Source organism: Trichosurus vulpecula, chromosome 3, assembly GCF_011100635.1.
Source record: "Trichosurus vulpecula isolate mTriVul1 chromosome 3, mTriVul1.pri, whole genome shotgun sequence".
NCBI classification, from domain to species: Eukaryota; Metazoa; Chordata; class Mammalia; order Diprotodontia; family Phalangeridae; genus Trichosurus; species Trichosurus vulpecula.
Window position 1 is genome coordinate 367,881,644 of NC_050575.1, and position 72,089 is coordinate 367,953,732.

Consider the following 72,089-nt stretch of genomic DNA (forward strand, 5'->3'; position numbering starts at 1 on the left):
TTCATATTTTACAGGGAGAAGATAAAGGAATCCAAGTGAAAGAACTCTCTCACTTAATTTATTGGGTAAGCCATATTAAGCTATTTTAAATGTTTTTTGAGGACTTCAGGGAAATTAATGCATTTGATTTGTCAAGAGATCAAGGAAAGCATTTGCTACTGACTAAAAAGTATTCGTCAAGCTGCTTTTAAAAATCAAATTATAACAGAATCTAGATAATGATAAAAGGGCTTTCCCTCATAAAACCAGTATTGATGCTCCCATTTCTAAACCAAATGATAAAAGGGAACAGGGTCTTAGCCCCCAATCCATTATAGATTAATCATTTGGTGTAAACATTTATCATCATCATCATCATCATCATCATCATCGTCATCATCACCATCATCTTATAAAGCATTATCCAGTATATGTTTCTTGCTTTAAAAATTTCTAGTATATGAAAAGTTTCTTAAGAGACAAACTTAATTCAATGAGTATTAATGAAACACCTGTAATGTGAATGACATTATGCTGGGCACAAGCAATAAGAAGGCAAAGATGAAATAGCCCCTTTCCTTAAAGTGCTTTCATTTTTCTGGTGATTGGGTAGAGTGTAGTGCTAACACCTGGCTGTGTCACAAAAGGCCTTTTGAAGGAGGTGTGACTTGAGCTGATCGTTAAGTGAGATAGGGATTTCAAAAGATAAGAGGCAGAGACTGACAGCTATTGGGTGCAACCATAGAAGGAGGCAGGATAATCCTTGGACCATTATCTGCATTGTATTCTACTACAATTCTTTGACAGTATCTCCTTGTATTGTGTAGGTGACCATGAAGTGCCAAAGCTATGATTAACCAAACAAGAGCTTTAAGAAGCAAGAAAGTTTTCAAGTTACAGAGAGTATTTTTGTTGTCAAAATACCAGGAAAGGTAAGATTAAAAATGCTCTGCACTAGATTGTTGGCCAGATGATGACTGAGGATAAGCAGCAACCTAGGAATACTTCCTACTAAAACACAAAGATGTTGAAATCAGAGTCCATTTAGTTTATATGTATGTTGGCAAACCCCTCAAATCTGTTACCTTGAGACACTTCTGAATGTCCCGAGAGCTAGAATACCAGGAGGCCTTTCTTGTGCTTGCTTTTAAGAAAGACCTTCAACACACACACACACACACACACACACACACACACACACACACACACACAAACACACACACACACTCACCAAATGCTTCTCTCTTGATGGAGCTAGTCCATTTATCCTCCATCCACTCACCCAGTATACAGTAGTCTGCCATGAGACTGGACATTTGAAAGCTGTGTTAAAACTTTGGGAGATAATTTTGAACCTATTAATCCCTTGACTTCATAAAAGGTCTTAAGAGATACTCATTCTCCAATACTTCCCTCTTACTTTCTTCATCCAAATAAAACTGAATCCCTGACTGCCAAAGAACAACGCTGCTTTCCCAAACACAGCCTTTTCTCTCAGTCCTTCTCATCTACCTCCAATGTCCCACACTATATCTGTCTACCTTTTGTAACCTCTGGAACTCTTGCTTAATAGTTAACAAACTTCCTTTTATTTTATACCACTTCCTTTCTTGCTCCTTCTGTCTTCTCGTAATCTCTGAGTGTTAGCCTCCTCCAGAAGACACTGCCTCCCTGTCTATCACTAGCTATTTTTTTTCTCATTCCCAGGGACTTCATGGTCCCAGTTGGAGAGTCCAGTCTTATTTCCAATTGCCATATCGAGACTCTCCTTCTATGTCATTCAATGATCAATTCTTCTTTGAGACAAAAATAATTTAGGAAGGAGATCATGTGATAAGAGGGAAATCGAGACATTTTCTTCAGTCTCCAACAACTTTCAAAGACCTCCCCAAAGGAATCATGCATCAGCTCTTTCCACAGCTCATAATCCAAGAAGCCTCAGAAGATAATAACCTTGGGAATTAACATTAGGAAATAATCCATAAACCAATCTGGAAAAGTGGCTTGAATGAGAAATTCATGACCAATGCCCCTTTTCCCAAATGAATTTGGGTGCCTACTTCTTGGGGGAGGGGAGGAAACAATGGGATTTAGAGTGGTCAATGAAAAGTCCATTATCTCAAGTACTACTTAAAACCACTTTAGGAGACAATGAGATTCCACTAGACTGGTCAACGAAATACTGGGGGCCCCAGCCCCTCTTTGCTGGAATAATAATAACGGAACAATGGAATAATAATAATAATGCCCAAAACTCTGCCCCTGGTAACCTCATCTCCCTGCTAGTGGACATCTTACTTAATTGGAGGGTTTCCCCTCTAAGGAGAGTCTCCCTTTAGGGGTCATCTCCCTTAAGAACCCATCTCCCTTAAGCTGGGGTCTCCCTTAATGGTCATCTCCCCTTACAGGGAGGTGGCCCCTACAAGTGGCCCCTTCTGCCTTAGGGGGCTGCCAATTCCCTCATTAAGCTGGGGTCTCCCTTAAGGACAGAGGAATCTGCTTGGTGTGTATATTGCCAGAAATAAATGCCTTTATTTGAAGGGGTAGAGCCAAGATGGTGGAGTGAAAGCAGGTATACTCCTGAGCGCTCCACAATTTCTTTCAGATACCTCTAAAAAAAGTGAGTCTGAACAAATGTGAGAGTGGCAGAATCCACTAAGAGACAAGAGTGTGGCAGATTTCCAGCCCAGGAGAGTCAGGAAGGTTAACAGGAAGGATCTGTTGCACCAGACTGGGAGAGCCTAGAGCACATGGGTCTACACCCAACCATAGTGGAGGAGGAGCAGGCCCTTGAGGACTGAATCACCAGTGGCAGCAGTGTCCATTCCCAAACCTCTCAGTGTAGGATGGGAGTCTGTAGTCCCTGGGTGAAAGAGAAGTGCAGAGCCTACAGAAGAAGCAGCAGCTACTCCTGCCCACACAATAAATGTTTGAAAGTCACCTACTTGAACTTCCAGGGACCAAGATAGTGGAGTAAACTGTAAGGGCTCTTATCCTCCCCTTGCAGAAGTGGGCAGTAAACTCCCCCGTTACCCCTCCCTATCACAATGGCATTCCTGAGGAGGGAGCAGAACAGGCTATGTGTCCTTAGTCTGGTTAAAGTTTAACACCGTGAGGAGAAATACCCACAAGTTAAAGTCAAGTTGTGGGGGGAGATTGATTTATGTTGAAGACACGAGAAAACAAGGTATGTGAGAAAAGAAAGCCTGAGAAGTGTTAAGACCAAGTTCTCAGGGCTCTGGCATAACTTCCGCTCAAAAGACAGAGTTATCTGAGCAGAATGAGTTAAAGGTAACCACTCAGAAGAAAAAAAACTTAAAGGTGCGTGGGAAAAGTTCCTTTGAACTTCTCTGCACTAAAAAAGTTTCAAGATAAGGAAGTGATAACTTCTCCCTAAAGATCAAAAGGAAAACAGCTAGAAAAGTATTTTAACCCTTTTTCTGCCTACATAAAGGAGGAAAAATTTTTTGTGTAACGGTACCCAACCAAAAAGAACTAAATGTGAAAAGTGAAGATGTGTCATTCCTAATTTAATGCTTAAGATAAATTAGAGTTCATTTTACTGTTGTCACTAAAGTTTATGGGAAAAGGAAAAGAGAGACTGTGATAAAAGTGGAAGACTAGTAAATTCAAAATCTTGAGCAAGCAGCTTAGAGTAAAAGGCTTGATAGCCTGTGTTAAAAACCCAATAGATGAAGTTATAGAGAGATGGAAGGCATTATGTCCACCCACCCTTTGGACTAGATCTGTGAGTAGGTTCTATTAAATTTAACATGAATATTGGTCCAGTATGTCACTTTAAACTGACCTGATTATAACAGGTGATTCCAAATTGTAATAGTATTCTTAATTGTAAAAGTATTTAGTATATTGATTGGCAAAAACAAACGTTCAAGTTAAATAGAATTGCTTCATATATGAATTTTCTCAGATGTAAAGCTTATGTCAATGGTGATAAGATGAAGGTGAAAATACATCCAGCCAGATTGGTAATTAATTAATTATGATTCTAAAGGTTTACATCTGTTTATGGTATTGTTGTATTTCTAAAATTATGTTCATATTGCTTGGTAACTACTGTTAGGTTCTTCTGTGTTGTTAGAGAAACAATTTCTCTAAGTGTTGTTAGATTGACAATTGTACTGTTAAAATAATGAATGGATTAGGAAACTGTTAAGTCATTTCATATAACCATGTCTTTTAAAGAAGTTTAATTTAAGAAGTTATAAACTTCCAGGTTTTTTAGCAGCAGTACTGGGATCCCTATTTGTACAATAAGTTGGGAAAAACCTGGGAGTGGAAGGTTATACTGAAAGAAAGAGAACAGTGGAGTCAGAAACCATCTGACCTCTGAACCTGGCTTTTAAAGTCAGTAGGACTAATTTTTAATAATTAGCTTTTAGGATATTTTTTTTAAATTAAAATTTGATTGTGAGGTCCAGGTAAAAGCTTTAAAAAGAAAAGGTATTTGTCATAAAATGCTATTATTGTCAAGTTGTGATACCCGAAGACCATGGTGAGTCAGCCTCCCTGGACCTAGCCCCAACCTCCCCTCCTGATTCCCTCCCCTCCCCACCTGCTGAGTTCCTCCTTCATGAGTCCAGCAAGTCAGCTTCTGCCAGCCCCCACCTGGACCGCCTTTTTCCCTGGTCCCTGGGGTTTGGGCTGAATCTAACTCTCCTGGCTTCTATCCACGGCCTCTCTGGTTTCTATTTGTCAGTAACCCATGCCTTCAGAAGCCCACAGGGACATAGCTCTCATCTTTTCTCTCCTCCAGTGACCCTCCCCCAGGACCCAAAACTGCTTTTCTAGCCTCCAGATGGATTGGTTCTCTTTCCTCAGTAGCTCTCCATATTTCCTGCCTCAAGGAGGCTGGCATCCTTGTCCCGTGCCAGTCCCCCTGGAACACCCCTCTTCTTCATGTTAAAAAGCCTGGCACTTCTGACTCTTGGCCAGTGCAAGATCTTCAGGAGGTCAATAAGCCATCCTTACACCCTCTTGCCACCCACCCACACTATGTACACTGTCTTGGACCTTGAGGACGTTTTCCTCTCCATTCCTTTGGCTCCTGCAAGTCAGTCCCTTTCGCTTTTACCTGGGTCGACCCTTCTTTGGACTTCTTTGGCCAGCTGACCTGAACAAGGTTGCCTCAGGGTTTCAAAAATTCCCCCACCCTCTTTGATGAAGCCCTCCACATGGATCTCTTGCCTTTCCAGGAATCTAACCCTTCTTGCTCCCTCATTCGGTATGTTAATGATTTCTTGTTAGCTACATCCACTGAGGATGGTTGCTTTCAAGCTACCCACTCTCTTCTGTCTCTTTTAAATTCCCTGGGCTGCCGAGCAGATCTGTTGCACCTCTGTTTTCTACCTTGGGTACTGCCTTGAGGCCAGATCTCTCTCTCTCTGTGTCTCTCTCTCTCTCTCTCTCTCTCTCTCTCTCTCTCTCTCTCTCTCTCTCTCAAGCTCGTATCCAGGCAATCCTACACATTCCTATTCCTACTACCAAGAAGCATGTCCATGAACTGCCACCTCTGGATCCTTGGGTTTGCTGACCTTGCTAAACCCCTTTACTCTTCTACTGCTGGGTCTGGCCCTCTAGTCTGGACCCTGTCAGAACAAACACTCCCTTGACTCCCTGAAAAGGGCCTTCACCTCTGCCCCTGCATTTACTCTCCCTGACATCACTAAGCCCATTGATCTTTTTGTGACAGATCAGCCCCCGCCCTACCCTTTCTAAGTCTTCTGCCCTTAACCCTGCCACACTCCTTCCTGACTCCCACGATTTTTCTGTCTATTTACAAAGAACGGGGACCCCTCACATCTACTTATCCACTGCCCAGGCCATCAACTCATTGACTCCCTGCTACCTGGGCAGCAGCATCCCTCTCAGAAGCTGCCCCACCTTCTTCTTGTTTAATACCCCCTCCCCTCTGCCACCCCTCCTCCCTCCTATTCATCCTTGGATGATTCCTTCACGGCAAAAAAGGAGTGGTGGGTTTTGGGAGATGGCCAAACTTTTGTTCCTGAGGTCTTGGGGAAGGATTGGGTGGGAAGACTCCATCGGATCACACCCCTGTGGAAGGAACTACTTAGGGACAAATGTTATATCCCCCACTTAGACAACATCCTTACCAGCACAGTCAACAGATGCGGTCCTGCATCTAAGTGAACACCAAACAGGCAGAGACAGCTCCACTGGGGGTAAGGCTACAGGGAGCACAACCTCAACTTGGGGAGCATTGGGAAGTAGATTTTACTGGCAAACCACCAGCAGCAGGTTTTAAATGTCTTTTGGCCTTTGTGGAAGAAAGAGACAGCTCCAATGGTTGTAAAGAAACTCTTGAATGAATTGATGCCCCATTTCAGCCTTCCCCTTAGCATTGGCTCAGATAATGGTCCTAGCTTTTTTGTGGCCAAATTTCTTAGGGTGTAGCCAGACCCAGAACTCTGGTCAGGTTGAATGAGCAAACCGCACCCTTAAAGAGTTTCAGGAGAACTGGGTCACTCTGCTCCCTCTGGCCCTGCTCCGCAGCCAATGCACCCCTAATAAACTAGGTCTGACCCCTCTGAAATTCTTTTTGGGCACCACCCCCCTCCTATCAACGCTTCCCTCATTAAGTTCCTACAGGGCCTGCAACATACCCAGTCACAGCTTCATAAATCTGTCTGGGAAGCCCCACCTACTCCAACTTCTGACCACCTCCACTGCTTCCAGCCTGGGGATTCTGCCCTAGTCCGAAAACATACAGCCTCTGGTCTCAAGTCTAAGTGGAAGGGCCCTGACACTGTCATCCTGATCACCCCATCTGCATTCAAGGTTAACTCCATTCCTGTCTGGCTCCACCACAGCCATGTGAAAGCAGCTACATCCGTACAATGGAAGGCAGAGCCCCTCAAGAACCCCCTAAAGCTAAGACTGTTCTGACCCCCTTCTTAATCTTCCTAGTAACCCCTTGCATGGTCGCAATGCCCGTGCCCCTAAGCTAAGCTCTGCTTGAGTAATCACTACAGGGAACAAACAGTCCTGGACTTCCCAAAGTCACGATACATCTCCCCCTCAATACGCTTTTTGAGGGCCCACCAGCAGACGCAGGCTACCTGCTCTGTTCTACTTCAGGTTGCCCAACCACATGTGCCTGCCCTTGTATCATGGCCTACAACCTCCCCTCAACTGACCTTAGTGACTCCCTGTGTGTCCCACCAGGCAGCATTAAGGGCTCAGATCAACCCTTTGACCCATTACTCTGTATCCATATAATCAGGTCCGACTCCTGGCACCCCAAACTTGATCTTACTGTCCTAAATCCTTTCGACCCTGCCTGGAGAGGCCTGGTCTCTTGAGTACTGGGACTCATTATTATCCTTTGGGTGACAATGGGGTTGCCACACGTGGGAGAGATGGTGACCCTCACTGTGACCAAGAAGCCTTTACCAGGTTCCCATCCCATTGGCCCAATAGGGGACCTAGCTATCCCTGCCCAATTAGGGAACCTAGCCATCCCTGCCCCAACACCTATTACTCAGGAACCCCACACCTATCAGGTTTCCTTGCTTGCCTTTTTATCAGCTGTTCATAAGACACTTAACAGCTCTAACCATATACTGGGCAAAAATTATTGGATCTCTGTTAAACCCCAGCCTCCTTACTATGTAGTGGTGGCACTAAATGCCTCCATCACCCCTACCTCCAACACGGAGAACTGCAAGTGGAACCAACCGCGGCTCACCCTTGGGCATGTGCAGGGAACAGGCCTTTGCCTTACATCATCTAACACCACTTTATCCAGTTCTCAGTATGGCTCCATTTGCCAACAAACTCAGGAGTTTCAGGCCTCCACCTCAGACTACTTCCCAGTCCCTCCAGGAGCCTGGTGGGCATGTCACGACAGCCTTACCCAGTGTGTCTCTGCTACTGTGTTCCTCAGACACAAACAACACCCAGAGGGCCTCCTGTGCGTCTTGGTGGCCATAATTCCCCGGGTTTCCCTCCTCCTGGGTGAGGAATGCTGGTGGTATTTTTCCCCCGAAGAGCAACCAAGTTACCATCAAAGAGAGCAATATCACTCCTCATCCCCATCTTAGTGAGCCTGGGGCTTGTGGGCTCCGCTGCCACTGGACGGCAGCCCTAGTCAAAGGGGATCTCAACTATAAAGGCCTCAAGTGCACAGGTAAACACTGACCTCTCCCACATAGAGCAGTCCATCTCAGTCCTAGAAAAACAAGTGGACTCGTTGGCGGAGGTGGCCCTCCAGAACCGCAGAGGCCTTGACATTCTTTTTCTCAAGCAGAGTGGCCTATGCATGGCCCTGGGAGAGGCTTGTTGTTTCTATGCTAACAATTCTGGCGTGGTGCGGGCAAGCCTGAGGTTGGTACGCCAAACTATTGCCAATAGACAAAAGGATCTGGAAAACTCTGAGAACTGGTATCAGTCCCTGTTCTGTACATCCCCTTGGCTCACTACCCTGGTGTCAACTCCTTGCTGGTCCCCTCCTCCTCTTCATTATAGCTCTGGTTGTGGGCCCCTGCCTCATTAATCATTTTCTGCAATTTGTCAAGTCCCACATAAACTCTGTTAAACTGCTGTTGATTAGGTATCTCCATTACCGATTTTCAAATCCCAGTCCCCCTGATTCTTGTGACAGATCCCCTGAGAATGTGTGAAAGAATTGACACACTTTGAAAAAAAAGTGGGGAATGTTATGCCCTGCCCTCCCCTCCAGTTTCTTCATCTTGCCCCAGCTCACCCCACTGTTTTTACTCTCATCTCCATGGACCCCACTGTTTGTGTTCCCTTCTCCACGGAAATAATCCTGCCTCAGCTTGTCCCACTGTTTGTGTCCCCATCTCCATGAAAATCTAATTGTGTTCTTTCCCTTTAAGTACCCTTTCTCTTCCCTTGCTCAGGGCTGTTCGATTTGCGTAATTACTCCCAACAGTGGCACACTTGAATAAATCCACATCCAAATTTATATCCGGGTCTCGCTTGCTTTTTTGGCACAATAAAAGGAGCTGAACAGATATTTTTCAGAGGAAGAAATTAAAGCTATCTATAGTTATATGAAAAAAAAACTCTAAATCACTATTGATTAGAAAGATGCAAATCAAAACAACTCTGAGGTACCACATCACACCTACCAGATTGGCAAACATGAGAAAACAGGAAAGTAATAAATGCTGGGGAAGATGAAGGCAATTTGGAACACTAATTCATTGTTGGTGAAACTGTGAGCTGATTCAAACATTCCGGAGGGCAATTTGGAGCTATGCCCATAGGACTATAAAAATGTGCATACTCTTTGACCCAGCAATAGAATTTCTAGGGCTGTATCCCAAAGAGATCATAAAAATGGGAAATAGCCCCACATGTACAAAAATATTTAGAGCAGCTCTTTCTGTGGTGTCCAAGAACTGGAAATTGTGGGCATGCCTATCAACTGGGGAATGGTATATGAATATAATAGAATCATATTGTGCTATAAGAAATGAGCAGGCCAACTTTGGGAAAACCTGGAAAGACTTATATGAACTGATGCTGAGTGAAGTGAGCAGAACCAGAAGAACATTGTACACAGTAACAGCCACACTGTGCAAGGACTGATTTTGATAGACATAGCCCTTCTAAGCAATTCAAAGACCTAAAACTCTCCCAAAGGACTCATGATGGAAAATGCCATCAACATCCAGAGAAAGAACTATGGAGTCAGAATGCAGAATGAAACAGACTCTTTTCTCTTTTGTTTTGTTTTGTTTTCTTTCTCATGGTTTCTCCCATTTGTTATAATTCTTCTGTGCAACATGACTAATGGGAAAATCTGTTTAATAGGAATGTATGCATAGAGCACATATTGAATTTCAAGCTGTCTTAGGGAGGGAGGGGAAACGGAGGGGGATAAAATTTAAAACTTATGAAAATGAATGTTGAAAACTGAAAATAAATTAAATATTAAACAAATAAATGTCTTTATTTGATTTGGAGACATCCTGAGCAAATTCTTTAGAGACAACCTTGCACTCCAACATTTTGAGGTACCCCTGAACTTCATCAGCTTTACCTTTCTCAGCTTCAGTTTCCTCATCTACAAAGTGGGGAAATAACTGCATTCACTTCATAGTATAGTTAATAAGGAATATCCTCATGGATGAGATCTCAGACCCATTGGGAGTTTGGAGGCTTAACGTTTAACAGAAGGAAGCATTGTGTTTCTTTTTTATTTTGTTTTTCGATCTTGATAATTAAAGGCACAGGATCCCCTACTGATTAAGAGGTTTAAAAAATGAAGAAGTTGTTGTTTCAAAGAAATCAGTTTAAAGGGCCAATGATTTTCCTGATCTTAGAGTGACTGGTGGCTGTCTAAAAATTCTTGTTAGCCAAAGTTAATCGATCTTTAAAAGAGCTTCCTCATGAATTAATAATAGTTAATAATTAATAAACAGTCTAAGAATATATAAATGGGAGTAGGGAGGACTATTAAGAGAAAGCAAGAGAAATGAAATATTTTTTTTAAATTCCCTGCTAGTGAAATGGAGAAACTTTTCACACACCATTATCAGCACAATTTGAGATAGTCAAAGGAGTCTCTTTCATATGGAAGCAAGCAGCAGGTTCTCTATCACTGCCTTGGATTGCAATCTAGTTTGTCTTTGAAGACTTCAAACCCACTGCAATGTTCTATAGCCTAGGCTTCAGTGGAGGCCAATGGAAAAGAAATTGCATCTTGGGGAGTAGGTGAGATGCTTTCTAGAGGCATGAATTTAATAATGATCAAGTTGCTTCCCATGTATTTAATATCTCATCAGGTATTTGCCAAATAAAGTATCTGCTTCAAGTATACCCTAACAGTCAAATTTCTGAATTGTGAGCCACAAACTAGTCAATGCTCTCTTCCTAAAAATAATGGCTCATTTCTAAAATGATGCCATAATCAGTGTAGATTTTGGATAACAGAGAACAAGATGCAGCATGTGGTCCCTTTGGGTAGCTGAAACCCAAGCAAAAACGTATCGGTTGTTGCCAAGAACTCCTAAACTACAACTTAAATAGAAAGAACAACAGCAAACCATTTATAAGTGAATTTTGCAGAAGTACAAAGAAGCATGAGAAGAAACCACCCACTATGCCTTTGTAGAAGTAACAAGTCAACAATATAACACACTGCATGTATTTTCAGACTCTTTGATGTATCAATAGGTTTTGCTGAATTTTTCTGTCTTTTTCTTTTCTTTAGAAAAAAAAATCATAAGATATAGCACTCTGGGAAGCAAAAGGCAAAAAGAGTACCAGGAGAAATTTAAGTAATATAAAAATGTAAAAATATATTAAAATTATTTTTAAAAACTCTGGACTTTGATGATTTCTTAATCAAAATATATGCCAAGAATCCATATGTTGCTAAGATTATTAGCGATGGGATCGCTGGTAAATTGTTCCAGCTCTCTGAGGCTCATTTTCCACCTTTAAAAAGGGCATAATTGTATTTTCCCAACTCACCTCATAGGGTTGCTATAAGAAAATGGCATGTTATAAACCATAAAATATGATGGAATGTGAAGTGATCATTAATATGCAAAATAGAGATATTTGTTTATCTGTTGAATGTTAAAAAATATCCACTTGTGCTTGGCAAACATTCTAATGTTCTAATCTAATCTAAAGCTAATGATATCTATTGTAAGTTATATTTTCTACTTGATTTATTAATTACTTATTTTGTTATGGATTTGATGTTGAATATGATAAATAACCCCTGCCTTTACAAAGCTGTCTCCTTAGGGTGTTAAAACACGAACATAGATAAATAGGAAATAAATTTTGATAGGATAAATGCAAAAAGGGCATGTAAAATGTTATGAGAGAATATGAGGGAGAGTTTACTTTCCATTTAAACAATTAAGGGAAGCTGAATGGAGTAAATGGTGTTGAATGTAGGCCATGCACTGAACATAAGTGGGTCATATGGGGTAATGGGGGTAGGGGCATTAATGCCATAGGAAACAGAATGAACAAAGGTGTGAAGTTGGGAAATATTTGGAAGAAACCAAGAGGTGGTTTGTGGCATGATTTGAGAGGCCCTAGACTATCAAGGCTGAGGAGTTTAAGTTTTATTTCTCAGGATCTAATGATCGTAATCATCGTAAAGGGGGATCTAGGTGGCAGAATGGTTAGAGCACGGGGCCTGGAGTCAGGAAGACTCATGTTCCTGAGTTTATATCTGGTCTCAGAAATTTACTAGTTGTGTGACCCCAGGCAAATCATATAACCCTTTTTGCCTCACTTTCCTCATCTGTAAAATGAACTAGAGAAAGAAATGGAAAACCATTTCAGTATATTTGCCAAGAAAACTCCAAATGGGGTCATGAGGTTACACACCACAGAAATGACACAACAAATGATCATAAACTCCTAGAATGTGAGAATTAGAATATTATAATAAAATAAATATAAGACATACTTAACACATATAAATATATGTATAAATATGTAACATATATGACAAAAATAAATGACTAATATTCATGTAATTGAATCCCCTTTTCTTGCACAGAGGAGGAAAATGAAGCCCAAGACAAGGAAAGAGCTACTTTGTCCAAAGTCATATAGTGACTGGCAGTACCAGGCCTCATGATCACTCATCCTGATTCCTAGTCCAGTGACCTCTTGAACATGTGATGATGTTAGATCTATTTGACAAGGGGAGCTCATGATGCTCTCTTGCTTACATGCTATAAAACCAACTTATAGCAAAGTTCTTTTGATTTTTCAAATACAACCTGAATTTGACAAGACTAAATAGACAAAAAGACATAGAAGCTTGGATTCTCCTGAGGTATTTTTTTCTTTTTCTTTGCTTTTTTCCCCTTTTTTCAAGTGTGAAGTTGTCAAAGTGGAAGAACAATATGATATATATGGAATATAAGTAGCATGTAACAAGGGCAAAAGGGAGGTACAAACCAAGTGCTCTGGGAACATATAAGGAAGGTTAGGTCAGCTGGTGGTTATTAAAGAAATATAAAAGGAGTAGGGAACACCTGAGATGAGGCATTAAAAAAAGAAAAACCTCAAAGGTAATACTGAGACAATAATATATTCTAGACTTTGGGGGTAACCTGAGTCAGTGCCTGAAGGTTAGAGACAACATGTCAACATTGGAGAATAGCTAGTGATTGAGTTTGGTTGAAATAAGGATGGGTAAAAATGAGCCATATAAACAAAGCTGGAATGTCAGCAGGTGTCTGAATTATGGAGAAACTTACTTGTCATACTGAGGAGTTTAGGTTCTATACTAGAGGCAAATTTTATAGGTCTTATACCATAACTACACAACAGTAAAGTAACTGGTCATTTCAGCAAAAAAAAAAAAAAATAGACATGTTGCTCAGAATAATGTAGACTAGGGATCACCAATCTTTCAGAGATTCTCTGCAAAATTGTCAGCTCTTTTTGCAAGCAAGCAATATATAGTAATGATCTGAAAACATCTATGTATGTTTAAGTTAATTATAGGTGCATGCAATCAAAATAAGTATTATATGCTTAAGGAACTTTACATTAGATTATGACTGATCATATTTATTTACTAGGGTTCCAGAGCAACATAGATATGATTACTACTCCAGTCATCTCATTAGATCCCAGTAATGCATATATGCTCCAAGTTCTTTCTGACCTCAAATATTAATTCATTCATTAATCCTGAATAGATATTAAACGGTGACATAAAGTAAGGGCAGTATAGCTAACCTTTGAGCTCACACTCCCCCAGTTTTCTCGCTCTATTGGCATGCTATGAGAAGTTATCCTAATTTTACCTCTAACCAATTTCCAAATATTTGATTAAAAGTTTCCTCTCTAAGATATATTGTAGCATAGTGCATATGTATATATGTGTGTGTACATATATGTGTTCCTAGGTCCACGGTTCAAGAGGAAGTGATACTTAGATTTGTCTATGAGATTAAGCCATGAGAAGTTAGACTTCTTTGAAAGAAAGTGAAGAAGACATTTTGAGCCTGGGAAAAATACAGAAAACTAGGGAATTGTTTAAAATGAAAAAAACTCAACAGCTATACGTGAGATGACACAGTTCCTTTTGTAATATCAACACCAGTCAAAAATGTCTGCTTACTTTCACTTGGACAGAAAGAAAACTTGCATTGCCTAAGCATTAACCATTTAAAGAATTTACATGATACGTTATGTCTTCCATTAAGGTTCTAACTGTACATAGAGATAAACCAGGATTTCTAATGCCATAAGAACAGATGTCAAGTTTTGTTACATCCTACCAAACTAGAAAGGCTTCAGATTTGGCTCTACATCTGGTGGAAAAGTGCTGGTCAAACTTCGTGAAGAGGGACTTACCAAAGTGACTCTTCTGGGTCTCAGTTTCTCCATTTTCAAAATGAAGATTTTGAAATTCATGGCCTCTGAGGTTTCTTTTAGCCCTTGATCTATGATTCTATAATCCTATAATCATGGTGTCTTGTGAAGACTGCTGACAATCATCTGCAAAGGGATGAATCTGCATCAGCGGACACAAAACATGCAGCAACAAACTTCCAGACATGTAGAAGCCTCCAGCTATCTATTTTGCCAATGAATTAAATCTCCTTAAATCACCTAAATGACTAAAAGACTGGGGTGAAGGTGATCATGAATTCATGTACATTCTCTTGTAGTTGACTGCATATTACCTCTTTGTCCTGAAATTATTATTATTTTGTATTTAAACAAATTATTTTAATTCCAAATTCTCTGCCCCCCTCCATCCCTTCCTCTTCTTATTAAGAAAGCATGAAATATGATACCCATTATACATATGAAGTCATGTAAAATATATTTCCAAATTAGTTATACTGAAAAAAGCTAGAAAAATAAAGTTAAAATATGATTCAATCTGTACTTATAATTAAGCATTTCTTTTTCTGGAGGTGGATAACATTTTTCATCATGAATCCTTTGGAATTGTTGGGGATTAGTGTATTGATCACAGTAGCTAACTCTTCCACTCTTGATTATTCTTAAAATATTGCTATTACTGTGTATAACATTGTACTAATTCTGCTAACTTCACTTTGCATTGGCTTATACAAATCTCCCCAGATTTTTCTGAAACTACTCTCTTCACTATTTCTTACAAAATAGTATTTTATCACAATCATATACCACAAATTGTTTAGCCATTCTCTAATTGATAGGCATCCCCTCAATGCCCAATTCCTTGTCATGGCAAAAGATGGAGAGAGAGAGAGAGAGAGAGGGGGGGGGGGGAGAGAGATGGATGGATGGATGGATGGATGGGTGGAGATATACTTGTGCATATGTTTTTTTTTCCATTTTCATTGATCTATTTGGTTATAGACCTAGTATTGGTATTGCTGATTCAAAGTGCACATACAGTTTTATAGGACTTAAGGCATAGTGTCATGTTATTGTCCAGAAAGGTTGGACCCATTCACAACTCCACCAAAAGTGCATTAGTATACCTATTTCCTCTTTCTGACAGCTGTTCCAGCATTTGTCATTTTCCCTTTCTGTCATGTTAGCCAGGCTAATAGTTGTAAGGTGGTCAAAGTAGTTTTAAGTTGCATTTCTCTAGCTCTTAGTGATTCAGAGCAATTTTACGTGACTATTGATAGTTTTGATTTCGTCTTTTGAAAGCTACCTCTTCATATCCTTTTATCACTTATCAATTGGGGAATGGATCTTATTTTTATATAAATTTCACTCAATTCTCTATATGTTTGAGAAATGAGACCTTGTCAGAAAAACTTACGTAATTTTTTTCTAGTTTCCCATTTTCTTCTAATTTTGGCTACATTGGTTTAGTTTGTACAAAAACCTTTTAGTTTAATGTGATCAAAGTTATCCATTTTACCTCTAATGATTCTATCTCTTGTTTGGTCATGAACTATTTCATTATTTATAGATTTGGCAGGGCAAATTTTTTTCCATGCTCCCCTAATTTGTTTATGTTAATATCCTTTATGTTTAAACAATATATCCATTTTCAGCTTATTTTGTTACATGATCTAAGACATTGTTCTCTTCTTCACTTTTCTTCTAAATTGTTTTCCAGTTTTCCCAATAGTTTTTGTCAAGAAGTGATTTCTTGTACCAATGACTTGAATCTTTGGATTTATCAAACACTAACTTATTATAGTCATTAACTTACTCTATTTCATTGAGCAACTACCCTACCTCTATCAACAAGTACAAGATTATTTTACTGATTACCACTTTATAGTACTTTGAGATGTGGTAGTGCTAGGCTCCCTTCCTCTACTTTTTGTTGTTGTTATGGTTGTTGTTGATTTTCTTGATAATCTTGACATTTTGTTACCCCGGATGAATTTTGTCATTTTTTTCTAACTCTATAAAATATTTACTTGGTGCTTTGACTGGTATGGCAATGAATAAATTAATTAATTTTTATAAAACTGTCATTTTATTATGTTGGCTTGGCCTGCCTAGGAGCATTTAGTATTTCCAGTTTTTAGATATGTCTTTATTTGTGTGAAAAATCTTTTGTAATTTTGTTCATGTAATTCACATGTGTCTTGGCAGATAGATAGACTCCCAAGTATTTTATACTGTCTGCAGTTATTTTAAATGGAATTTCTCTTTCTATCTCTTCCTGCTGAGTTGTGTTGGTAATAAATTGAAATGCTGATTATTTTTGTAGACTTACTTTATATCCTGTGATTATGCAAAAGTTCTTAATTGTTTCAACTACTTTTTTAGTTGATTCTCTCTGGTTCTCAAAGTATACCATCATATCATCTGATAAAGAACAATGACACAAAAAAGATAGTTTTATTTCCTTGTTTCCTTTTATTCCTTCAATTTATTTTTCGCATTTTATTGCTAGCATTTCTAGTACAATATTGAATAGTAATAATAATAATGAGTATCCTTGCTTCACCCCTGATTTTATTCGAAAGGCTTCCAATGCATCCCCATTACAGATAATGCTTGCTGTTGGTATTAGATAAGCACTACTTATCATTTTAAGAAAAGCTCCATTTATTTCTCTGCTTTCCAATGTTTTTATAGGAACAGGTGTATTTTGTCAAAAACTTTTTTCTGAATCTATTGATATAATCATGTTTATTTATTTGTTTATTTATTTAGGATATTGATGTAGCCAATATGCCTGTAATTTTCCTAATATTAACCCAGTCCTGCATTACTGGTATAAATCCCACCTGGTCTTGGTCTGTAGTCTTTTTGATATATTGTTGTGATATTCTTGATAGTATTTTATTTTCAATTTTTCATCAGTATTCGTTAGGGAAACTGGTCTATAGTCTTCTTTCTCTGCTTTTACTCTCCCACATTGAGGTACCAAAAACTGTGTCATAGAAGGTATTTGGTAGGATGTTTATGTTTTTTAATAGTTTATATAGTATTAGCATCTTTCAAAGTTCTTTCAATGTTTGGTAGAATTCACTTTTAAATATATCTGATTGTTGGGATTTTTTCCTAGACAACTCCTTTCTACCTTGCCATTGCAAGAGAACTGAGGTAGGGCCCTAGATCCCTTGTGACCTCAAATGCTTCTTTCCTTCCTGGAAACTATATCCCCGTATTGGACAATAAGCAATGGAGTTGCCAAATGTAGCCAGGTCCTATGCCCAGTGCTAGCATAGGAGGTCCCTGTAATCTCTTTCCAACCAGGAGTTCAATCTCTTTACTGTTTGTAGGCACAGAGAAAATCTGGTATCTCTGCTTCTGATGTTTCTGTTTCTGCTGCTTCTGTCTCCAAAGTCCCATAGCTGGTCTCATTTTCACAGCACTGTCCTCCAAGCCAGCCCTATCCCCACTGCTAAAAACTTCTCTTTCTGTCCTCCTAAACTGTCTTGGTTTGGAAAATGACTCACTCTGACTTCCTTAGAATTTGAATTTGACACAATTTTTAAAAGTTGAGGGGAATGTTGAGGAAGCTCAGCAAACATTCTCTCTTCACTCCACCATCTTGGTTTTGTCTTACTGGCTCAAAGGTAAAGTCCTCTCCTGGTTATATAGAGCTGACCTCTCTCATGTGAAATGGTCAGAGCTTGCTAGCACCAGCCAAAGGCACAGTGGATGAAAGATCTCTGCCCCTGCCTCTCACCCTATTATACCACAAATTCCAAGTAAATTTACCTAGGGAGTCATTTTTATTAAAGAAATTTAACCTGTCTGAAATTGAGGAAGATAACAGCAGCCTCAGAACATACTCCAGGTCTTCAGTTACTCACATAATACTCTTTCTTGTCTCTCCTTTTCCATCATTGAGGTTTTGCTATTGTTTGAGCCCCTACCGATCTCCTTTTTGTCATAATATAATTTTATCATTTTATTATTTTCATTGCTTTTACTGTGTTAAGATTGCCCTTAGACAATTTGTAGTGTTGGAAGACTGCCTTTAGCAGTAGAAGATTGCCTTTCCTGAACTCTCCTCACCCTTTCAAGCAGATTTCAGTGTTCCAAGATTGGTTTTAGTATTTTAAGGAACTCTGGTTATCATATTCAAATTGTATCATTTTAGTCATTTTATTGCTTGAAGATTGCCTTTAGTATTGTAAAATAATGACTTCACATATACTTAATGCACTTATTCAATTCAACACACATTTATTAAGCATGGGTGGAAGGTGACCTGCTAAATGAGGAGAAGAGAAAAAAGGAAAGAATACAAAGGCCCCTACCCTCAACTAGCAAACTATTTTATGGGGGGTGGGGTGGAGGGTGGGGAGTGTACACAAATAACCAGTACACAGGTTAGAATGCAGAATACACCTTGGCCTTCAGAGGGCCAAAACAAAATGACATGAGGTAATCAAGGATAAAGACTTTGATCATTTCTACCTATGGAGAGAGAACATTCTTGAAGGAAACTAATGAATGAATAAGTGAATGAGTGAATAAATAAACAAAATATGTATACTGATAAACACACAAATAGATGAATAAGTAAAAAAAGAGAACTAATAAATACATAAGTAAATAGGTGTGCGTGTATGTGTGTGTGTATTTGTGCGTGTGTGTGTGTGTGTGTGTGTGTGTGTGTTTGAGAGAGAGAGAGATAGATATGGATGGATGGATGGATGGATGGGTGGATGGATGGGCATACATACTAGCATAGTAGCTATAGGTGTTGCCTGGACAAATGTTCCTAACTGATCTAAGAAACTGGAGGAGGGGAAAAGAGGGGAGGAATTAAATTTACATAGTTCCTACTCTGCCCCAGGTACCATGCATTACTTTACCAATATTATCTCATTTGTTCCTGACAACAACCCTACAGGGTAGGTGCTCTTATCCTCATTTTACCATTCAAGGAACTGAGGTAAAGCAACTTGCCTTGGTGCACACAGCTAGTAAATGCCTAAGGCTGGATTTGAACTTGGATCTTCTTTACTCCAGTGCCCAGCACTCTCTCTAGTATGCTACTTACCATCCTCACTGGGCAAAATATGATGGAGAATGGTAAGTACTCAAGTTCTCTCTTGATTATAGACCATATGAAAGAGATTACACTCAAATAAGCATGGGAAAGGTATATTGGAGCCAGATTTAGCAACACAATGGGGTTTTCACTATCTATTACTTTCCTGGTAGGGAAAACAATAAAGAGGGTAATACAATAATTTCAACTGACATGTATCTAGGTCTGTAAGGTTGCTAGTTCTTCAAGTCAAATCCCTCATTTGATCCTCACTTCAGGTCTGTAATTTTGGTAGCAATGTCAATACTATTAATCCTATGTTCTGCAATAGATCAGAAAAAAAATGCTCAGGAAAATGAAGTTAAATGCCCCAGATGCCATAGGTAGTAAATGGCAGAAGTTGGAGTAGAATTCTGGTCTGCTGACTTGAAGGTCTATATCTTTTCTCAGTTTGTCCAATGTACCTGGAATGCATTCCCTGAGCTTCATGGTCCCTCTCATCATTACAAAGCACCTCAAGTACCATATTCTCCATGAAATCTTTCTTTATCTTAGGAACAACTAGAATCTAATTTCCAAAATATCATGGATGTATTTATAGAAGTTAAATATAAGCTTAGCTATCCCTTCCATCATGTGTGTATCTCTAGTGCTCTCTAGAGCATTACTTCAAGCTTGATTTTTTCCCTAATCAATATGTTGGCTTCCATTCTTCTGGGAAAGACTCTTCTTTCAAATATGCCCTCATATAAAGCTATTTTTCATTTTCTTTTGGTACTTTATTCTCCTCTATAGCAGTGAAGAGTGATACTCATAGAACCTGCAGAACATGTTCTAATTATTACCTATCTCAGCGGCTTCTACATTAGGCCATCAACTCCTTATCTTTATATGTCCTTGCAGAGACATATATTAGTTATTATAATCAATTATTCCAAAATGTTCTATGATTTCATCAATCCTGGACTCCCTCCTCCAATTCTCATCACAACCCATCTGTGAATGTCCATCCTATGTGACTCTGATCCATGTTTTCATGAGTTTAGTGAAGGGGATTCAATCAATGCTGAGAGCCTTCCTCACTTTCTCTTGAAACCTAGATAACCAATGGTACACACGAGCTTTCCAACAGCTATCCCTCTTCAATATATGTCCAGGTCATCTTCTTTTTTAGTCACTAATTTTTGATAATATCTTTTATTCCAGTTCTTCTTTATTCTTCTTTATTTTAAACCAACTTTGAAATATCATCTCACACCTATCAGATTGGCTAAAATAATAGAGAGGGCCTGATCACCATAAGATTTTGACCCCTGGAGCAGACAAAACACACGGCTGATTAAATTTTTGACTTCGTAGATGGCTATTTTGGTGATAATTTAAGTCAGTTGAGATGATTTCCTTGTAAGGAGAAGATCTAGCAAACTGTATGCATTATTATTATTTTATTTTCATCTAAGAACATCATATTTATATTATGTCAACATATAAAAAACAACTTTTCATTTATCCCAAAGAAGAGGAGGCTGGTGAAAGGCATTAACATTACATTTCATTTTGAGATGGTTCTCTTCTATCCAGGAAAGAGGGAATAGCTTTAAATTGTTCAAGTAGGAATTTATGGCAGGTAAAATATAATACAGTATAACGGCAAGAACCATGGACTGCAAGTAGGAAGTCATGGGTCTTAAGCTCTGTCACAAACTTTTTGTATGATCTTAGATAACTCCCTTCCCTTCTCTGAAATTCAGTTTCGTTATCTGAAAAATAAGTCACTTGGTCTGGATGACACATGAGCTCACTTGCAATTTTGACATTTTTGTTATATAAAGAATTTATTGTTTGATTATGAGAAATACCTGCCTTCTACTTAAAATCATAGTAGTATTTTTTTCCTCTGGGAGTTTTCTAAAATGGGCAGATAGAAAGGATTTTTTGAATACTTTAAAGAGAATCCTGCATTGAGTTAAAGAATTGAGTTAACTTACCAAACAGGTGTCCACAAAGAGTAAATCAGTGAACATGGAGTAGGCCAATGGTGTCAAATGGAAATAGAAGCCACTAGACTATAATAAGGATCCCTGTTGGCCACATATTCACTTAAAAATCACATATTACCATTATCACTGTTCTAGTATATTTTTATTTATTTATTTTGTTAAATATTTCTAAATTGGGGCCACATTTGGGAGTGTGAATCATCCTATATTGGAAAATGATGGACTAAGCTATAGTTTCTTCACCCCCAAACTAGACCCACTCAACAAAACATTTAATTGAAGTTCATTCATTCATTTACTCATTAATTTTTTCATCTATTGAATAAATAGGCTTTAAATATTTTTGAGTAGCAGTGTCTTGTATTAAACACTAAGGGATATATGTATATTATATGCATATATATTATACACACATAATATATATATATATATATACATATATATATATATATATATATATATATATATATGTATAAGATGGTTTTTTCCCTTGTGAAATTGGAATCCATAGACGATACTACTTCAAGATAGTGTGCTCTAATCTAGGGAAGTGAGATGTGATAGTCAACTCTATTTCATAAAATGATGAATGGGAACTTAGATCCAGAAAATAGGAAAGATGCCCTGACCAAGTGAAGGCACCAAAGATAAGCTATGCTTATTTCCTAAATTTAGTTTTGGTTTATTTGAGTTGAGCTTTTTATTCAGGCAGCTAGGTGGTGAATTGGACAGTGTACAGGGTCTGAAATCAAACAAACTTGAGGCCAAATCTAGCTTCAGGCACTTACTAATTGGGCGACCCTGGGGAAATCACTCAACCTCTGTCTTTCTCAATTTTATTAATTATAAAATGGAGATAATATTGGCACTTACCTCCCAGCATTGTTGTGAAGATCAAATGACATAATATTTAACTTGTAAAGCTTATAGCACATGGTAGGCACTTAATGAATGTTTATTTCCTTTCATCTTATGTTTTGTACAAGAAAAGTAGTATATTACCTGGCCCTGATTTTTTGAAGTACTATAACAAAATATGGTGAATGTGTTCCTTAGTGTTTTGTTTTTCAGGATATTATATTGCTACTTCTCAACACAAGTCCTCTTCCAATGCCTCATGATGTTTTTTTTGTTGTTGTTGTTGTTGTTGTTGTTGTTTTTGTTTGTGATTTGCTTTGTAATGGTTGGTTCCCAACAGTTACCCTACCAAAGTTTAAATACTTGCAAACCCTGACTACAGGTATCTCTCACTGGGAACCTGGTGACTGTTAAATATCAAAAGACTTAGGATCACAAATTCAGAACTGGAAGGGATATTTGAGGGCACCTCTTCCAAGTATCTTACTTTATAGATGAGGAAACAACTGAAACACAGAATAGTTATATGACATGAGCAATGGCAAATGAGTTGTTAACAACATTCTCGGGATTTGATCCCATGTCCCTTGATTCAAAATACAGTATTATTTCTACTCCATCATTTTTTGTCTTCAAATATGAACCTACTGATGTATATGTTACATATTTGTATTTAGAGATTCACGTAGCTAATTCAATGAGGCTCATGACCAGGCAGGATACAAGGTTAATGCTTTCCGGTGACAGAAATTTTCAGAAACTGTCTCCTCAAGGTGCTAAGAGGCTACATTTAAATGTCATTGGAGTGAGTGCTTCTGTGATATCTGTGAAGCACTGGTTTAGATATGAATGGAACCTTAAATTTCATTTATTCAAACCTCTTCTTTTACAGATGAAGAAACCAAGGTCTAGAGAATGTAAATGACTTGTCCAAACGCACAAAGGGAGTAAGTGGCAGTGCAAATTGACCCCTCTATTATCCCTGCTCTCTCACTAATTTCCAATTCCTATCTGTCTACAGGTAGATTCCAATATTATCTACAAACACACCTAGATCTTCCCTCCATCCTCTAAAACAAAAAATTAATTTGAACTGGAGTATGTCCTCCCTTTTTGGCTAAATTCCTTCAGAAGCTTGTCTACAATTGCTGCCTCCATTCTCTCTCATTTCTTTGACTTTTTACCTCTCTGCCATCTGGATTCCAACCCCATCATTCAACTGAAACTTCTTTCTTCAAAATTACCTATATCTCTTAATTGCCATATCTCATGCCTTTCACTCAATTCTCTTCCTTGACCTCTTTGATGACTCTCCTCACCTTAATTATCTATAATTTCTAGGTTTTTCCTGACACTATTCTCTTTTGGTTCTTCTCCTACCTGTCTGACCACTCCTTTTCAGTCTCTTTTGTTAGATAATTATCTAGGTCAATTTTGCTAACTGTGGTTGTCCCTCAAGGCTCTATTCTATTTTGTTTTATTCACTCTGTACAATTTCCCTTGGTTATCTCAAAAGTTTCCATTGTTAATCACCATCTCTGTTGGTGATTCACATGTGTATATATCCAATCCTAATGTCTCTCTCCACTGCAAATCTTGTATATCCAACAACCCATAGACATCTAAAAATGGATGTTCTGTAGACATTTTAAATGCAATATGACTAAAAGGGAGCTCATTATCTTTCCCTTTAAGCTTTACCTTTTCCCAATTTTCCTACCATTGCCAAGGGCCGATCCTCCCAGTTATCCAGGCTCATTACTTAGATATCATCCTTGACTCTTCACATTCTCTCATCCCCCTCCCCCATATCCAATCTGTTCTCAAGATTAATCAGTTCTACGTTTATAACATCTCCCACATAAGCCCTCTTATCTCCTCTGACACTGACACCACCACCACCTTAGTAGAGGCTTTCCTTACCTTACACCTAGACTATTATAATAGCCTGCTGGATTGTATTCCTGTCTTAAATCTTTCTACTCCGTTACCTGTTCAGTTTATTTGTCTTATTGGCATTGCTAAAGCACCTATCTGACCAAATATGCCCCCACTTTGTAACTATTCAGTAAGCTTCAGTGGCTTCCTATCAGCACCAGCATCAAATTTAAAAATTCTCTGTCATTCAGAACACTCCATAGCATACCCTACTTCTACCTTCTTTACCCAGATTCTCACCTATTAACTTTATTATGCAGTTACAATGGTTCATGGTTTTCTTACTGTTCTTTACTCAAGATACCCCCTTTCCCTACTCCACTTATTTTTAATAACTGTCTCCCATGCCTAGAATTCTCTTCTTTTTATCTCCTCTTCCTGGATTCTCTGTTTTCTAACTAGTCCCAGATAAAAATCCCACCTTCTTGAATTTATTTTTTAATTCTCCTTCCTTTGCTTATTACCGATGTATCCTCTTGTCTCCCTCATTAGGGTTTGAACTCTTTGAAATCAGGGACTATTGTTATTTTCCCTTTTTTATCTTCAGGGTTTAAGTAAATACCTGGAACTTTAAAAAAATATTTTTTGAATGACTGAGTGACTGACATCAAATCTTATGTTCTTTCAATTGTACATACAATCCTCACTGGTAGAATCCTAAATATCAAAGTTTTAATGTATAGTTATAAAGAGTACCTCTATTGGCCTGATAGCACTTTGATTGAACTATAGCACTGAAATGAATGAATTAGGCTTGTAGAAGTCAAAATAATAAAAGCAATCAAGTCTGTTGTGGGATCATTCCACACCAATGACCAAGCTCTGAATAGCAAGAGGAATAACTTGAAGTATCACCAACATAATATAATAAAAGCAGGGAAGGACGTTAAGGCAATGGTTTCTCTGATATAATGGAACACCAGCTCCCTATGGTCTATTACCATGCAGAATTTGTAACTATATCTTCATTAGCTAAATAAGGAAGATATGTATTCAACAACTATGATGACAATTGCCCTATTAGCTGCCTTTGATAAAACACAATTAACATACTGAAGCTCTGAGTCCCCACTGAGGTGTCTCTCTAGAGATGGCCTAGTTCAATAGCCAATGCTCTGATGATCTTGAATAGCCTGGTAATTAAAAAAAAGTTATCTTGAAGGCCTTCTTATCCCTTTCCTCATCCTGATATTGACCACTACAGGTAATACACACTACTGCATGAGGATGGTAGACAGAGGGCTCTGAACAGAACTGGCAATGACCTACCTTTACCAATCTTTTCCTAATTGATCTATGACAGAAGTGAATTTCACTTAAATATCTACCTTAACATCTGCAATAATCATGCAATGTTTCTGTTACTTTAGGGTTGGGAGAATGGATCTTGAATTGCTCTATTCCCAAGGAAGGAAATAAGTAACATTAATTTTTCAATTTCTTGTTTTCCCATCTTTACCAGAAAGTAGAAGTTAGTGACTCCTATCCTCAGGAAACCCAGGCTTGTAGTGAGTTTTAATGGTTCAAAATCTTCTCACAGATTCCAAAATTTCTAATAATCTTGATTCAGGAAGCTCAAAGTGGCATGCAGCCAAAAATGGTCACAAAAAATCCAAAGAAAAAGATGTGCTGGGGGGCGGGAGGAAAGGAGGGAAGTGATAACATTTTAATCACTCCTCGTCAAAAATGGAGACCACAATACAGTTGGGTTTAGAAGAAACTAGATAATTGAGCAGATTCAGTTATCATTGGAGATACTCAACGAGTCTGGAAAGATTTATTTTATGCCTTATTCTTCCTAATCTGACAATATTATTTATGTAATTCATTTTCTTTTTTTATAAGTCCCAAAAAAGCAGAGTGGTTTCTTCAACATGTTGAAGAAAATAAGGTAGGCAAATAGGGATCAAAGCATTTGAAAATGCAATCGGAATGAAATGGAATCACTTATTAGCCATAAGGATGAAACAGAAATCCATATCTCCATCGTTATAGATAGATATATGTATATATGTAAGATAGATAGATACATAGATAAACTTTCAAATTGCTTAGGGAAAGATAGCCCAACAGCTGCTAAATAAATAATTGACAGGGAATCAATAAAATTTTATTCAATTTCCATCTTTAACACATATGGTCTCTGTGATCCTGGGCAACTCAAATACCTATCTAATGGTACCTGGAACATCTTTAAGACTATTGTAGACTGTAGAGAGTTCTTGTTCTGCATTATTAGAGGATATTTCTTTACCAAATTTTTAAGTACCATTGAAATCAAAGAAAGTAATAATGATAATGATCATGACAATAATGGATTAAAAGGCAATTGAACAAACAGGTCAGCAGGCAGGAATTTATATAGAACACCTCAACACCAGACAATATTTAAGGGATCTTTTTGTTAACATTTTTTTCTTTTAAGACAAATCCATTTTTTGATTTGATTCACTGGGATCTGAGAGAATACGAAGGAGAAACTCCTTCCATCTTCATTTGTGTCTGATCTTAGAATCTAACTAACATTTGAATCTCAAGCTAGTCTTAGAATCCAACTTTTTTCAATTAAGCCTTTGAACTGAGTGCCAGTCAAAAAAATGAATTGCCTGATCATAAAGTGGTCTCCAAACAAGACTGCAGCTGTTATGACCAGTGTTCGAGTGAACAGAATTATGGTTTAGGAAGGAGCCTCTCTTCTATAAGATGTCCCTTGATTTGAGTTTTTGGCAACAGTACTGAGATGGCTTACTTTTTAATTTAATTTAAATTAATTTTCAATAATGATCCAATAGCATTTGGGGCCAGGAAAACTAAAGATTTCGTTTCCAATGGTCTCTCCAAAAAGTCCTCCATAATTGAATCATATTAACGTTTAACCAGTCCACATTGCATATAAAAGCCCTCTGTAACAAAGCTGCTGTTGTATAAATGCTTGGCAACCTTACCTAGTATGCCATAGCAAATATAATGAAAATCTTTCTGGAATAAAACTGAGCCACTCGAGCTAATGAGGCTCCTGTTTAGGTTTCACTTTACTCAAACATTGCTTTTCAACATCGTTTATTCTCAGAATCAGTTGATAATGGATTTTTTTTTTAAGAAAGAAAACATAAAATGCTTAAAAGTTGACAGAACAGCAGCTTTAATGGTATGATGGATAATGCAAAAAAAGACATCATTGGATATTCCACCATATAGATTGCTTTAAAATGTCAGACTTGTAGAAGAGAAGATTATTGATCTGATAGACACTAAAGTATCACAGTGGCTTGGGAGTCATATATAAATACATATTAAGAGATTGTTTAAAATTCATATCATTGATCTAATTGATTGTAACAACTCCAAGGGAGCCATTGCGCTTTTTGTAAATAATACATCTGGTAGAGACTGGGCAAGCTGTTCAGAAATTTCTATAGATATTTTGATTTAAATTCTGAAGTTAATGATAATTTTATGCGGAGAGGAAAAAAGCCAGAGATGTGCTATAGCAATAAAAGATCATATTCTACTTAACAAAATACTGTCCCAAACCACCACTCTGGGAATTATTTTCACTTCCAAGTATTGAATGCTTATAAATTTAACTGGAGAAAATGTAAAGTATTGCATTTGGGTTCAAAAAATCAGCACAACTATATAGGAGGGACCAAATATAGCTATGGAAAATACTTGAGATATTAAACAGCCTGTAAGCCCCAAATAAGTCAGTAACATTGCATGGAAGTCAAAAGTGCTAATACTTTTCCATGATACTATTATGTGTTGATACTATTCCATAATAGAATCACAGACAGACATTGTGAGGAATAGTTAATTGAGTTCTTTATCTGTATTTAGGAAGAGTTCAAGTTCAATCACTGACATTTACTACTTTTATGACCCTAAGATAATCACTTATCACCTCAGTGCTTCAGGCAACTCCCTAGCGATTATTTCATAAGTCCAGTGTCTGCATACTATGCCAGAGGTCCAAATCAGCCAAAGTCATTCTTTTATATACTTGGAACTAAGAATACATGCACACACACATACATATACATATACACACATATGTATGTGTATATGTGTGTATATATGCATGTATGTATCTATATTTGTATGTGTGTGTATAAACACATTTTAAATACAAAGCTGATTTTTAAAATGTAAAAAAAAAAATTCTTTGGTCCTGACCAGTACAAAAAGATGTGCAGGCCAGATTTGTCCCTCAGGAAGTAGTTTGCTGACCTCTGTTCTAAATCTTATGTGGATTGCATCTTTCCATAGGTGTTTGGAATTCCCCACACTGTTGGAATAACATATCCTTCGAGTATTGGCATATTAGAAGTATAATATTCATGTGAATGCAGAAAGTGACAATATAGTTGAACTTTGTCCTATGTAGACCACATATGAAATATTAACTCTAGGCAACACATTTTAGCAAGAGGATAAACAGATGGTATGAAATACAAAAAGGGATTTAGGCAATTTTAAACTATATGAACTATATTGGTGGCACCTGGGATGTTTAACCTGGATAAGAGAAGAAAAGAAACAAGAAACATTGTATAAGCAATAGAAAGCTGTTCTCAGAATGAGGAAGAGCTGAATTAAAGTTCCATCTCATGTGTGTGTGTGTGTGTGTGCGTACTATGCATTCATATGTAAACATGTGTGCATGTATGTATGTATAATGTGTATACCATACACGATATAATGTGTATATATGTACAAATACACATTTGTGATAAATAACATTAGATAAGTCTCTAGACCTCCCTGTCACTGAGAAAACTCTCTAAGATTTTTTTTTTACTAAAAAATTTTATCCACACTGGTAGAAGGAATTCTCTTCTTCAATGAGTGTTCACTGTGCCCAAGAAGCCCCAGGTCCAGTTGGAGAGGGGGAATACAATATTTAGTGATATCATGATAGTTATGTTCAAGTAGTCATGTGAAAGAGACATTAGACTTCTTATGTTTAGCACTTGTGGGTTGAAGTAGAAACAATAAGTAGAAGTTGCAAAAAAGCTGGTGCAGTGCAGCAATCCTCAGGGACTTGTTCTTTCAACTCTCACTGGATTAGCACATTGGGTTCCCAGAGAGGACAAATGCTTGTGAAATCCCCACTAATGTGATCTCTATTAAATATCAGCCAGAATTGATTAGATTTTAGAAAAGAGTTTATATTATGGTGCTATAGAAGATACTTGGTACAAAACTCTTCCTCCCCTCAAAAGAAAAAGAAATTTGGAGACTATTCTTTCAGAGGTAACACCTGGAGTCCAAGAGGAGAGTGGGCTTAAACATTGAATACAACAGCAGTGAAATACATTGAAAAGAGTACCTATGGTCAAAGTACAAAATCACGACTTCTGGTTACTAAAAGTCCTTTTTATTTGAATCCCTAGCTGGCATTATCTTTTGGTTGCAGGAATTAAAGGTCTTGAAATTTCTCTCCCTTCTCAGGGGGCTATCTTTCTGCAGCTGTTTGCGTCTTCATCCTCAATACGTCTCTGCCCCATCTTGAACACATTATCCTCTACTGGCCCTTTCTCTCTGATAAGGCAGTGGAAGGAAGGTTTAAGGAGGGAGGAAGGAGAAGGAGAAATTCAATCCCACCTGCCAAGATTTCTTCCTTCCCATTGGCTTGAATCAAAATGGAATCCTATCCTGCAGAAATGAAATCTTCCACAGCTGTTCAGATACCTCTGCAATGAACTGTTATGTAGTGACTAGTATTTTATACATAGCCCCAATAGGAGTGAGCGATCCTTTCAGCCAGAAACACTACTGGATTACTACTTTGACTGTATAATGTATTATTATCATCATCATTATTATATCGTAGAGAATATCTTTGTACATTCACGGGTTAGATTAGATTATTTCTCAGTTGATATTATTCAATTACATTTAAAATTCTTTCCTTAACAAACTAGGCTAAATATAAATATTGTTACAAATCTAGAATGACATTAAATTCTAGCCTACTCATTAGAAAAGTGTCTGGTCATGAAAGGAGTGAAATCATGTGTGAATATAATAATAAAAGTAATGTAAAATTTTCAAAAAATGAAGTAAAAAAACTTTTTAAAAATCACTAGTAATTATCAACATAAACAATATATTTATATGATACTTGAAGGTCACTATATATTTTTATAGCCCTTATTTCACTGGTGGAAACTAGAACAATCCTGTGAAATTGGCAGCTTAGTAATAATGGGAGAGGCTAAACAGTGGAGTAAGCAGTAAATCACTGTAACTCTCCTATATTCACCTCCAAGCAACCATAAAATAGCACCCCCAAAATAAATTCTGGAACAGCAGAACCAGCAAATTCTGGAAAAGCAGAACAAGGAAAAAAAAACTCTTAGGGCCCAAGAAACTTAGAAAATTGGTAGGAAAGGTCTGTCTCTCCAGTAAAAGGGGAGCACAGTGCGGGACAGGAAGTCTCCCAGAAAGCCAGCAGCAAGCCCCACCTCAGCAAAGCAAAAGTAGATGCTGAGCCCCAGTGTGGCTGAGTAGCAAACACCAATACCAGAAACCCCCATGTGCTCAGCATAGACAGAGGAATGGGCAGGCTAGAACTCTGAAAACCACCACTTGCTTCAGCATAGCCCTGGGCAAACAGGAAGCCTCCAGAAGCCACACCTCCACATGCTTCAGTGTGACCCCATGGAAATGCAAAAATACTCCACCAGCCTCAGCACACTCCAAACACCAGCACTAGGACCCTGGCTCAGCATCACAAAAGCTGCTTCCAGCAGAGTAAGCTACAGCCACCCCAACCCCTCAGCATAGCACCAACTATGTGGGTCCCCTGTGGGCCTCAGTACAGCGTAAGTACAGCACAGGGTAAATAACCAGGCCCTCAGACTCTGCACAAGAAGCCTGAGACAGGGCCCCTTCCACTCCAGAAGCAGAGCTCAAATTTAAAAGAAAGGAAAAAAAGGCCAAAAAAGATGAGCAAACAACAACAAAAAAAACAAAAGAATCTGACCATAGGAAGTTATTAAGATGACAGGGAAGATAAAGAAACACCCTAAGAGGACAAAAATGTCAAAACACCTATGAGAAAAAAAACCCAAAGAAAAGGAAGAAGTTGTCTCAAGCCAAGAAAGAACTCACAGAAACACACAAAAAGGAGCTTAGAAATCATATGACAGACATAGGAAAAAAATGGGAAAAGAAATGAGAGGGATGCAAGAGAAACATGAAAAAAAAAACAAAAAAAAAACAAGAGTCAACAGGTTGGAAAAAGAAAACTACCTAAAAAAGTAGAATTGGCCAAATGGGGAAAGAGATACTGAAAAATCCCCTGGGGGGAGGGATGGAGTGGGGCAACTCCTTAAAAAATAGAAAAGGAAGGACAAAAGCTAATTGAGGAAAACAACTCTCCTTAAAAGTTATAATTGGGCAAGTGGAAACTAATGACTCTATGAAACATCAAGAATCAATCTAATAAATTCAAAAGAATGAAAAAATGGAAGAAAATGTAAAATACCTCATGGGAAAAACAACACACCTAGAAAATAGATCCCAGAGAGACAATGTCAGAATCATTGGACTACATGAAAGCTATAATCAAAAGGAGGACCTAGACAACATCTTTCAATCATCAAAGAAAACTTCCCTAATATCCAAGAACCAGAGGGCAAAGCAGGAATTGAAAGAATCCATCCACCACCTCAGGAAAGAAATCCCAAAATAAAAACTCCAAGAAACATTATAGCCAAATTGCAGAACTATCGGGTCAAGGAGCCTGCAAGTGGCCAGAAAGAAACACGTCAGATATTAGTGAGCCACAATCAGGATTACATAGAACTTAGCACCCGCAACATTAAAAGACTGGTGATCATGGAACATGATATTCTGGAAGGCAAAGGAACCAGTACTACAATCAAGAATCACTTACCTAGAGAAATTGATCACAACACATAAAAGTAAAAAAACAATGGTCATTCAATGAAATAGAAGACTCTCAAGTTTTCATAAGGAGAGGACCAGAATTAAATCAACAATTTGATCTATAATATCAAGACCCAAGAGAAGCATAATCAGGTAAAAGGGGAAAAGAAAATATAAAGGATTCAATAGAGCTAAACTGTTTACATCCTGTAACAACAATGTACTAGCAGCTACTGTGGCTGTATAAGACCAATAACACCAGCATACAGAAGGGCTGCTAATACAGGTTTTTTGATCTGCTTTACTAAGGAAAGTAACTTTATGGGGTTAACAATCTTACTTTAATCACACATACAAATATAACTCACTTAGTTCAGGAGGAAAAGCCAGTACCCTGAACTTCAGAACAAATACAAATAGAAACTGCAAACATCAATAGACAGACCTTGTGTGATTCAAATCACAATTCATAGTTACCAGGAAAACATCAACATCTGGTTTTACAAGCTGGGGGGGTGGGTCTTAACAATGGCTGCCCAGAGTCTTTTCAAGTTACATGCCACTCTTCCAGCGAGTGAGAGCCCCAAAAGTCAAACACCAACCTTGGATCTTATGTACCTGTCTCAGGGCCCTGGGGCACTTGATTACCTCAGTGCTGAAAAGCACTCAAACAAAGAACAGTGAAAAATCCCATTTAGGGTGTAGGCAAGTTAATCCCTAGTACCATCATATACAACTCAATGACTCCTGATTGTCTTAGTGCTGAGAAACATTCCAAGACAAGATCCTACTTTATCTGCCCCATTCAAACAAAGGTCAGAATCATTAAAAAGCACTTAAGAGAGGAACAGCAAGAAGTCCCACCTTAATTACTCACACACATCCCTACATGGGAAGATGATACTTGTAATTCTTCAAAATTATATCACCAAGACTATTGCTAAAAAGAATATACATAGACAGAGAGTATGGGTATAAGGTGAATTTGAGGGAATAACATAAAAAATAAGGGATGATAAAGAGGAATACACTGGGGGCAGAAGGAAGGGAGAGGTAGAATGGGTTAAATTATTTCACATGAAGAGGTGTAAACAACCTCTTATAGGGGAGGGAAAGATGGGAGGGCAGGCGAAGGGTATTGCTTGAAACTTACTTCATCAATATTAGCTCAAAAAGGGATTACTACACACAGTTGATTGCATATAGAAATCTATCTTACTCCCTGAGAAATAGGGCAAGAGGAGATTAAGTAAAGGGAGAGGGGCACTGACAGAAGGGAAGGCACAGTAGAGAAGGTGGCAGACAGAAGCAAAACACTAATGAGGAGGGGAAGAGTGAAAGGAGAGAGAGGAAAAACAGAAGGAAGAATAGGATGGAGGAAAATACAGAGTTAGTAATCATAACCGTGAACGTGAATGGGATGAATTCTCTCATAAAATGGAAGTGAACAGCAGATTAAAAAGAAAAAAACACCAGAATCATGCAATATGTGGTTTACAAGAAACATACTGGAAGCACAGAGACACACACAGAGTAAAGGTAAGGGGCTGGAGCAGAATCTATTATGCTTCAAGGAAAGAAAGAAAGAAAGAAAAAAAAAAGAAAGAAAGAAAGAAAGAAAGAAAGAAAGAAAGAAAGAAAGAAAGAAAGAAAGAAAGAAAAGAGAGAAGGAAGGAAGAAAAAAAGAAAGAAAGAAAGAAAGAAAGAGAGAGAGAGAGAGGAAATGAGGGATGGAGGGAGGAAGGAAGGAAGAAGGGAACGAAGGAATGAAGGAACAAAGGAAAAAAGGAACAAAGGAAGGAAGGAAGCAATCCTGATCTCAGACAAAGTAAAAGCAAAAAATAGATCTAATTTAAAATGATAACAGAGGAAACTACATCTTGCTGAAAGGTACCATAGACAATGAAGGAATATGAATACTAAACAGATATGCACCAAGTAGTAAAGAATCCAAATTCTTAAAGGATAAGTTAAATGAGTTCACCATAAGCAAATTAGAAGAGCAAGGAATAGTCTACCTGTCCAATCTATGGGGAAGTGAAGAATTTATAACCAGATAAGAGCCAGAGAGCATTATGAAATGTAAAATAGATAATTTTGATCATATTAAATTGAAACTCTTCCATACAAACAAAACCAATGTGACCAAATTTAGAAGGAAAACAGAAAGCTCGGAAACAATCTTTACAGAAAGTATCTCTGACAAAGGCCTTGTTTTTCAAATACATAGAGAACTGAGTCAAATTTAAAAGAATATGAGCCATTCCCCAATTGATAAATGGTTAATAAATATGATCAGGCAGTTTTCAGATGAATAAATCAAAGCTATCTACAGGCATAGGAAGAAGTCCTCTAAATCACTTTTGATTAGAGAAATGAAAATTAAAACAAACATACTTATTAGATTGCTAATTTGACAAAAAAAGAAAATGAGAAATGTTGGAGAGGATGTGGGAAAATTCAACACTACTGCTTTGTTAGTGGAATTGTGAATTGATCCAATCATTCTGGAGAGCAATTTGGAACTATGGCCAAATGGCAACCAAACTGCGCCTACCATTTGACCCAGCAATACAACTACTAGGTTTGTATCCCAAAGAGATCATAAAAAAGGGAAAAAGCATCTACATGTACAAAGCTATTTTTACCAGCCTTTTTGTGGTGGCAAAATATTTGAAATTGAGGGGATGCCCATCAGTTAGGGAGTGGCTGAACAAACTGTGGTACATGACTGTAACAGAATTCTATTTTGCAATAAGAAAAGATGAGCAGGAAGATTTTAGAAAAATGCTTGGAAAGACTTAAGTGAACTTATGCTAAGTGAAAGGAGCAGAACCAGGAGAACATTGTACACAGTAACAGCAACATTGTGTGATGACCTATGAATGATTCAGCTCTTCTCAGCAACACAATGACACAAGACAAGTATAAAGGACTCACAAAGGAAAATGCTATCCATATCCAGATAAAGAACTGACGGAGTCTGAATGCAGATTGAAGTATATTTTTCACTTAATTTATTCTTCTTCATGTTTTTTTCTTTTGATCTGTTTCTCCTTTCACAACTGTGACTAATATGGAAATAATGTTTTACATGATAGCACATGTATAATCTATATCAAATTGCCTACCATTTTAGGAAGAGGGGAGGGGAGAAAGGGAGAAAGAAAAAAAATTTGGAACTCTAAATCTTGTAAAAATGAGTGCTAAAAATTGTCTTGACCTAAAATTGATGGGAAAAAAACCCAAATACCTTTAAAATCCAAATGACACCTAATATTATAAGCTTATACTGTACTAATTCCATCTCTAAGTCGCATTACACTTTGCTTTCTGTCACCTGCCCCTTTCCCTCAGGTGTGGGAAAATAAAGCATTTTCTCTAATGCCAGTAGATGTTAAAATTTCAAAAAAATTAGTAATAATGATAGCTTACATTTATTTAGAACTTTAAGGTTGACATATATATTTTTGTGTTTCTGTGTGTGTGTGTGTGTATAAAATAAGGCTTAAAATACATATTATACTTGAATGCACACACATGAATATATATATATATACATATGTATATATATACATATGTATATGTAATTTGATCAATCCTCATAGAATTTCTGTGAATTAGGTGCTATTATTCTCCATTTAACAGATGAGGAAACTGAGCTGGAAAGAGATTAAGTGACTTGCCCAGGGTCAAATGGTTAGGCAGAATTTAAATTTAGGTCTCACTCTTAAGTTCAACACACTATCCACCAGAGCACATAGTGGCTGCCACTTAGAAGTGGTGCTTAAGAATAAACCAGAACAGATACCTTCTGAGGGAAGTCAAAGGAGTTGATATTTTTTGGCATCTGAATTGAGCATGTTACTGTATTTGTGTAAGCATTTAGTTCTAAATATTCTGGTACTTTAGAGTGGAAGAGAAAACACACACACACACACACACACTGAACTATATGATTTTAAATTTATGACAAGATTCTGTGGAAATGTATAGTTATAAAGGAAAAATAACAGAAACAAACAATTTAAAAAATTGTCAAGGAATGAATTCAAGGGCCAGCTTCTAATGTGTATCCTCATATAATGCATAGGGAAAAATAATAATAAAACATTTAAATAGTGAAAAATGCTTCATAAATATGATCTCATTTTATCTCCACAACTACCCTGGAATAAGTATTACAATTATTTACCCTATTTGTCATTCAAAGAAACTGGAGCAAACAAAGGTTAAATGAATTGTCTAGTTACTAAGACTAAGAGACTGAGGCTGGATTTGACCTCTGATCTTTCAGATTCCACTCAATTGTTCTATACACCTAGCCATCTGGATGCCTAATAAAATATTGCATGATGTCCTCAGTCATCATTTTAACTTGGGGTTTATCAGCAAAGTCCATGTTCAAGTAGATAAATCTTCAATTAACTGGCTGGAATTATAGGATTTGGAACTTTGAAGGTAGAGAGAGACTCACTTTTGCTCATTGTTAAAAGAGGACACAAGGAAATCAAATAAACAAGCATTTATTATATTTATAAATCTGGAGTTCCTCAGTCTGAGAGAAAAGCCCCAGTTTCCTAAAGTGAGATTTCTTCTGCACCTGCTCCTTTGAGAATAAAGAGGATCCTTAATTCAATAACTGTTTTGCAGCTGCTAACCTAAAGTCATGCCATGGATGCTAAAAACTCATGCTTAGAGATGTTAAGCTTGTCCAGGCTGCTACTTTAATTAGGTGTTTGAATAGTGTAATTTTGAAGTGCATGGGGAATATTTGTTCAACATTTCCATTAAAGTAGTTTTACCTTCCCTGGCCAGTGAGTAGGATACTTTGACTGTTTCATTTTTCTGTATTTGTTTGTAGATGGCTGTTTTTCCTTTGAGCCTTATGCATTTCATGTGGCAAGTGAAGCAAAGGCTGTCCTATACTCAATAACCATATTGTTCAGTGCATGGAGTATCTGTGTAGGAGTGGGGAACCCAGACAGGAGCTACTCTTTATTTTGGATATTTCCTCAAGCTATAACTCCTGAAGAGAGACAAAACAACAGAAAGAAAACTTACTTTTTTGGTATCAGAACTCCACTATTTCACCTAGTTGATATGTGTCCAGAATCTTTTCTAGAGGGATGGGGGAGACTAAACAATTTGATGACAATAAGACAACAAATATGCTGTCATGTGGAAAATTTTTGCATTGCTTGTAATGTTAAATTGTATTTTCTCACCATAATCTAGAACCTCAAAATTTTATAAATAGAAACATCCTTAGATATCAGATTGCCCACTTTTTCTTTATATAGCTTAAGAAATCAATTCCCAGAAAACTTAGACTGCTAAGAATCACAGATAGTGGGTCATGGATATAGGAATAAGTATCTAGGCCAAAAGAAAGTCCAGATGTCCAGTTTAGTATTCTCCTATAAGACCTTATTGCCTCCCCCTTTATGATGTCAGGTCTTCAACTGTGATGACTTATATCTTTAGTAATAACTAGTGTCTTGAAGAGATGTTGGAGAAAGAAAAAAAACTCCCATAGAACAGTACTGTCCTATTATTTCACTGAGTTTGTTTTAGTTATATATCCTCAATCCTAGCAAAGTATCCTGAACATAGTAGCCACTTAATAAATGTATATTGTTGATGTTAGTGCGTGTCTCAATGTCCTAGATTTTATGTTATTAAATCCCAGTTCATTGGAGACTCTATTAATATATATTTTTAAGGTTATTTCCAAGCAATTAAAACATTTATATTTAATTGAATTTTCTTTGGATTACTTGAACAAATCTGTTTTCCTCAGTGAAGATATCACCTCCACTGATATACTCCTGTCCTTCTTTTCTCATTCTGGGTGATTATTTTCTACGTTCCATCAAAAATCTTCAATAGAGTGTCTCATTAACAAGCAAGAGTTATTCCTTTGGTTCCTTCAGTGTCTCAGGGTCAACAGTGTGCCATTCAAGCTTCCTAGTTGCTATTTCTTTTGCTGTGGCCAACCTGTCCCCATTTCAAGCCATACATATTCTTGACAGTTTATATCAGTGATTCTGAACCTGGGTCTATGATGTTTTACAAAGGTTTTTGATTAATGTATTTCAATAATATTGGTTTTTGTTGTAATCTTATGCATTTTATTTTGTGCATTTATAAACATTCTGAGGAGTCCATAGAATTCACCACATTGCTAAAGAAGGATGATAATGATGAGGATGATTTGTCATATTTAAAAAAGGATTAATTTTATGATTCTGTGATTTAATATTAATATTATTATTGTGGCATTTATACAGTACTTGAAGGTTTAGAAAATGTATAATAATTATTGTCTCATTCCATCCTCACAGCACCCCTAGGAGGTAGGTATATTATTATACTCATTTTACAGAGGAGGAAACTGAGGCATACAGAAGTTAAATGCTGTGGTATTAATGTGATCTAAGATCTTCTCCACCCATTCAATAGGCCTCAGGTGGACCTAGGTGGGAAAGTTTGATTATATTTTTGTTTCTAAGTAGGCCTAAAGCCCCTACTTACTAGACGCTAAGCCAATGTAGGCATGAAACCCTCAGGGCCCTAAGGGGAGTTACTAAGATCAGAGCCAATGGTGCATGCACTGAGTTCTAGTCAATCATGAATTCAGACCATCAGAGACCTGAGTTCTAGCCAATCAGATGCTGACTAAGAGTGTATAAAAGGAGAGCCTGGATTGAAGAACAGCAGAACTGAGGAGGAGCAGAATCAAAGAGAAGAAAATTGAAGAGGAACAGAACTGAGAGCAGCAGGCCTGAGAGGAAGACACTGAGGCAGCAGACATCAAGAGGGTACTGAAGAACAGACATTGAGAGAACCAGCATTGGCAGTGCTGCAGAAGAAAGTGCTGAGTAGAGTTAGGATTCTAGAGTGATTGTTTACAGGAAGGTTCTAGTGGGGGGACGGTTACAAGATGACTTGGTTCCTTGCTACAACACGGTGCTATAATTTCCTTGTTACCACATTGAGATGGGCTTACTGGTTTTGGAATATAACTGCTACTATATCAAATTGGGGATATTACTTCTTGGATTTGATCCTCTGGAGTCTAAATAAATGTTATACTTCCTCTCCCTTCTGCATAGAAAGTTTTTCATACTTTCTGATTCGGAACCATTCTGGCACGTTCATGGTCATCCTTGAGGTAATGAATCTTGTCTTAATGATATAAGTGCCTTGCGCATGGGCACAAAGACAGTAAGTGTCTGAGGCTAGATTTAAACTCAGGGCTTCGTGACACCAGGTTTGTCACTCTATCTGTTGTACTACCTACAAACATATAGAACCCTAGAGTAAAGAATGAGAAAATATAACTGCATGGGATAGTGTTACAAGCCATACTCTGACAGATGGATGGTATTTCAAAAGGCAGAGATGAGAGAAACAATGGAGAACCTTCCAAGGAGGACAGGAAGGATGGCAAAGTATCTCAAGTCCATGGCTTATGAGGATAAGCTGAAAGAATTGTTAGTATGTAGCTTAAAGAAGAGAAAACTTGGAAGAAAAGTGATAGTTTTTTTTTTTTTTTTTGGTATTTAAAAGGCCATTATGAGGAAGTGAGATTAGAAATATTTTGAATGACCTCAAAAGGCAGAATCGGGAGCTGCCTGTAAGAAGTGACTAAATTAGGTTTGAAATAACAAGCTTTTTAACAGTCAGAATTGTCCCTACAAGAACGGACTACAAATATTCAGGTATATTTTTGGGGGGAAAGCAGGGTTCTCATTCAAGTATAGATCAGAATGGGTGTATATTCAGGTCCCATTCAAATTTTTATTTTTGGGACCAGGGCTGGAATAGGAAAAAAGTGAAATGAGCAAAAGAATGGAAGCAAGAAAGTAATCCGGACGAGCCATCAACTCATTGCTCCTAACTAAAAGAGGATTTCTCATTTCCCGCCCTCCCCCTCCACCCCCCATTTCCCATGACTGGCTATATTCTTTAACTCTGGGTCTAAATGAAGACAAACAAAACCTCATTCACATCTAGAATAACAACGGCTTTCAATCTTCTCTATGTGTTGTAGCATAACTGCTCAACATGACTGTTGGCATTTAAAGTATTTAGGATTGACTGAAAATGTTCAGGAAGGCTAAGAGCTTAGTGAAATAATTCAGGACAAATCATATTTATCTGAGCCAATTTCTGTAGCTTGACATTTTACAATTTACTTCTAAGCTGCTAAAATAGCTTAAGAAACCTTCTCCTCCTGGTTTGTCTGATTTGTTCCTTGTATTCTACCTAATCCTGCCTAAAATTGGTGCAATTAATATGGAAACATGCATCAAATGCAATGACAGTGATCACCGAGGAATTATGCCAGATTAGAAAAGGGTTTTCTACTTAACATGTCTGTTAGCTCCATGATGACTAAATCAGATAAGTATTAAAAACCAGAATTGCTGGTGGATTTTTTTTTTTTGAGAGCAAGTGTGTTGAGGCAGCATAGGTCCATGATTCTATCAGGGTAGGTTAACTATCATTGAGGAAGCTCGCTTTACCAATTTAAAACTGCAACTATAATGCATTGAATTGCCAGGAAATTATACAAATTTGCAACTTATGGTTTGGAGTTCTTGGAAATAAATAAATGAATACAGAAGGTGATAGGTCCCCTCCAGAAAATCTACTAGCACTTTGAAAGGGAAAAAAAGGAAAAAAGAAGGCAGAAAAGTGGGGAGGGTTCTAACTGTATCTCTTTAGAAGATAGTTTTAGAAAGATGTTATTGTTCAGTGATTACACTGAGAAAAAAGAGAATTGAAGTTGTGTGCCCTGAAAAATTATTTTAATCATTTCTGAAACCTTTTGGAAAACTGCCCTTAAAAAATGGTGTTTCAGCAGGAAATGCGAACTAGGTATAATGATTAAGGTGAAACTCCAAAGAGCTCTTCTCCCTCCAGCTGCATTGCAATAGATTTACAAGTAAACAATGAAATTCAAATCACCTCATGAATTTTACAATTTCTCTTTTGCCCCTTAAAAACTGTACCTGGTTACACTTAAATGTTCTATTTACGCTCAGTGAAAGTCTTAGCTTTCAACTTCACCAGTGTGAAACCTTGCTTTGATGACATTTAGGGCTTCCTGGGATACTATCCTGACTTTACTACATTCTCCAGTTCCATAGTTATGGCAGCAGGCCTGGTTATTTTAAAAAAGAGAAAATTCATTCTTGTGCATCATTCCTTGAAAGCTTCAAGGCCCTCTAATTTGATCTTTACGGAACCTTCATTCACCAACATCACCCATAATGACTCCATGTCTTGGTAGAACATAGTCATGACTTGCTATTGGCAAAATTAAAAAAAAATCATTTGTTCAATCAATCAGTCATGGAGGCAGTCTTATGGATAAGAAGGCTCTCCTCATTTAGCTAGGCTAGCCTTTGGATAAGTTGTCAGTTGACAAATAAAATCACTTCAAATCCAGGACAAGTAAAAGACAAATAATTATTTATTTTGAGACTTGCAATTAGAACCGTGTTCAGTGTTATTTCCATCACACAACACCACATCACCTAAAATAAACAAAAGACTCATCCTTTGACCATGCCAGTATATAAACTAGGCATATATCTCCTTGCATTTTCTTATGTTCTCATATGAATTTACAGTCAGAGAGTCAAACTCATCTCCCTGAGAATGGTATAGTAAAAAGAACATAAGAATGATATTAAAGGGCTTGAATTTAAAACCAAACTATATTATTTATTACTAGTGAGACCTTGGATAAGTCTCTAGACCTTATTTTCCTCATTGGGAAAAAGAAGGTTGCTGGTGAGAATTTTAATCTATAAATTCTATGCTTATATAATCCTCTTCAGCACAGCTAGGTATTACAGCAGATAGAGTGCTGTGCCTGAAGTCAGGAAGACTTATCTTCCTGAGTTCAAATATGGCCTCAAACACTTATTAGCTGTGTGATCCCGGATAAGTCACTTAACACTGTTTGCCTCAGTATCCTCATGTATAAAATGAGCTAGAGGAGGAAATGACAAACTACTCCAGTATCTTTGTCAAGAAAACCCCATGTGAGGTCACAAAGAGTTAAACATGACTGAAAATGACTGAACAATAAGAAATAATCTTCCTCAAGTATGGTTTGACTCCTTGGAATTAGATCTAGGCTTCACTCACTGGACTTCCATGCTGCCTATATATACAGTTTTTCACCTCTTGGAATTTGCCCTTTACACTGTGTGCCAAATAATCCATTGCCCCTGTTGACCAAAAGGAAGATCCCAGCATAGTCTCTTGGCTTGTCTCATCTTAAGTACACACATTCTTCTCTGTGCCTCCCCAATAATCCGATGCTGCCACCAGAGAAGTTAAGGGGATAGGAAGGAATGATAGTTGTCAAGTTTTAGGATGAGGTGAGGAAACATGCTAGTGGTTGTGGTATAAATGTTATTTGGTGGGTGGGTACTTTTGAGAGGCATGGAGGATGATGTGGGTGGTTAATGCAGACTTCACAGGCCTTAATGACATTTTGGAGGCAAAATAGTTTTCCCAAAACTATTTGTAAGACTGATATAAAGTAATTTTTCACTCACTTGTCAGAAGTATATAATATCCCTAAAGTACTAAAGAGACAGCTGTTTTTTTTAAAGGAAAGTAAACCAGCAGCATATACTGCCTTCAAATAAAATGTATTATTTTATCTAGGTTAAGGAAAATTAATGGGTTGCCTTAGCCAACTAACGATAGCACAGCATTGCAAATCAATAAAGTGCCATGATCTTGGAGAAAATTTAAATCACAAATAACTCACAGGGCAATAGAATGATGCATAGTGGGTGGATCAGCTGGGAAGGAATGTAGAAATTATTTTATTCTATTCATTACAAATAGCAGGATATTACCAATGATAACAATTTTAAAAAGGAACGTGTTGGCCAGGGGGTCTTAACTTTTAGACAACCCTGTCATCTTAGTACAGCCTAAGGATCCTTATTAGAATAATGTTTTCAAATTATTGAAAGAAATGCCAAATTTCATGTAAAGATGGGTAAAAATAAAGATGAATTTGTTTTTCTCCTTCTTAGTTCACAGATACCCTGAAATCTATTCGCAGACCACTTGGTTAAAAACTCCTTTGACAATGGAGGCCAAGTTAATAACTCCTGCTATAGTTGGGAATTACCTGCCATTGCTTATAAACTCACTACGAATTCATACACCACCAGTGTCATAGTTATCATCACCATCATCATCATCACGAAGAGAAGCAGCAACAACTACAACAACAAACATTTTTAAGTGTCTTCTATGTTTCAGTCCATATGTTAAACACTGAGGATACAAAATAAAATGCAATCCCTTATGCTCTTTTAATAATTAGCGTTATTTTTTGACATATATGTATGTCTGTGTGTGTCTCTGTGCATATTTATGTATATGCATTTGTGGTCAAAGGTCAGACCTGTGCTTTTCATTGGTATGGAGAACTTGCTGATGTGAAAAATATCATTTACCAACACAGGTTGTCATTTCTCCTTCTATGACTTATAGTCTTAGTTGGTAAGGAGAAAGAGAGTTTAAGTTATCTATCAATTGCTATAAAGCTAACTAGTATCAGAGGTTAGACTTGAACCCAGATCTTCCTTATTTCAAGGTAAACCTTCCATCCATGATGTCATGCTGCCTTTCTGTACTACAGCTACAGTACAGTTTTTTTTTTCATTATTACATATTGTCATGCCATACTTCCATTGCCTTCATTTGGAGGACTGGGACACTGTCTTAATGATCTTTTAATCTCCTTTGGCACTTTAGTCCAATGACAGATAATCATTTAATTGGTATTCTTTGAATTTATGAATGAGTGAATGAAGGAACATCTCTCAGGAAGGCTGACTTACCAAAACCTTCATTTATTTTAACTGAAGTTCCTAGGGGTCAATAGTAACTAAATTATAAACTCAAATTTGGGGGTATTAAGAGTTGAAAATATCTCAGAAGATGGCACAATGGTAGTCACTCGGTATTTGTTGGGGGTATATAGTCTTCTCTGGATACGTATAAATAATACACATACACGAAAAGAGGTTCAATATAAATACTGGAATGGAACATTGATATGTAAGCCTATATAACTTGTGCTGAAAAGATGTCTTTGACATTAAAAAAAGTGAAGATATGCTTTTTTAATGCTTCCATATTTGTCAAAGAGACATTGTTTTTGGTATGACGATCTCCAGAACTGAAATCTGAAAATAATGAACAAATTCCAATTAGTAATATGTTTTCAACATAATTCCAAGAATTTGGCAGGGCCACTGCAGTTTCACTTAATGATGGAGAGTCACAGAATGAAGCATTTTCAGGGAAGGCAAGCAAAAGGCTCCCACTGTGAATCTTTCCTCCATTTTAATGTTAAAAGATGAAATATCACACGGAGGTATTTTATGAGGATAATTGTCATGTCCCTTGTACAATGGCAATCCCTCTCTGTTTATATTTCTGGCAGAGACTCCCACTTGTAAAGGAGAATATAAAAAAAAACCTTATTTACTGTTACAAATAAAAATAAAGTGCCATCTTTTGCTCAGTGTTCACAGGAGTTGACCCAATGCTCTTCTTTTTTTTAAACAAGCAGCTGGTGGCTTACTCCAGGGGCAACATACAATTTCAGTGACTTGCTTAAGAGTTGAAAATATCATTTGATTTTTAGGGTTCTCTGTGTTTACTTTTGTTATACTACATTAACACAATCAATATCAAAAGTAGCATGCAACAATCAGGTGAATACCTCTTCCTGAAAAAGAATGAAGGGGAGAGTGCAAAGTAGATGGGTGTTATTTAATTGGTTTCTTTACTTCAATTTTTAATCTGTTGAATGGAAAACACAATAGATTTATAGTTATAGGACTACATGGGACCTTCTCTTCTTTCCAACTTTTTTTTTTTGCTGTCAAAGGAACCACTACCCTCACTGATACCCTGGCTCACAATCTCAGTAGCATTATCAACTTCTCACTCATGTTCACCCCACATGACTTTTCTACCTTAATAGCTCTATTATATGCTCCCTTCTCTCTCATCACAAAGCCCCAGTAGAGGAAGGAGTATCAGACTATTCCTCATGTACATCCTGGACTCCTCATTATCTCTTACTCACCTCTCCTTATCCAATCAGTTGCCAAGGACTTTCAATTTTACCTTTGCAACAACTCTCAAATATGCCCCCTTTTCTACTCTGATACTGCTACCACTCTAGTATAGGCCTTTGTTACTCCATGCCTAGGTTATTCCAATAACTCATCAATGTTGGATCTGCCTGCCTTAAGTCTCCTTCCAGCTCCAATCCATCCTCCATCCAGCTACCAAATAATTTTCCTAAAGTGCAGTTTCGACCATATCATCTTCCTACTCAATAAATGGGCTCCCCCTATTCCCTGCAGGATCAAATAGAAAAAATTCTGTTTGGCATTCAAAATGCTTCATAACCTAGCCCCTCCTACCTTTCCTTTCTTCTTATACCTTAAAACCCAGCATGTACTCTTCAATCCAGTGGCATTTACCTCTTGACAATCCCACAAACAAGCCACTCTATCTGCCAGCTTGGGGAATTTTCTCTGGCTGTCCTCCATGCCTGGAATGTTCTCCCCCCTCTACTCCTCCTACTGACCTCCCAAATATACCTTAAATCCCAACTAAATTCTCTTCTCTTAATGGGAACCTTTCCTAACCCCTCTTAATCCCAGTGCCTTGCCTCTGTTAATTCTGTTAATTATTTTCATTTTATTCTGTATATATCTTGCTTTGAATATATGTGGTTTCATACTGTCTCCCCGTTGAATATAAGCTCCTTGTGAGCAGACTATCTTTTGCCTCTTTTTTGTATCCCCAGAAGCATTTAGCACAGTTGCTTGTATATAGTAGTCAATTAATAAATGTTTGTTGATTCATTGATAAAATAGTAAAGGTCATATGTCAACTAGAGGGCATTATTAGCAACTATACATATATATGTGTGTGTGTGTGTGTGTGTGTGTGTGTGTATATATATATATATATATGTGTGTGTGTGTGTGTGTGTGTATGTATGTATATTCATTTGTTACAAGGGCCTAAGGGAAAAAAAGTAAAAATAAAAAGAAGGGCCTATGGTACTTTCATAGCTGCTGACAAAAGTCAAGTTGGATGAGAGATGTATGTACTAATATGTCCCCACTGCGATTGAGGTGAATAAATGTACTAACTACTTCTATCAGGAGCTTTTCAAGTTTTTTTACTGTCCTAGCTCTCTGGCTGCAAGAAAAGTAAACGTAAGATGAATATTGGGTAGGGCTAATGAATGTGATTTGACAAGTCAAATCAAACTTGCAAATCACAAATCACAAATAATTGCCCACAGACCATGGACAGTGGAATTTTCTGGGAAAAAAAATAGACAAATTCAGACAGCAGCAACAACTACCCCTATTCAAAAGTGTCCATATTTGTGTATGTTCGTTTTTTGTCAGATATGGCACCTATTTCAGTGTTAATGGCCTGTGATTCTAAGTTCTCTTCCAATTCATAGGAAACAAACTAATCTAAACTGAACAAAGAGTTTGCATCAACTATCACTCCTTCCTTAACTTGTCAGTCTGCCTATATTTATTTGCTGTATCAAGTTATGGCATCACATTTCATGGGGAAGACTGTTTTGGGGCTCTAACCTAATGATTCACTCAGTAGAAATTCAAAGAGATGTATATTACATGGAAGCTACAAGGGAAATGTTGGTTTAGGGGCATAATGATTCTGGGGTTATGATTAGTGATGCTTTAAAAACAGCATTGATGATTTCATCAAAACTAGAATTGTTTAATAAACTTCACAATTTTTGGTTTCATCATAAGAATGGCTTTCAATGAAGCATTTCTCAAGGTAAAACCAGCTTGCATCCTCATTATTTTTGGCCCATATTATTAAAGCAAGAAAGTAAATATTATTGAATTGGAAAGGGTGACTGAAAATAAACAGTGCAAAGACATTTCTTCCTCCAGATGTTTCTGGAACACAACTTTCTCCCATATTTTTCTCTAGAGTGTTTTGAGAATGCCAGGTTTTAAGTCAACAAAAGTCTGGCATGAATATAATAAAATAAACACAAATAAATCTCTTATTTAAATTGATCAAAACAATAAGTGATCTCATCGTTCCAGTGTGGGACAGCAGGAGAGCAAATATATGCCTACAATGCTTCTCTGCAAATGCCTCATTTCCCCTTCTTTTCTTTTTGTCGTTGTGTTTACAATCTCAGACCATCATTAAAACTACTTCTATTAAAGTAAGATAAAGAATAATTTCTGAAAATCTTTTCTACTTAAACACATACACAGAGCTGTGATATCATGCTCTTCTCAGTCCCTGACCTGAGGGGGTTTGTGAGTAAAACCTTGCAGGCACAATTAACTCTGTACATTGTAATCTTAGACTTCAAGCCATGATGTCCTTCTGAAGTTCATCCTAATCCTTTCTCTGACTTTCAGTTATCCACTGTGGAATAAAAATCAGAGCTCCCCTTGCTTTTTTCCAACACATCCTGCCAATTACAGGAGCAAGCTCAGTAGATAATTGTTTGTATTTTGACCTTTGAGAACTAATTTGGGTGATAAAATGGCTGCCCATTAAGGGATCAAGCCTAAACAATCCGTGTATAAAAGTTTCATTAACTCCTCTATTTTGCAAAGTCTAAAAACTCCTCTTGTAATTATTGGGGACATATTTTTGCCTCTTGATGTAGTTTTAGCCTTTAAAGTTGCATTCATTTAACCAATTTTGAAGTAAAATATAAGGTAACAGATAAAAGCAGATGATTCTGAGCAATGAAATAAAAGACAATGTTGGGTCTGTCCAAATGCCTCTGAATGTAAGGCAAGAAATAATCTCCAATTTTCTCTTATCTTAAAATATAATTTGTAGTTGATAAGGTAATGATCTATGGTTCTCCCAAGCAAACTTTCTTTCAAAAGATGGATTTCGGCTAAAGAATGGCATTTACAAAGTGGCAATGAGATTGGGTCTATGTAAACAAAACAATTTGAAAAGAATATATTAAATTTCATCTACACTGAATGCTTGATCTTAATTAAAAAGCTAAGAAGCAGACAATTCATCATGAAATAGAAATCCTTAATTACATTTGCTACCTGTCTCACAAACTTTGTGTTCATATCACACCAATCCAACGTGAGAAAGAGTGATAATGACTGTCTGAATGAATAAATGAATGAATGTAAAGGAGTGATCAGAGAAATTCCTTCATCTGCTGAACTGGGGAACCCAAAGAGCTAGTCAATCTTAACTATATGGGCTGGGATGAATTCTCTCACACTTTCCTCAAAATCATGTATAAGCAATGGTTACTGGCTGATCCTAGCATGTCTATGTGACCAGGAAATTTCTCAAAGAAGATTGGTTGTTAAGCAGGAAAGAGCCATTTGTTTTTAGATTATAAGAAGTAAGGAAAAACGAATTCTAATCTCCTTTCAAGGTGTCCTTTTTGTTGAATCAGAGCCAAGGCTTATTCTCCCTTGGACATTCATTAAAGGAGAAGTCCCTTCCTTTAATAGCAATGGTGATTGTACAAGCATGGAAGCAGGAAAATTTAATTGCCAAGGAAAGCCTGAGATTCTACCTCAAGTCCCTGGCTGCCTCCTACGTTTTGTGTTTCATTCCCTCAAGACAAGTAACCAAGCAGCCACCACGAAATAGGCCTTTCTGGCCTTGGAAATTGCCTTCTGAATTTAAGAAGTTGGGCATTCCTTAAATTGAGTTAGGTACTGGCTTCTTAACATAAGGTGATTTCTTAAAAAAAAAAAATCTACCCAAGGAAAATAACTAGAGGATGTTGCAGCTGAAATATCGATAAGTTCTCTTGATCAGCCATCCTACATTAATAAATTAACAATGGCATTCAAACATTTGTAGAGATGGAGGTGGCATGATATGAAATAACTATTTGACCTGGTGGTTTTTTACATAAAATATGTTTTGGTGCTATATTGAATGTCAATTTGATTTATTAGTTTCATCTTAGTAGGGACCTTCTATCCATATTTTAAGCAGGTAGAACAGATAAATTTACCTGTGTTCATCCCCTTCTCCTTCATTATCTCTTCCAAATGGGTTATTGGTGATAGCTACATTACAAGACTATGGCTGAGTAGTGAAAATTTCAGTTTAAAATAATCCATCTTTTCATTTACCTGTAAGTAGGAATCTTAACCTCCAGTGAGGCCTTGTAATCCAATGGAGGCAAACTTGATTTCTTAAAGACTAGGCCAGGGGTGTGAATGTTCTTATAGGTCTTACCAGGATGGAAATATAAAGAGTGTGGGCTTTATAATGGATTTTGTGCATTAAGTCTAAGAACTATTCTAGCTAAAATTGGATAGATACATTAATATAAGGTTGACACCAACTCTTCTGTACATTAACATATGGTCAAATAATCAACTAACTTGTGATGCAATTAGAAAAATATTTTTAAAATAAATAAAAATACAATAAACCATAGATAATATTAAGATGGAGTTTTCTAGGTTAATATGTGGCCAGTAGGGATCCTTAGTGGCCTCCATTTCTATTTGAATTTGACAGTACTGTTCTAGGCAACTGAACAAATTGGCAAATGTGATTGCTAATTTGTCATCAATGGTCTTTGAAAAACTTGGAGGATGAAAAATACATCACAAGAGTAAAGAAAGGTAAATACTGTCTCAAGAAGAGAGAGTCATGAAATCTCAGAACTGCATAGTGAGCTCAACTTGAATTTCTGGCAAAAATATTTCAGTAAATTTATAAAATGATAATCTGTAAGCATCTGAAAAGGTAAGTAGGTAACGATAGGTTCCTAGAAGCCACCCTGGCTTCTTCAAGAATAGGTCATGCCACACTAAATTCACTTCCTTTTTGACTGGGTATCTAGTCTCACAGATCACAGGAATACTAGAGACTTAGGCAGAGTATACCTAGAAGCACTGTTAAACAAATTTTCTAATGCTGTGCTTGTGCATACAATGAAGTGATGCTTGCTAGGTGATAGTAAATTAGTTAGATTGTGAAATGATTGTATTACCAGAACCCCAAAATAGTTATTAATGGGTTGCCAATGTCAACCTAGAGGAAGTAATCTAGCATAGAGCCCCAGGGATCTTGACTTGGCCCTGCACTGTTCAACATTTTTGTCAGTGACTTGAATAAAGATAGAAATGACATGCTTGTCAATTTTACCAATGACATAAAGCTTAGAGGGATAGCTAACATTCTGGATGACAGAGCCAAGATCCACGAAAGATCTTGACAGGTTAGAAGAGTAAATGAATTACATAAGATAAAAATTAATTGGATAAATATAAATTTCTACAAGGGTTCTAAAATAATTTCACAAATGCAGAATGAGGGAGGTATGGCTAGAAAACAATTTATTAAAATATGTTTTTTTAATGTAGCACTAGCTTGAAAAGAGTCAGCAATATAACATGGCAACCAAAAAAATGTTAATTCTATTCTAAGCTTCAGTGAGAAGCTGAATTCAGAAGAAAGATCATTATATTTCAGCTAAAACACTAGGTACTATAGGAAGGGTATTAATAACCTGGAGAGCATCCAGGTGAGAGAAACGAGAAAAGTGAAGGTATAAGATACCCTGCTGTATAATAATTGATTGAAGGAACTTGTTTATTCAGGAGACTAGGGTGGAGGGAAGGGAAGACAGACACCATGTTGAAGAGTGGCTATCCTTAATTCCCTTTGCTCTTGAGGTCATAACTAAGAATAAATGTGCAGAAATTGCAGAGAAGCCAATATGTCTCAGTTTAAATGTATCAGAGGAATTGGCTATTCAGAGTATATCTATACGCTTGGCTGATCCAATGTGGAAGTGGCTGGAGAGCTTGCTTCTGTGATGGTCAAGATGACCTGCAATTGAAGTGACTTGATTAAATATTGACACACGTGTAGCTATTCTATAACTGGTTCTGTCATGCTAAATTTGTGATTAGAAGCCATTTCGACTGGCTACCTAGCCAGATCTAGGGGCAATAGCTTCAAAAGGCAATACCTAATGAGAGACTTAGCTATCTTCTCTTTTGGTGGATCTCTATTGTTAGTTTGACTCCTTCGCTTAAAGTATCTGGTGAGATATGATGATGTAAGGAGAGAGAACCTGGATCTTCTCCCCTCTGAAGCTAATATACAATCCATGAAAACAAGTCTTAGTTATTTGCCCCAGCTTTGTATCTTTTATTTTAGGTCAAAGAGATTGATGAGTTTATGACCTTGTTAGTTTAGATATGTCAGGAGAACAAAGTTCTAGGAACCACCCAAGTCTGGGATTCCCAGAGTCAAAGTCCATCTAGGTGTTTAGTCAGGCTAGCTTCAATGGTCCAAGGAACAAGGAGTGACCTTTTCAATTCAGCTTAACAGTTCCAAAAACAAGGATTCATCTGGTCTGACAGTCATGCCATAACTGATGAGATTCATGTTTTGTTGAAACTGTTCTAAGTCAGAGTCCATTTTCCTAGGAGATAGAGGTGGTATAGGGGAAAGTAGCCCTAAAGTTGGTTGGTTGGATGTTTTTATTTTTGTTGCTGCACATCTTGAGAGAAAATATTCCTTACTAAAAGCTTAATGGTGTTAAGTTGTTAAATGAAATTGGGACTCTAGTCACAGGATACAAAAACTGAGGGAAAGCACAACTGGTCAGGAAATTGGAGAAATGTTAGGAAGAGGGACCCTAAGTTCCTTGGTGTACTTTTAGAGACCTGAAGAGGAAGTATAGTGGGCCTTGAGCTGTGAGAGCAAATTAGAACTCTGGGAGATCAAATTAGAATGATCAATTAGGGTTTCCAAAAATGTAATAGGTTGCTTTGGGTAGTAGGATTTGCTCTCTTGCTAGAGGCCTTTAAAGGCTAAGAAAGTAGATAACTGGCTACCTATCAGGTTTGGGGTGAAGAAAAATCCTGTTCATTCATAGATTAGACTAGGTAACCTCAAGAAAAAAACTGAAGTCCAGGAAGATGAACCTACCTGGTCAAGGTACACAGCCAATTAAGGGCAAGAATAAGACTGGAATCACACTTGATCTCTGAGTTCCCTTCCAACTTTGAGATTCCATAGTGTTTTTGTTTGTTTTTATTTTTGCCATTTTTGTTTGCTGAGGTAAGAGCTATTATCTTCTACTTGGCTTTCAAAGCTTCTTATAACCTGGCCCCTTCCTCTCTTTCCAGTTTTCTTATGCCTTATTCCTCTCAATGTGTTCTACAATTCAGTGACACTATCTTCTCAGCTGTTTCTCATGCAAGATACTCTATCTCCTGACTCCCTACTTTCCACAAACTGTCTTTTATGCCTGGAATTTTCTCTCCCTTCCTTCTTTCTCATTTGCTTTTCAAACTGTCTCACCTAGATTCACTGGCTTCTTTTAATTATCCTGTAAAGTTCCACATATTGGGAAAAAAAACTTGGCTGTTTCTCCTTCATGCTACTGCCTTTCCTCTGAGTTTACCTCTAATTTGTCCTGTACGTATATCTTGTTTGTCCAAACTTGTTTGCATGTTGTCTCCCCAGGGGAGTGATAGCAAATATTTAACAACTAGGTTCTCTGGGAATAATAAATAAAATATATGCACATACTTTTAAATTTAATATGCATTATTAATGCTTTCTTATGTCTCTAAACAATCAACAAAACAATAAACCATGCTTTGATATGGCCAATTTCTGAGTTATAAACATTCAAATAAAAACAATGGAAAAGCTGGAGCTGGCTCCAGCATATGCCCTATCTGTCTGTTAAACATGAGTCCCTTCTTAAAACAATTCCAAAGGACTCATGATGGAAAATGCCATCCACATCCAGAGAAAGACTATAAGTGTTTTAATGCAGAGCAAAGCAGACTATTTTCTTTTTTGTTTTGTTTTGTTTTTCTGTCTCATGGTTTCTCCTATTGGTTATAATTCTTCTATATAACATGACTAATGTGAAAATGTGTTTAATAGGAATGTATATGCGGAGTCCATATCAGATCGCGTGCCATCTTGGGGAGGAAGGGGGAGAAAATTTAAAACTTATGGAAGTGAATATTGAAAACTAAAAATAAATAAATTTTAAAAAACACGTGAGGTCCTTAAGAACATGAATTCTTTTCACTTTTCTTTATATGCCTAGCACTTAGCACAGTTCCTGGCACATAGTAGATACTTGATAAACGCTTGTTGACTTCACTGGATTCATACACAGCAGATTCCATAGCTGACTCTTACTTAGGAAAGACTTCCCTTCTTTAATTGGGACAGGACAAGACATTCTTACCAATTACCATTAATTGGCAGTCACCATATCCCTTCCAAGCCCTAACTCAAAAGGAAATAGAAACTAACCAAAAATCTACATAAGGTCTAGAATGCAAGTTTGTAAAAAGAATATTACCCTCTAGCAGATGAAAGGACATCACCTTTTGAGTCCTGTGACACTCTATCATGGCATGAGGTTGTCTTGCACTCCTGAAGACTGTCAGCCAAACTCTAGCTCTTATCTGAGGACCAGCCTACCTAAGAGCAGAGAGGCTAATTAAGAAACATGGAGTAGGCTATAGAGTAACGAATTATTTTGACCACAAAAGCTCCCAAAGACCAACTGCAGAACAATGACTTTGAAATCTCAGATCCTCAAGTTTTTTTTTGATGTAGGAAGTAACTGTAAAGTTACATAAACATTCTCAGGGCATCCTTTAAAGACCGGCTTAAAGCTCACTTCCTTCAAGAATCTTTCCTTGATTGATCCCACACCAATCCTTTAGCTTATATTCACCCAATAATAATATATTCAATTTTACACTGTCTGTTTTACATATGTTACATGTGGTACTTTACATGAATTATTTTTTTTTAATTAAGTGACTCATCTATGTGAAACACGCATATTATCTCATTTGATATTCATAATAGCCCTTCAAGATAGATAATAGTAGCTTTTCACATCCAATGACACTAACATTCTTGCTTGTTCTGACACATGACACTCTGACTTCATGCTCTTGTCCTCCCCAGCCCCATTCGGAAAATACTCTCTCCTAATACTTTCTCCTTGTCTCTGATTTCTTGATTACCTCTATTCTTTCAATGCTACTCAATTCTAACACCTAAGAGGTCTTTCCTGGTCCCTTCACCTAGTGCTTTCCCTCAGATTACCTCCAATTGGTCCTTTGTCTATCTTTTATGTATATAACTGTGTGCATGATGTCTCAGTCAAGAAGCATTTATTAAGCACTTATCATGTGTCACTAAATACTAAGTGCTATATACTAAGTGCTATATATATATAGTTATAAAGAAAGGCAAAACCAGTTTGTGTCCTCACATTTTTCTGAGGGAGACAATATGTAAACCATGTGGACACAAGATAGATTCAGGCTAAGTGGAAGGTAAACAGAGGGAAAGCTCTAGTGTTGAGGGAGAGTGGGAAGGGTTTCTTATAGAAAGTGACATTTTAGCTGGGATTTGAAGGAATCCAGGAAGAAGCTATACAGCGGAAAAGTATGCCAGGTATGGAGATGGAATGTGTTTCCCATTAGAACTTTAGCTCCTTTGGAGCACAGACTGATTTTGCCTTTCCTTGTATCTATCTCGTGTTTGCTGCAATGCCTGGATTATGAGTACTATAAATAGGGCTTCTTGTGATTATTAATTCATATAGTTCTTTAAGGTTTACAAAGTGATTTCTTCACAGAAAACCCGTGAGGTTAGTAGTTCAAGTTTTAAAAGTTTTTTTAAGTTCTTCTCTGAATTCTTTTTGGGCAGGTAACCATTTGACATTACTGTTTGGGGTAGAAGAGGGTTTCTTTGTTCAATATCCTCCTCTGAAGATGAACCCCAGTCTTTTCTATACCAATAATAACTTTCTGAGGTTGGATTTGGATTCTTTCTTCTTTGCCTGTGCATTTTTGGGGAGGTTGAGAGGGTAAATAGCTTAATTTTTGTAATCACCCCTAGACCTGGTGTATGAGGGATGGTGCCTGTTGCCCCAGACCTTCAGTTCTCCCCTCTGGCCTGGAACCAAAGCCAAACCTCCAACCTCCTGTATGTGTCCACAGCCATGAGCTTTCTGACTCACTGCTTCTACACTCACCCTGTGTGTGCTGGTTCCTTGTCGCCCCCGCCGCTCTTTGCAGCACAGCTGGCTCTGGCATTCCTGGTCAGCAGAGGTTCCCTCGATCTTCCTGGGCTCAGATGCCTAACTCCCCTCACTATCCCGGGTAAAAAAGTTCCTTTGGCTGAGGCAGAAGCAGCCTCTCAAACCAAGTAACCCCAAGCTTGCCTCTCGTTGTTAAAGCAGACCCTAGCCTGGAGGTGTTTACTCTGCACCAAGACTAAACCTGGTCCTAGATTTTTCGGCTGATCCTCTCATATTGTTGCAGGAAGATCCCTGTTGTGCCCCTATTCTTACTTATTTTTACCTGCACTTTGTTCACCCTAAGGTGCTATTTTATCTCTTTTGTGGGGGAAAATCTTGAGAGCTTGGAATTTTCTGACCTACTCCGCCATCTTCCCAGAATCCTCTCCTAGTTCAAGTTTTATTACCACCATTTTGTAGTGGGGGAAATTAAGGCATAATGAAGGGATATCACTTGCTCAAGGTTACTTGGGCTTTTAGCAAAGATTTTGGACTTTATCAAACTGCCTCTTGAAACATTGCTATGTCTGTGCATGTATATTTTCTCTCTGTAAATGAAATGCAAGTTCTTCATCACCAGAGGAATTCACTTCTTATGGATTCTCCCATAATTGCTAGTATATTACTAGGCACAAAACAAGTGTTCATTCACCATAGCAACTTGATGACAGAGGTGAGGGCCTTGCTATGCAGAACCCACAGCTAATACAAGGGCATGTAACAGGTTAAATAAGGATTAAAGATGTCTTTGTTTATATCTGTATCTATATGTAATTCCACCATTTTGAATAAAGATTTCAGCTTTATCAAAAACAAGCAGTAAATGGAGTTGACCAATTTGACTTAGATGACCAGACAGTTTAAACTAAACTCTTGGCATTTGAGCCAAGGGACACGTGGAAAAGAAATGAATTATTCTTCTTGATCCCAGGGGGACAAAACCAGGGCGGAAATCACTTAAGCAAATGTAAACTTGACATAAGTGGGGAAGGGGAAAGGCTTCCTAACAGTAGTCTTCCTAGCCTTCTTTGAGTAGAATGAGTTTCCAGGTGGTAATCAGTTTCCCCTCATTAGAAGTCGTTAAAAAAGGTTGAATGACTATCTGTCTACATAGCCTGCAGGAATATAGAGAAAAGCCACCAGTTACCCTCACAAAAGCTCTTTCTCAGCAAGACTTAGGAACAGTATTTCCTTGACCCTCCATTTGTTTTGGACAGGTCTCAGATTATAGATTTTCCTCCCTTTTCTACTGATACATAATCTGCCTTCCTATAACTTCTAGGACCAATGAGTGATGAGGGTACATTCTCTGGGAACCCCCTTGAATCTGGAAGACAGTCTGTGGGAACCTGCTGGGGTCTGCTGCCCCCTCCCCCCAACACCCAGGCCTTTGTACAGCAAAGACCTGATCTCGCCAACAATGAACGAGGTGGGAGACGAGGTGCTTAGTAACTCCAATTTATTCAGGTTAGTAGCAAACTTTTATATCTTCGGTTATGTAGGTACTATCTTTGGTTATGTAGGCACTAGGACCGCCCTGGTTCCGCCTACTCTCCTCCCCTTCTTCCCCCCCCCCTCCAAGTTCCCTGCGGTCAGGCAAGTCCAGACAAAGAACCGGAAGTGCCATGTGGTTGGGCAAGTCCGGACAAAGACCTGGAATTGCCATATAGGCAACAAAGGCGAGACCCTTCCTCCTGGCTCCATCCTGTTCCTCCCATATCGCAAAGCCCCAAGTTCACCTCAGCAGGCCCTGGATGCAGAGGTCCGAGGAGGGCAGGGGTCAACTCTAACTTGCCCCTTTACAGGAACCCCCTTGGGGCCCACCCTGAATCTTCCCACTTGATCTGGCTTTTCATTCCCAAATAGCCTAGCCTAGCCTTCCATTGTTTGGCTACCTGTGGCTTGTTCCCACCCTGGAGTCTGACCTCTTCCTGGTCCCATCAAGCTCCAATTTAGACTCTCCTCAAGACCCTCCCTAAACTCCTCCTCTAGTCACCCCAGACCACCCCTCAATCCCTCCCACAATCTTTGTGTATATAAGTCTCATCTTGCCTCCATGAAGGCGTCAGATTCAATCTAGTTCAGTTCAGATTGAATCTGGCCGGCTTGTGAAAACAGGCATCACAAAGGGTGGGATTTCTTAAGACAACCCATTATGGCGAACTCTTAATAAACTTTGTCTTTTCCCTTGGCTGAGAAGGCTTGAGTCGAATTCTTTTGGCAGGACCCGGCGTGTCGGTACTTTGGGGTGTCGAGCATCCCTCAACCCCAAACCTCTTCATGAGGATAAGTTAAATCTGTCATATGGCACAGTTTGATTGAATCATTTGAAGAAAACTACCAAGTTCTAGTTATTCTTCACTATTACACATCTTCAATTCTTCCCTAAAACACATCAGACACCCCATATCAACAGTGGCTGAATTACGTATGGCATAGATTCTGAATTCTTAAATCAAATGGACCTTATCTATAAACCAACACAGTACTCTAACATTAAATTGATTACATCCTTACCATATGCATCATAACTGTATTCCTCCTCCCCAATACCTCCTTTCTATATCTCGATAGGATAACAGTCCTTATCACAGCCTATCTTTACCCAAATAATTAAGGAAACAATCAAATTAAAAAGTAGCAAAAAAAAAAAAAGAGAGAGAAAGTATAAAGCATTTTTTTCTTTTCTCACATGTGGCTTTCCTAATAGCAACTGTATACCTGGGGTTGCCTAGAAGGCTCCCCCTACTCTTCAAGTGTAAACAAAATTTCTAGGAAAAATTCCTCAAATGGATACCTTCAGTACGTAAGTAAACCCTAAATTTCCACCAGTGAATCACTTGCTAACCTGTAGAATGATCCATGTTTAGTTTAAGCTGTCTTGATTCTGAGAGACAGACATTTCCAAGCTTGGTAGTCTGCATGAAATATCGACAGTTCAGGAAATTCTGAACCATATACCAGTAAACACTTAAATTCAATGTATCCAAAAATGAACCATTATCTTTCACTCTAGACCTGGACCCATAACTTCCCTATCACCATCTAGGGTACTACCATCCTTCCAGTCCCTGAGTCTACATTTTATCCTTCATTTTATTCTGGACTACCCAGTATATCTCAATCCCCAATCAATTGCCAAGCATTGTTGATTTCACCTCTGAAATGTACCTTGAATACTCTTCTTTATTTTTGACATTATCACCACTCTGGTTCAGACCGTGCTCACCTCACTCATGGATTATTACAATAGCCTGCTAGTGTGTCCACCTACCTCAAGTGTCTTCCAACTCCATTCCATCCTCTATTCAATCACCAGCTATCTAGTTTTTTTCTTTTCCCTGAAACACATAGGACACCCCATTTCACCAGTGGATCACCATAAAACCATAGGTAATTCAACAGGTTGGTCCAAACTCACCTTATGCTCAATCCTCCTACTCCCCTCCCTACCCCCAATATGTCATCAGATGCCCATTTCCAAGTCACAGCTACTTACTAGAGGAAAGGACTTAGTCCCTTCCTCCAGATGGGGAGATCTTTGGCTGGCTGCTGATATTCTATTTGCAAAAGGACATAAACCAATCAGGATTCCTGTGTATGCGTGGCATATCCATAATATTGCTTCTCCCAGTTTTACTTTTATTACAGTTAACATGATGTCTTAATTTGAATTTTTCCACAAATTTGAGAGTTCTTGGGAACTGCAATTATACTATTTCAATACATTATTTTAGAATTTTCTCACTAACTAGCTCCTTCTTTCCAACTACTCACAGACTATTAATTATTAAAGTATATAGAGCTCTGAATCTAAAGACACCATGGTTATTTCACAAAGTTAATTTAAACACATCTAAATAGTATGTTATCTAATTCCCACAAATAATGTACAAACTGTTGAAGAGTTATTAACAAGTTCTTTAGAGGAGGGAGTACAGGAAAGTGAAGAGTCTGAAGACTTTTCCAAGAAGGAATTAGGGATATTTAGCATAGTCCATGGCACATAGTAGGAACTTAATAAATTCTTATTTACAAGTTGAGAAGTAAGGAGCAGATTGGAACATTTGGACCAATATTTGAAAGCCTGTCATATGGAGGAAGGATTATATTTGTTCCCTTTTGCTCTAGAGGAAAGAATTAGGAGTAATGAGGAACAATTAAGAAAAGATGGATTTAGCTTAGATGTAAGGAAAAACTTCCTAACAATTAAAGCTTTCCAAGTATAGAATGGACTGTCTCAATAGGTAACGGTTTCTCAGTCTCTGGTGATCTTCAACTAGAGATAGTTGGCTAATTGTCAGGGATGAAGACATTCATGCTTTAGGTAAGTGTTAGATTAAATGACCTTTGAAATCCTGTCTACATCCACAATTCTAAAGTTCTATGCCTTATACAGGGTGCCCCAAAAATCTTAATGTGGAATTTTAATTCATTAAAAGCTTAAAAGGGACCTTACCTTCTTCCTCTGAATTGAGGAAACTTTAACCTATTAAAACTCCATACAAAGACTTGTGGGACACCCTATATATGAATCACCCAATCAGTAAATATATTTAAGCCCTATTACATGCAAGTTTTAAGTCCCAGATAGGTTGAACCAACAACAGATGTTCACTAGAACTACAATTTGATTTCAATGTACTTACCATTTCCAGGCAATAAAAGCAATTTACAAAATGACCAGCAGACCTATTTTGAGCACCAAATTATTTTCAAGGCTCAAGTTTGTTCATAATAGTGAATATATGTATCATTTATTTTGTCCAATAGGCATATATATATAATAACAGTTCATATTTATGAATGCTTTACCACATTATCAAGTGCCTTCCTAAGTCTAACTTTAAGGTAACTCATGTGAGAATTATTATCTCTAGTTTACAGATTAAAAAACAAGATCAGAAAAGTCATTTTGCCTTCATATTTACATTCTGCTTTATAGTTTCCAATGTACTTTCCCCCACAACAGACATCTGAGCTGCAGGTAGTACAAGTATCATTTTACACATGAGAAAATCAGATGACACAGTTGATAGAACACTGGCTACGGAGTCAGGAAGTGCTGAATTCAAATCCAATCTGACACTTTCTAGTTGTATGACCTGGGCAAATTATTTAATCTTTGTGACCTCATTTTTCTCAACTGTAAAATGGGGATAATAATAGCATCTTCACTCAGGATACTTGTGAGGATCATATGAATTAATCCCTTTGAAGCATTTAGCACAGTGCCTGGCAGATAACAACAAGTTATGGTCTTTTGACACAAAAGCCCATTGCTATGGGACTGTATCGTCCTTGGTGGTAATCAATGCACAAGGAGTTGAGCAGAATTGATGAAAGCAGGAAAAAAGAGATATCTGCTCTTTTTAGCTTATTTGGGCTCTCTGCTCTTTGGGCACTTCTGCCTTCCAGTTTTGATAGAGAAGATGGACATTGCCAACCCCACCTCAGGCGGCTAAAGGGAGAAAAAGACTATGGGAAGAAACCAACATAAGAGGAGATGGCAATGTACATCATATCACAATCTCCAGTATATCATCATAGAGACTTTGAGGAATCTCCCTTTTTGGGTGAGGTTAGGGAGTATCTCTTGGTTGAGCTGAGTTCGCGCACTCCCAATTAGAGAGAACTTTTGCTTTGTATGATAAGGCCTATCTTTTCCTATGTATAAGTTCTCTGATTTCTGTTTTGTTATTAGCTTAGATAAATGGGTTTCTTTGCTATTTGCTACAGGTATTCATTGTAAAATTGTTATCTGACTGGAAGTCAAGTCTTGAATATAAAGATTAGGGTGTCCTGTTCCCTTTTTAGGAATAGTAATCAGAGGTTTATTTTGAATCTATAAACTATATCCCAGTGACTAACAGTATTTAAGGAAGCAGGTATATATAATTCAAACCACACACCCCATCTGGATTAGGAAAGTAAAGGACCCAGCCTTTGGCCCCAATCTCCTGCTTTCCCTCCTTGCAGGAATTAAAGTCTTCCAGGCAAAAGGGTAGGGGGAGATGCTAGAGATGCTATAATGCCAATCTGTAAGTGAAAGAGCTTTCTCATCCATTGAATAGGCCTCAGGTGGGGCCAACAAAGGGAGGCCTGAATAGAGGCAGGCCCACACCCTTTTACTCACTGGGTATGAGGCCCCAGACCACACTAAGTGGGTGCTTGCTAAGTAGGCTCTGATGCTTCTCTGGGAAATATGTATTGTGATTTGATTAGACCGAAATTTTGATCTGTTTATATTGTCTCTGTTTGTAATTTCTGTTTGTACTTGCTCTGAAGTTCAGGGTGCTAGTTTTCCCCCTGAACTAAGTGAATGATATATGTATATTTAATTAAAGTGAGGTTGTAAACCCCTTAAAGTTGCTTTCCTTAGAAAAGCAGATCAAAGAACCTGTGCTAGCAGCTCTCCTGTGTGCTAGTGTTATTGGTCTTACACAGCCACTGTAGCGACAAGCAGCGTTGTTGATACTGATGTCTATTCTTGCCTTACTTCTCACCATACTGTACAGCACCAATTGATGCATGTAAGGGACAACCTTATTATGCTTATCTCCCTTCTTCCTCTACTCTGTCACTGTCTAACACTGGGTAAGTCACATAAAGTCTCTGGATATCAGTTTTCTCATCGGAAGTAGGTTAGAGTTGAAAGGATGCTATCTAATTCCACTTCCAGTATGAATCTATGATCATAAAAGGCATCACAAGAATAATTCCCAGATGAGGAATATGACTTTAGAAAGCACTAAGTACTACATTTTCTGGAGGATTCTAAAATAAATATGAGTGGGAAGGGCCTGGAAAGGCATGGAAAAGATATGATTTACCCTGGATTTCAAAGGATTAGTAAGATATGGATAACCAGAGAGCAGGGAAACCAATGTCTTATGTGAATTTTGATTCCTCCTTCCTTGCTTCCTATTAAAAACTGTTCCTCTAAATGGAAAAACAAAACATTTGATGGTTTTGAGGGCTGTGGGGAGAAGAGAACATTTATATTTTGCAAAGATTCATATTTTTATGTTTGAACAAAGAATACAAAATAATTTTGATTCTTACAAATTACAATTATCACTTACTTAAAAATGACCTTCATTTAAAAATTGTTTGTATTAAAATCCAGACATAGAAACTACTTTTCTTTTTCTTCTCCTCTTTCATATTCTCATAAAAGTTAAGATCACTCTCATACTGTATTTTGAACACATACAGTTGCAAGCACAGATCATTTAAAAGAAAACATTCCCCTGCAAAATATCTGGAGTAGGGAAAGGACTCGCTTGATTGTCTGTTAAAGAAAGATTTTCTCCCTTCACCATCAAATGATAGTTTGTCCTTGTCCCATTCTGCTGTAGTCCATTAGCTTTCAGCAGTGGTCACTTATCAATACAGACAAAACAGTCAACTTAATTGAATTTGAAAAGTACGAAAATTGTACTGACTTACCAAAATGTGTGTTGTAGCTTTTTTAAAGAATAAACAAAATAGCAGGAATTGGTTTTATTGCATCTCCTTTCCCACTTATGATCCTGAACTATAAAAGGTGAAATGTAATTAAAAATAGAAGTCAATAAATCTGAGTCTAAATACACATGGCGTAATAGCACAATAATGAATTTCAACTTGGAGATTCTCACAGTTACCAACTCTGAATTTAATTTATGCCACGTCCTAAAAAAATGAAGCTCTACCCTGGAATTCAATGCCTTTCTCTCTGGGAATAGACCATTTTTGTCAATACTTTTCATTGTAAAAAAATAGGATCAAAAGGGAGAAATGGAGTTGAAAATGGCATTAAGCAGATAAAATTTATCTTCTTTTCAGTTGGCTTCCCCTTTGACTTATACTCTTCATTAGAGATGGAGCTATGCATACAGCGCTGGTCCTAGAGCCAGGTGGAGCTGAAGAGGTGAAAGGTGGAGAGGTGCTGGACATCCCAAAATATTGATGCACCGGGTCCTGCCGAAAGAATTTGACTCAAGCCTTCTTAGCCAAAGAAAAAGACAAAGTTTATTAGGGACCAGCTACAGTGGCCAGATCCTCCAGCAGCCCTGCCATAGGCTAGACTCCTAAAGAATCTGAGCGCCTTGTGAAGGCCGGATGGGGTTTAAATACATAAAAGATTGTCGGAAAGATTGAGGGGTTGTCTGGGGTGACTGGTGGGGGGCTTTTGGGATGGTCCTGAGGGGAAGTCTAAGGAAGATAAGGTGGAGCCAGAGTCCAGGATCCAAGAGAATGGGCTCAAGGGCAGGAAGTTCCTGAAGGAATATCAAGGTTGGGAAGTAACTGAAGGCATGCATGTCTAAAGTAACAATAGAGGGAGAGATTTGGGCCTAATAAGAATGTGAGGCTATAGCCTCAGGCTAAAACCGAGTCAAGCAGGGAAGAGTCAAGGAGAATTCCTAAAGAAAAATGGGCTTTTTTGGGGGTTAGGAAGAAAAGGTCTCTGGGCCTGTACCCTATCAGAGCTATACATGCAGCGCTGGTCCTAGAATCAGAAAGATCTAAATTTAAATCCAACCTCAAATACTTACCAGCTATTTGACCATAGGTAAGTCACTAAATCTTCACTTGCCTCAGTTTCCTCAAATGTAAAATGAAGATAATGATAAACTTTCTTCCTAGAGTCGTTGTGAGAATGAAATGAAAATATTGTGCATAGCACAATGCTTAACACACTTAAATGTCTGTTCACTTACTCATTTGGTGAGGGTAGCTGAACTCACTTTGAACATGCAGGGCAGCCATAGCTCTTTGAAGTCATTTAAAGGAGCAAGACCATAAAAGCCAAGATCAAGCCAGAGTTGAAGATTCAAATGAAGTTTAAGGTAAAGTTGGAACCCAGGCTCATAGAAGTGAGACTCTATACAGTTCTCAAAGTCAGTACAAGTCATGTGTTAAAAACCAGGCCAGACAGAAACCAGAAGGACAAGAACAGGGAAGGATGAAACAATTCAATTCTGTGTGCAACAGCACAATAAAGAGTTCCGAGTGTGAGCCCGAAATCAGAAAAGGAATTTGTTATTCTTTCTCATGAGAAAGGACACCACCCAAGTGGTAGAGGTTGAGAGTGCTTTAATTATATTTTACATTTATTGGGTCTGAATAAATGGGTACATCCCCTGAACAGAGGACAGGAGAGTACAACGGACTCAGACGGATGCTAATCCTTTTATAGACCCTCCGTTTGAATCTCCCGCCAGGCTCTTCATTGGCCAGATGCAAACCCGTGACTGCGTATGTCATGCCCTCCTCAAATGGCTTGTTTAAGCATGTATACAAGCCTCTGATCTTTCACCCCAGAGCTCTGATTAGAACTAGTTCTAACCAGTCACCCAACTTACATTCTGCCAAAGCTGAGGCGGCCGAGGGGGAGGAAGAGGAATGCTTTCAACTAGATAGAAACAAAACTGACCCCCTCAGCCCACCCCACCTTACAATTCCATTTAATTCCACTGGAAAGGTGTGCCTTAAAGCCCTTTTCTAGCTTATACTAGCCACATCTGTTGATGAAAGATGCCAGGAGTGTAGGTAACCAAAGAGACAATGGTCTTGATTTTGTCCAAGTTTAGTCACATGTGCTTTTCTTTTTTCTCCTTATCGAACATCAATGGGGGAGAATGCAGGATTCTTAGGGTAAGAAAATGGGGTAATTCTATGCTCCAGAGTTATTTAGTAGTTACTTGGCAGTTATTAATCTAATTTTCACAGTTTAAATTTGAGAGTAATACAGAATACTCAAGGTAAGCTCTAGTGAGGCTGTTCATAGAGACCCTAAGACCAGGAACCAGGAAGTTTAGTCCAAAGTAATGATTAAGCCTGAAGGCTTTAGACAGCTGGGAGGCTCTTTGATCTAAAAAGCTTGGTGCCTGGGGCTTAGAATTTCCTGCTGGGGAAATAAAAGCCTTTTTAACTGAGACTGAGAAAACAAGAGAACAGGAGGGGAGGCTTTTTGCTGGTCCTGGAAAAAAGTTTCTTGTCTTTTATTAAAAAGGGAGTTCTGGGGGGAGATGCTTGTGAGCTCTAAGTTAAAAGAATATGTCAGGTATTACTCATCTCATAAGAAAGAGGGAGCAAAGGATTTCAGCTGAGGCAGAAGTTGGAGGCAAGAGAGAAGAGTAAGTGAAGCAGGGCACAACTGAGCATCACTAGTTCAGCCGCACCTGCCTGAGGAGACTGTACCTGTGGAGGACTGTGGCCACGCGAGTAGCATCAAGTAACAGTATGTGCTCAGGAAAGCAGTGTCCATGAGAAATTTGTCCAACAGAACAGCATTCAGAAGTGACTATAAGATTAAGGGGGAATGAGACCAGTCAGCAAAGGTTAGATGGGAGCAACATAATGATATCATCAGAAGACATCTATCTAGAGGGCTGAATTTTCCTTCCACAGGTGGATTATAACATAAAAGTTCCTTTTGTATACACCCCTCCACAAATCCACAAATGATGTGTGTGTGTGTGTGTGTGTGTGTGTGTGTGTGTGTGTGTGTCTTCTGAAAGTTATGCTGACTTAGTAACCCCTTGTTTTTCAGGCCCTGCTTGTCAATCAGTGTTGGGGAAGGCATCATCCTGTCTGCAGTTTTTGTATTACCTGCTGCTATTCATCATATAGCAGGTACCTGTTTGTACCTGATAAACATCACTTACAGGTAGTTGAAGAGGAATTAAAGTGCAATGGCCCATGCCCTTTTGCTGACCTGCACCTATCTGAATTGTCTTTATCTCATGAAAGTTATCAATAAAATGCTTGCTCCATCTTGAATCCTTTGCTGATCTCCAGTGATCAGCCCATCAAAATGTTGCTAACTTGACATATATTTAATAAACTTCCCTTAATTTTCTTTGTCCTGTGTTTTGCCTCATTAATCAGGGCAAAACCCTGAACAAAGAATTTTCCTTTTTGCACCTCCATTTATGTTCTATACTTGTGACTACTCTTTCAAACACTGTTGTGCAAATTTGTGAGAGTGTGCCCTAGGGAAATTGAATAAATGTTCTGTTGCTACATTTTTTTTTAACTGTGCTATTTCATTCTGACACTACTTTGACCTAATTATGTCCTCTGGCAAACCATTAAGAGTAAAGATCATAGGATCATTGATTTAGAGGTGGAGAGGACCATAGAGATCATGAGTCCAAACCTTTCATTTTATAAAGACTCACAGGAGCTCATGTGCTATGGTTTTAGGTGCTGTGAACTCAAAGAGTAACCTCAGCATAGTTTGAATATTTTGGGGGGGTTCACCCTGTGAACTTGGGATAGCCTATAATACCAAATCATGCATAACAAACATCAACAAGCACATACTATGTATAAATCATTTTAGTCAACAAAGCAGTGGGCATATCACCATGGAAACCCATGATCTCAAATTTGGAAGGTTCTTCATATTTCAATTACATGAACTCATACAACAACAGCAGCATTTATATGTCACTTTAATATTTGCAAATTGTAAAAGTATTTTGGAAAGCCAGCTATTTCTGTGGAGTCATTTTGGGTGACTCCATTTTAAAAACTTGTTTTTAACAGTGAATGCATGGCAGGTAGCCTGCATAAGAGACTCCCTATTATATTGCAATAAGGGAGGAGTTGGGGTGACCCTACCTCTATCTCCTCATGATTACATGATCCAGTCAAAATGCCTTTGACTTTATATGGAAGGTGCTCATTCCTGTCTATAAAAAGCAGGGCACAGTTTGAATCAAGGCTGGCTCACCAGCATATTGTTCCCTTTAACTTGTTGAGTTTGCCTCTTTAATCAGAGTCCAAACAAGGATTTCTTGTAAAAGTATTATCTCATTTTATCCTCAAGAAAATCTTGGAAGGTAGATACTGTTACTATCATTGTTTTATGGATGGGGAACAGAAACTGACAGAAGGACAGAAGTTAGATGACTTGATCAAAGTCATGCTAGTAAGTATCAGAGACTAGATCTGAACTCTGGTCTTCTTTATGCCATTTCCAGGGCAATATGTACTGTATCACTTTGCTGCCTAAAGTACCCAGCACAGTGCCTGACACATAGTAGGCACTATATGATGCTTATTCCCTTCCCTCCCTTGTTCTAAAACATCACTTCTAGGTTATCAACTGGCTATCACCCACTTGAAGACCTCTAGTAATGGAGAACTTCCTACAGCAGTTATTTTCCATCTTGGGACAATTCAAATTGTTAGAATATTTTTTCTAGTTGCATTGTAAGTGATCATATGAGTGCTAAACAAATGATCCAAATCTAAACTGAAGCCAAAAAGTTTTTAACCAGGAATCAGTACCCATTGTTAATCGTGTCTAGTACAGGAGTTGTGGGAAACTCCTTCATAGCTATGTGATTTTGCTCATGTTTTAATTTTCCAAGCTTTGAAAGTCCATATTCTCCATATATGCTTATCCAACCTTATCAATTCTTCAATTCCCATCTCCTAAATGAAGTCTTCTTTGATCCCTGCAAATTAAATAAGTTTGTCACCATTTAAAGTCATTATTTATAGCCTATGCTACCCTTTTGCATGTACTACTGTTATATCACCTCATAATAAAATTTTGTGTTACAACTTAATTTTCAACATGTATACGTCTTGTGTTTTAAGTTAGATTGCAAAATATTTAATATTGTTTTAGCTTGCTTTGCCTCACAAAGAATTTCTACCATACATATTTTATTAAAAAATAGTCAGCTCTAAGTAATTATTTGTTGAATGAAATAATTAAAGGTACAATGGAAAGAACACTTACTTTGAGGACAGAACATGAAGTTTCAAGTTTCAGTTCTGACTCTTAATAGCAATATGATCTTTGCAAGTAGCTTACTCTAATTGAGCTCAGTTTCCTCTTCAGTGATTAAGTCAGTCTACGGTTTTACCAATACAGTTACTCCCTCAATTGGCATACGGTTTCTTTCTTGTCTATGTTCCTTCATAGGTCCTTCTAAGAACATCCATATTACTTACACGAGAGCTTCTTTTTGGTATTTTTATATAGCAGCACCGGTGAAGTGCTCTATTTTCAAACTGTTGTTTCTCTTGCCTTGTGAACGTCCAGCCTCTTTTTCTGATCATACGTTTTCTTCACAATATACCTTAAATCAGTGATCTCAAACTCACTTAGAAAGAGGTTGGTAAATGGTATACCAGCATTTCTGTGGGCTTCCTAGTGACTTAGAAAACCACATGTTATCATTATGTATATTCTATTGCACATATATTTATTTTGTTAAATATTTCCCAGTTACATTTTAATCTCATTGGGTGCCTTTTGGAAGCTGTATTGGCTGTATGTTTGACATTTCTGCCTTAAAGCATTTCTTATCTGATCTCAAATACTCAAATGGATCTTTGGTAACATTGATACTAATGTTGACTACAATAGTTTCAGACTACAACCAGACCTAGCATGCATCTACTGTGAAACTCTTGTCTATCCCATTTCCTCCAAGATGTTTTCCACAAGGATACAAACAAAAGTTTCTCAATTTCTTCATTCATTGCAAAGATATAAGAGGAGCAAGTAGGCCATTTTCTCTCCCCTTCTCATCACCTGACCAACTCTTCTTTTTCTAGAAATTTGGTGTATGGAATCCTGTTTTCTGACTCCTCCTCATAATCCCTTGTTTGTTCCATATTTCATCCTGCTCACAAACATGATCTGCTTCTCCACTGCACTTAAAGTGAACATTTTGATTCTACAGACAACAGCCATTGCTCTTTAAGCACCCTCTCTCTCCTTACTCCCTTCTACTTTCAAGGTTTGGTCACCATTACTGGTGAACAAATGAAAGCTTGAAAGGAGCAGGTGTATATTTCTTTCATGTATGTTCAATTGCTGGGTTGAGTCTCCTAAATGACTTCAGAACCAGAAGTTTGTAGATATACCAAAAAGGTATGACCTTTCTGTTAGGACTCCTTGTTCTCTTTGGCTTCAAAAATTGACAACAAATGTCTACATTGTCCAGAGGGTCAAATGGAAGTTACCCTCCTTGCCAGCACCACCACTCCACCAAACTGCTAGCTGTGAATACATGTTCTGCCTACATAACTGATGCCTGGAGTAGAGGCACCTTTTTCCCTCTGTCTTCCCTCATTTGGTACATACAAGGCCTTCAGAAACCTTGAAAGGCTCAAGTGTCTCCCAAATGATAATTATAATTGTGAATGACAGGATTCCATTCTGATTTATCTGCAATGCATGATCTGAAACTTTTCTTCTTTGCGTTCCCTTATATGTATGGCAATAAATGATCTGTTCTACACTTAATTCACATTTAGATGTACATTGGGCACTTTTTTTAACTTTTCCCGTTTTGGAGGGGAAACCTTAGACTAATGTCAACAGTAGAAACTTTTCCTGTAGAAGCTGTGGTGAATGGGGCAGCTAGGTGGCACAGTGAGTAGGGCACTAGCCCTGGAGTCAGAAGGACCTGAGTTTAAATCCGGCCTCAGACACTTGACACACTTAATAGTTGTGTGACCTTGGGCAAGTCACTTAACCCCAATTGCCCTGCCTTCCCCCCTCACAAAAAAGCCATGGTGAGGATGGTAAACCACTGATAGTGAGAATTGGGGAACCTACTTCCCCTGTTGATTGCCCAGCAATAAACCCAATATATAACTGCACTGCTAGGTGCAGAGCAGAGGTGTAGATACACTGAGCCCCTATTCTAGCATTTCTATTATAAGAAAATTTAGCGTAGCTCACAGTGATAGGGCAATGGTAGAACATTGGTTTTGTTTTTAATGTTAGCACTTTTTTCTCAAAAAATTTTGTTGTCATTGAAAGTGTCTTTGTGTTTTCCTTTAGAAATTTCCGTTTATTCTCCTCATCTTCCTATTTAATTCTGAGGGCAGCTTATAATTTGCACTGGGACAATATTTGTAAAACACTTAGCATAATGTGTGGCCCATAGTAGGTACTTAATAAATTCTGGTTCCCTTCCCTCCTTTTTTGACCCTTTCTAAAAATGAATATACTGGGATAAGTTCCGAAGGCTATACCTCTTACTTTATGCCATAATTGGGACAACAATTTTTTATACAATTGTTTGTTTCCTGTATAGATGGTTAGGTCAAACTCTGTTGCATGGAGTCAGATATCATTCAAGAACCTCTGCAGTATTCTAGGGCTTGACGAAACCAGCACAATGTCATCTGCAATTAAATTTTTTTTTTAAATCCCCAAACATCTGGAGGACCAAAAAGGAAAATATACTTACCTTGCACTGTGTGCCGGATCTTTTCCATGATTATAATGAACACTTTCAGCCAACGTATGTCTCCTTATTTTATGCCTAACCTGATATTAATGATCAAAGGCTATTGCAAAAGATTATGTCTGTTGTCAGAGATTTCATGTAATCTTTAATAATTTGGATGGATGGATAGATGGGAGCACCTTAGGGGAAAAAGAATCCCTAAAATTGATATATGTTTTACTGATATTACTAATATTGCTGTTGTTGCTACTGCCGTTATTATTTTTATTAATATTAACAATAAATGGTAAGGACAGTAGTTTTTTGAATTTTATCCATTTTTCAATGTCATGTGATGATGAAGATAACATCATCTATAGAATATTGCTTTTGACTTGAGGCAGGTAGTGGCACAGAGGTTAGAGCACTGGGCTTGGATTCAAGAATATATGAGTTCAAATATGGAATCAGATATTTAGTAGCTATGTGATCCTGGGTAAGTCAATTAACCTCTACCTCAGACCATGATAACACCTACCTCACAAGGCTGTTGTAAAGATCATATTAAATAGTGTTTGTAAAAATCACTTAGCAAAGTGCTTGGTATACTAGGTGTTATATAAATGTTTATTCTCTTCCTTTTCTTGTTAAACCTTACCTGTTCTTTACCAATGTGTTCACTGAAAATGCCCTTGATGTATGTTTAGATTATTCTCATTTAAAAAAGGGATTAGATAATTGGGAACATAGGTCTATCCTATAGGCTAATAACTGTGGATATTCTAACAAACATCCTGTTTTCCATATTAATGAGATCTAATTTTTCCTTTCTTCCTACCCTAGCTTTAGGTATATTGTGAACTGATCCATTAGCAGTCTCCCAATTATGTTGTATGCAGCATGGAACACTTATTTTTATATGCCTGCTATTCACACTTACTTTAATATACCTGCTCTTCCAATCTTTGTTCTCTTTTGTTACATTTCTACATCTTCATCATGCATATTTGAGTATTGAATATTAGAGTCCATATTTGATTACATTACTGTAGTTCGTGTGGTAAAATAAAAGGAAAAAAAAACTTTGTTACAAAAAATATTTATAATTTTTTTTTATTTTTCTTCCTTTTGTTGTCCTCTGTACATTTTTATACTTATATGCCCTCAGGATAAATTTACCATTTCCTCTTTATACATGTTTTACCCTATACTATCCCGCCAGGCTTTACAATATGCTCTTTAATAATCTACCAAATTTCCTTCTCTGAAAAATTTCGCAAATGGCTATATTCTCAACCAGTAGAACCCTTGACTATCAGCTTTCTGTTTGATAACACAACAAGAATTTACAAATTAAGGGTGGGTTTTAGGCTCTTTTAATCTTCAGCTTTGGTTACTAATTTATTTAAATTCTACATGAAATTGTTGTAAATTGTATGTTTTCTTCCATCCATATTCTGTTTTCATTATCAATCAAATAATAATTCACCATTCACTTGTTTAAAGAGGTCAAAAAGGAGTTGTGTTAATCATATGCTATCTTTTTTTATTTGTGTGTTTCTACTTATTTTGATTTTTAT